The sequence below is a fragment of the Muntiacus reevesi genome, chromosome 1 (genome assembly GCF_963930625.1).
Source record: "Muntiacus reevesi chromosome 1, mMunRee1.1, whole genome shotgun sequence".
NCBI classification, from domain to species: domain Eukaryota; kingdom Metazoa; phylum Chordata; class Mammalia; order Artiodactyla; family Cervidae; genus Muntiacus; species Muntiacus reevesi.
The window spans coordinates 284,817,928-284,890,016 of record NC_089249.1 but is presented as its reverse complement, the minus strand read 5'-3'; the positions used below and the strand labels follow the sequence as shown (position 1 = coordinate 284,890,016).

General features: G+C 42.8%; 1 pseudogene; it reads left to right on the top strand.

Moving 5' to 3' along the window:
- The first annotated feature begins 29,259 nt into the window (after nucleotides 1-29,259).
- LOC136158744 (cyclin-I2 pseudogene) lies at nucleotides 29,260-61,816 on the top strand (annotated as a pseudogene).
- Nucleotides 61,817-72,089: the final 10,273 nt, after the last annotated feature.

Below are 72,089 nucleotides of genomic sequence, written 5' to 3'. Positions count from 1 at the left end.
TGCCCTGCTTCATTCTGTACTCCAAGGCCAAATTTGCCTGTTACTCCAGGTATTCCTTGACTTCCTACTTTTGCATTCCAGTCCCCTATAATGAAAAGGACTTTTTTTTTGGGGGGGGGGTGTTAGTTCTAAAAGGTCTTGTAGGTCTTCATAGAACCTTCAACTTCAGCTTCTTTGGTGTTACTGGTCGGGACATAGACTTGGATTACCATGACATTGAATTGTTGCCTTGGAAACGAACAGAGATCATTCTGTCATTTTTGAGACTGCATCCAAGTACTGCATTTTGGACTCTTTTGTTGACTATGATGGCTACTCCATTTCTTCTAAGGGATTCCTGCCCACAGTAGTAGATATATTATTTTATTATGGTTTTAGTTTTTCTGAAATCCTTCTTTATCATGCTCATCTTCTTTTTCATCTTATTCTGTTCTTTTCCATTTCATTGTTTTCATTTTTTGTTTTAAATTTTTATCTAATTTTCATTTTGTTTCCTTTTTATTTCAATATTTTCACCTTTATATGTTCATCTCCCAATTTATAGTGGCTGGATTCTTTATTCTTTCTAGGATGTGAGCCAGGTTTGAAACATGTTTTTCTTTTTCTTTTCTTATTTTATTTTATTAGTTGGAGGCCAATTACTTCGACATAAATCTCAGCGGGGTCCTCTATGACCCATCTCCCAGAATATTGGAAATAAAAGCAAAAATAAACAAATGGGACCTAATGAAACTTAAAAGCTTCTGCACTACAAAGGAGACTATAAGTAAGGTGAAAAGACAGCCCTCAGATTGGGAGAAAATAATAGCAAGTGAAGAAACAGACAAAGGATTAATCTTAAAAATATACAAGCAACTCCTGCAGCTCAATTCCAGAAAAATAAATGACCCAATCAAAAAATGGGCCAAAGAACTAAACAGACATTTCTCCAAAGAAGACATACAGATGGCTAACAAACACATGAAAAGATGCTCAACATCACTCATTATTAGAGAAATGCAAATCAAAACCACAATGAGGTACCATTATACGCCAGTCAGGATGGCTGCTATCCAAAAGTCTACAAGCAATAAATGCTGGAGAGGGTGTCGAGAAAAGGGAACCCTCTTACACTGTTGGTGGGAATGCAAACTAGTATAGCCACTATGGAAAACAGTGTGGAGATTTCTTAAAAAACTGGAAATAGAACTGCCATATGACCCAGCAATACCACTTCTGGGCATACACACCGAGGAAACCAGATCTGAAAGAGACACGTGCACCCCAATGTTCATCGCAGCACTGTTTATAATAGCCAGGACATGGAAGCAGCCTAGATGCCCATCAGCAGATGAATGAAACATGTTTTTCTAACTCTGCTAATACATCTGCTAATGCCCTTCAGTATGTAGTTCCTTTTACTTTACACCAGTTTCCCTTCTACAGGTTTCTTTTTAACTTGTTTTCCTTTTTGTATCCTTGAAAAACATAAAATATAGTCAGACTCAATAAGAGCTAATGATTCTATTGAAATGGAAATTGACCCTTGCCTTAAATCTTCAACTGGAGGTTGTGTTGATGGACAAAGCTTCGATTATATTTGTTTATAGGAGACTTTCACCTAGTTACCACTTCTCTGTTTTTTTATCTGATCTTGTTTCTACTATTGTTGTTTAGTCGATAAGTCGTGTCTGACCCTTTTGTGACTGCTTGGACTGTAGCCCCATGCTCCTCTGTCCATAGGATTTCCCCGGCAAGAATCCTGCAGTGGATTGTCATTTTCTTCTCCAGGGAACTTCCTGACCCAGGGATCAAACCCACATCTCCTGCATTGGCAGGCAGGTTCTTTACCACTGGGCCACCTGGGAAGCCCTGTCTATGTGATTCTTAATTCAAAGATGTTCTGTTACAATGGTTCTTCTTTTCTGCTTCCCTTTAAAGTGCTTACATTCTAGCCACCAGAGCCATTAAAATTCCCTGCTACATTTCCAGGTTCCTAAAAGGAACCTTCCACTAGGTAGTTTTTGAAATTTGAAATATCTTCCATTTGAATCAGTTCTAATGAGATGGATGAAACTGGAGCCCATTATACAGAGTGAAGTAAGCCAGAAAGATAAAGAACATTACAGTATACTAACACATATATATGGAATTTAGATAGATGGCAGCGATAACCCTATATGCAAAACAGAAAAAGAGACACAGAAGTACAGAACAGACTTTTGAACTCTGGGGGAGAACGTGAGGGTGGGATGTTTTGAAAGAACAGCATATATATTATCTATGGTGAAACAGACCACCAGCCCAGGTGAGATGCATGAGTCAAGTGCTCGGGCCTGGTGCACTGGGAGGACCCTGAGGAGTCGGGTGGGGAGGGAGGTGGGAGCGGGGATCGGGATGGGGAATACGTGTAACTCTATGGCTGATTCATGTCAATGTATGACAAAACCCACTGAAATGTTGTGAAGTGATTGGCCTCCAACTAATAAAATAATATTAAAAAAAAAAAAAAAAAGAAAGAAAGAAATATCTTCCAGGTGATACTACCCCTGAACTTGGGCAGGGGGCGACTGTCCTTGGCTGTATGCTGTTGAGAGCCCCAACTGTGAGTCATTTCCAGCCAGACACAGGCCCACAGAGCTAGGTGTCTGTGGGGCCAATAGGAAGTGCAAACAAGAGAAGAGCAAAGAACGTTTCAGTCACTATCCAGGTCTTCAAAGGTCAACCGGTGGTAGTCACCAGATGGCAGTGCATTCTGTGCTTCAGACAGAGGTGGTTAAGGCCATGACAGTAGGAAGCGCTCCCTGCTTTAGCCGAGAAATGAAAGACGATTACAGGATGCTCTGTGCTTTGGACAAACAGGTGCCTTAGATAGGTGGATGTATTTTAGGAAGAATTTAAAGAACCCAGCTTTTTGCATCTTCCCATACGCACAGGAGCACTAAGACCTTTCACTTTGGATATCTGTTCTTTGTGACTGACAGTCATCTTTTATCAAGATTTTACTTAGCTGCACATATTCCCTAGCCAAAAAGCAATATATATATATATATATATATATATATATATATATACTGGCTTCCTCGCTGCCTCTTCAGAGCAGTTTCTCATATGAAAGGATGTCTCCTAAAGTATATAGTCCTAGTAAGACCCTCCACAAAGCTTGCCTCACAGTACTCGGGCTCCGTGCATTTCTCCCGTGCAGCAACGGTAGCCCATCGGCCTCTTGCGAAGCACACAAACAGCACTGGTCCCCAGACTTTCCCATCCACAGGCCCTGAGCCCTCCCCTGGGTTTGCACGGCTCTCTTCTCCGGCCCATCTTGCTGAGTGCTGGACTGTTCCACTGGCGTGTCTGTCCCTTGACTTTAAGGGTGTCCTAGGGACAGCAGCTGGAAGTGTGGTAAGTCAGGTGACCAGTCTGAGAGGTGAAGACTGGGGTGACCACCTCCATGAGCAAACGGCCCCTTGTGGTGCAGGCTGTGCCAGGATGTGGAAAAGGAAGGGAGGAGCCCTGGGCTGAGGGCCAGAAGCCAGATCTTCCCGTGTAGCCACGTCTCAATACGGAACTCTTAGGAAATCTGGGTTTCTAAAATACAATCTAAACTTATAGTTTATTGTTAAGATATATTAAAGTTTTTTCTTTTATGTTGGAGTGTAGTTGCTAAGATACATTTTCTAGTGTATGAAAATATGACATATTGAGTTTTTATAGTTTGATTTATAATTTTTAAATATACATACTAGGGGCAGATTTTTAGGAGTCAATCCCATCAACTTTTATAATAGAAAGTTATTGAGTTGCTAAGTCATGTCTGACTCTTTGCAACCCCATGTTCTGCAGCATGTAAGCTCCCTCAGCCTTCACTGTCTCCTGGAGTTTGCTCAAATTCATGTACGTTGAGTTGGTGATGCCACCCAACCATCTCGTTCTCTGCCACCCCCTTCTCCTTTTCCCTTCAATCTTTCCCAGCATCAGGGCCTTTTCCAATGAGTCAATATTTCTCAATGAATGATATCAGATAAGTCTTTATGTTAAAGCAGAGAATGCAGTTTCTTTTCTGCCCATCTGGTATTCTTGAGAGAAGTAACAGATAGTAAAATAAATAAAATCAGCAGGATAGCTTGCCATACTATGAGATAATTCTCACTAATATCACACATGACTTCCCTGGTGTCTCAGATGGTAAATAATCTGCCTGCAAGGCAGGAACCTCAGTTTGATCCTTGGATTGGGAAGATCCCCTGGAGGAGGGCATGGCAACCTACTCTAGTATTCTTGCCTGGAGAATCCCATGGAGAGAGGAGCCAGGCAAGCTAAGTCCACAGGGTCGCTGAGTCAAACATGACTAAAGTGACTTAGCATGCATGCTTTGTGAAAGACTTTTAATTGCAACCCTCTTCATTGCTCTTTGCTGAATTATAGTTGACGGAGTATGTGCTCCTATTTTGGCTACTTCATTTAAAAAATATGAACATTACTTCTGGTCACATTGTTCTTCTCTAGAAATTTTCGATTGTTTGACATTGCCTACTCAATTAACTATAAATTACTGTAACATTCAAGACCTTGATAATGTATTGCCTATCTTCTTTCTAGCTTTATTGCTCAATTCTATTCTTATACATCCTGTGTTTATCAGTACTGGATTACTTGCTGTTTCCCTACCATGTCTATACTTCGTTCATTTTTATCCTTTCTTTATGCAGTTTCCTTTCACTATAAACAGTCCTTTCAATCCTGAAATCTTCCCACCTGAAACCGCAATCTCTATTAAGACATGACCTTCTCCACAAAGTCTTTTTGAATCCCCTTTACTGATTTTTCATTCTATGGAAACTTCATGAGACATTGTCTCCAGTTCTCTTGAAGAAAAGTCTTTTGTCTTTTATTGTATTTTCTTTTTCTGACCTCTCTTTGAAGGTAGACTCTAACTCTCTGTGGTACCTTTAAAACATGTTTCTTTATTTGACTGTGTCAGGTCTAAGTTGCAACACGCTGTGAGGGCAGGGTCTAGAGTGTGCAGACTTCATAGTTGTGGCTCGTGGGCTAAGTTGCTCTGTGGCATGTGGGATCTTACTCATGTCCCTTGCATTGGAAGGTGGGTTCTAAACCACTGGAACACCTAGGAAGTCCCTTGGAATTGTTTTTTAATTCCCTATATGTATTGAATGCGAGCTGTGACTAGATCAATATGAGATGAACCAACAAGAAGTGCTATTTGGAAGACCTGAACATGCCTGCTATGGACTAAATATTTTTGTCCCCCCAAATTCATATGTTGAAATGCTAACCACCAATGTGACTTTATTTAAATGAGGCTTTAAGGGTGGGACTCTGATCTGCTGGAATTAGTGTTCTTATAGGAAGAGTCACTGACACTCGCTCAGCTGTGTCTGACTCTTTGTGACCCCACAGACTGTAGTCCGTGGAATTCTCCAAGTGGAGTGGGTAGCCTCTCCCGTGGAACCACCCCATATGATCTTCTTGAAAGCCCTCACTCTTAGCTTCAAGAGTCTCACCTTCAGTATATGAAGGAGTTTCTGGCAAATCAGTCTGTGGAACTAGGGTGGCCACCCCTATTAGGTCATGGTTCTGTAATGCTGCTCTCTTAGCTGCCTGATCAGCTGCCTGGTTCCCTCGTGCCAGTTCCATGCTCCCTTCTTGTGTCTTTTACAGCGGGAGACTGAAACCTCAGTGAGCAGATGGACTGCCTCCAAGAGCCTAAGGATTTGATCACCATATTTAATTGGGGACCCTCGGGAGGTCAAGTGGCCTCTTTATTTCCAAATAGCAACATGTACACATAGCACCAGAAAGGCATTCTTGGAGTCAGTGTAAACGGCTATTCTTTTTCCTTTTCCCAGCTCTAAAGCTTGGGTCAGGGCTATTGGGCTTCAGCTAATTGGGCTGAAGTACCTGGTGGCAAAGGTTTAGCCTCTATGGTCTGGAGGCTAAATTGGAGACTACTACATATCTGGCTCTTCTTTTTCCATCCAAGACAAAGCTGCTTCCATCAGTGTACCAGATTTCCTCAGGATTGGTCAGAGGATCTTCTGACAATCCCTCTTGGGGTTTTGTCCAGTGGGCCAAGGTTTCTAGAAAAGAGTGAAAGGGGAGAGAGCCCTCCGAGGTAGGCAGGAGGGTGGTTGGGTTAAGAACCTCACAAGGGGATATAGTCAGGCCTGGATTTTCCATCAGCACTTCTTGCTATCTGAGGATTCTTTGATCAGACATCCATAAATGGCCTCTCCCACTTAGGAGTTGTTTCACTTGGTGGCTTGTAAAAATAGTTTGCCTCCCAAAGAAAGTTTTAAAGCATCTTCTATCAGGATTGCAATAGCTGCAAGATTTCAAAGGCAGGGAGAGGTTTCTTCCCAATAAGGGAGGACAGTCAGGGACCACTAGAAACTTGTGGGAAAATATTTGTCCATCCAAGCAACAAAGTGTTCAGGTGAATCTTTTTGTAATTGTTTTTCCTGTAGCACCCCGAATGGCACAGATTTGGGAGGAGAAGGCTCTGGAGTAAGAGATCAGGAAAGAGTAGGTAGCCCCCGTGTCAACCAAGAAATTCTCAGGCTTATTTGCCACATCCAGGTGCACCCTTGATTCCAGCCCTGGGATGGTTACCTGTGACAGGCGGCCTGGCTGGAGCAGACTGCTTAAGTCCTGTTGAACCATTGTGAGGGAAGGCTTGGTGCTTGACCTTGAGGCTCTTCAGTCCCAAGGGCAGAGTGCCACCCAATGTCCCAATTGATGGCATTTGTAGCAAGTTGTTTTAGGAGATTTGTCACGGTTTGGACACTCTTTGGCCCAATGCCCTGCCTGTCTACAGATTAGGCATTTGCTCCTTGCCTTGTCCTTTAAGGATTCGGATTTTGCCATAGGACTTCCCTGGAGGGTGGCCAGCCTCTGGGCATGCCTGTCTCTTTCCTTTTCTCCCTTTCCTGGGTCTTGGCCTCCTTCTCCTGTTCTCTGTTATAAAAGTTGTTGCTGGCTGTCTGGACCATCTCATCTAAAGAGGCAGCAGGGTCTTGCTGCTGGAGCTGTTGTAACTATTCTGATGTCATTGGGACAGGAATTTGTCCTTTAGAATCACCTGTATCTTGTAAGAGTCTAAGTCCAGATTGGTAAACATTTTGAGGGCCTCTTCTAAACTTTCCAGAAAGGCAGTAGGGTTCTCATTGGGCTCCTGAGTTATTGGTGAGACTGGGCACAGTCCCACAAGTAATAGGCTTTCTTCTATTTCCAAGGGTGGACTTCCTTAGGGGTGAGTCTTTCTGAAGCTTATCCTACCCAGTACTGCTGCAACCTGAGAGCCAGGCGTCCCCGGGTCAAGGTGCAGATCCTCAGGCAGGCTGAGGCGTGACAGCCTCCTGGAGATCGAATCACCAGGCAGGTTGAGGCAGGTTGGCCTCCTGAGAATTGAGTCCCTGGGCAGGTCGAGGCCTGACGAAATCGTGGGACCCCTGGATTGGTGGATCCCTGAGCAGGCTGAGGCATGACAATCCCTTGAGTACCAGATCCTTAAGCAGGTCAAGGCAGGTTGACCTCCTGGGATACCTGGACTTGAGTTGGGTGTCCTCAAGGTCTCCAGCATGACCAGTGCTGGGTAGGATTAAGGAGCTGTGACCTTAACTCATTGCCAGTTTATTCACCGCAGATGAGAATAGATACCCTGATGTAAAGCAATCTTAGCCTGTGCCCTGAGACTGGAAACCTGGTGAAACAGTCATAAGCCTTATCCTCTCACTGCTCTAAGGGATTGTAAGTCATTGATTTCCTCCCTTAGTCCTCCATAAGAGCAGGTTAGGGTGTTTCCAATGATAAACATTTCATTGTCATAGACCCACTTTAGGTAATAACAGAAGTAATGACAAAGGAGTGGGTTATCTGGCCCTGTTAGGGGCATTAAAGTGTTTTAATAATAGGCTGGGTGGAGCAATGTCGCCTACAAGGTGGCAGGATCCTGGCTGTAAGAGTTAGTAAGTGGCTTAAGAACAAATTGGTAAGAGACAACAGACCAGATGTTGCATAAAAGCGGAGTGGAGATGTGATCCAGGGGTATGTTTGTAACTTTAGGAGATGGGTGGTAAAGGTTTGGGCCCAAACGGCCTGCAGGGATGACTCCCAAAGAGGCAAACATTATCCCTGGAAGCCCAGTTGCTTTTGAAGGGATGCCGACAGATGGACTTCTAGCGGTCTCTGTGTGCCTGTTGCCCGCCTGAGCGGGTTCACTGGGAGATGCTGGTGTTGCACGTGTTGTAGGAAACACGGAAGATGAAGGCCTGAATGTCTAGAGGGGTTGGATGTTATGCAGCATTTCCCTCCCAAGGGCCAGCTGTTTTCTGATTGTCCCTCCAGAAGACTGTGGAGGCAACATTGTGGGCCTGGACAGGGCTCAGGGAAAGAGCATGAAACAGGAGGGAAGGGGGCAGGGCACCACTTTTGAAAGAATGACATAGCACAGGGCATAACATAAACTGATTAAAATCAGTTGTGTCCAAGATGACAAGTCAAATTCAAGTAAACCTTAAACTGTAAGCTAAATGACACACCCAGAGGGGGCAGGACAGCTCCAAGTCACTGTCAGAAGACAGAGGAGTGGGTGGTTCCCCAATGGTTGTGATGATCCTCCCACTCATTAGCATACTAATTCACCCAGCTCCCCCAAACTAGCCAGACCACATTCCATGGCTCAACCATTTGCCCTCTGCAATGGCCCACACCCTGAGGGGTGTACTCCTCTCTGAATCTTAACAAATCCACCTAGTACCTATCCCTGTGTCTCTCACTGAATTTTTGCAATGAGACATCACAGTTGAGCTTCATTAGGTCCTGAAGCCAGGCGTCCTGGGTTTTGGCTGGGCTCAAGTCCTGGGAGAGATTTCCTTAGGCATATGTCCCTCCAGCCATAGAAGCGAGGACCTCCTGCCTTAACCAGAGGTCTTCTGATGGTTGGGCTCCTGCTGTGCTTGGCCTCCTCCTTGTGAGGACTGCACGGAGGTTGTTTCAGCCAGGTTACACCCGAGTCACAGCACCTTAGATGTCAGAGGAGTGTAATCTCCTCAGTTCTGTCTCATCACAACAAAAAATTTAAGCGACAGACGTTAAAGCCCTCAGCGCATCACAACTCTTGGACAGTGTTACAGCCCCGTGTTACAGCTCAGTTTTATTTAGAAGATAAAGGAAAATACATCCTCGAGCTGTGAGGGCCTCCAACCAAAAAGATGCGAAGACGAGAGAGAGAGAGTGAGAGAGAGACCTCCGGCATTTTGGCTCCTCTTTTTATAGGTTTTTTCTCCCCCTGAGTGTTTTCTTTTTAACGAGGCTAGCCAGGAGTGCTATTTGTTCTACCTGAAGTCCTCACTCTGGTCCTCAGGCCTTCCTTTGTTCTATTTTTGAGGACTTTTCTCTTCCTTATCTTTTAGCCCCCGCCATTCTGGACTCCTTTTTCCTATTCTACCTACCTAACCTTGGCATATTGAGTGGAGCACTTTCACAGCATCATCTTTTAAGATTTGAAATAGCTCAATTGAAATAGCTCAATTTGAAATAGCTCATCACCACTACTAGCTTCATCTGTAGTGATGCTTCCTAAGGCCCACTTGACTTCACCTTCCAGGATGTCTGGCTCTAGACAAGTGATCACACCATTTTGATTATCTGGATCATGAAGATCTTTTTTTGTACAGTTCTTCTGTGTATTCTTGCCACCTCTTCTTAATATCTTCTTCTTCTGTTAGGTCCACACCATTTCTGTCCTTTATTGTGCCCATCTTTGCATGAAATGTTTCCTTGGTATCTCTAGTTTTCTTAAAGAGATCTCTGGTCTTTCCCATTCTGTTGTTTTCCTCTATTTCTTTGCATTGTTCACTTAGGAAGGCTCTCTTATCTCTCCTCACTATTCTTTGAAACTCTGCTTTCAGATAGGTATATCTTTCCTTTTCTCCTTTGCCTTTCACTTCTCTTCTTTTGTGACCTATTTGTAAGGCCTCCTCACGCAACCATTTTGCCTTTTTGCATTTCCTTTTCTTGGTAATGGTTTTCGTCACTACCTCCCATATAGTGCTGTGAAATTCTGTCCATAGTTCTTCAGGCACTCTCTCTATCAGACCTAATACCTTGAATCTCTTTGTTGCAGGAAGGGGGACCCCCTTCCAGGGCCCAAAGTTGGGTTCTTGCCTAACACTTGGAAAAGAATTGTCCGAGGAGACACGTGCTGACAAAGCAAGAGATTTTATTGGGAAGGGCACCCAGGTGGAGAGCAGGAGGGTAAGGGAACCCAGGAGAACTGCTCTGCCATGTGGCTCGCAGTCTTGGGTTTTATGGTGATGGGATTAGTTTCCGGGTGGTCTTTGGCCAATCATTCTAATTCAGAGTCTTTCCTGGTGGCGCACGCATCGCTCAGCCAAGATGGATGTTAGCGAGAGGGATTCTGGGAAGTGGATGGACAGTGTCTCCTCTCGATCTTTCCCGAACTCTTCCGGCTGGTGGTGGCTTATTAGTTCCGTATTCCTTATCAGGATCTCCTGCCATAAAACAACTCATGCAAATGGTTACTATGGTGCCTGGCCAGGGTGGGCGGTTTCAATCAGTGTGCTTCCCCTAACAACTCCCCCCGAGAGACTTCATACTCAAGATGCTTCTTGGAAATTGGGGCGGAGGTCTCTTTCTTCTGTAACTTCTTCCTGCTGTGCCTGGGCATAGGCCTGCCTAGCAGAGCAGAAGTCTTTCTCTACCTGATCTAAGTTGGGGTGTTCTATATTTGAAACCAGCTCCCACCCTTGTAGTAACATCAATTTGGCCTGGAACTCCTGGAGTCTGCTGGAGATAAACTTTGTAAGGAGTTGGAGTATACAGGGGCCAAATAGGAGGCCTAATAGGATAGTTATCACTGGACCCATGAATGGTAAGAGCCAAGAAGGGAAAGAAGGAGAACTCCATACACCTGTTGAACTTAAATCCCGGATCTTTGTAGCCTGTTCCAAAAGCCCCTTGATATCTTCTTGGACCTGCCCAGACTGGTTTTAATAAAAAACAGCATTTTTCTTTTAGATATAGACAAGTGCCTCCCTGTCCTGCAGTCAATAAGTCTAGGGTCCGACGATTTTGTAGGACCATTGCAACTAGGGAGTCTAACTGGGATTATAGGCGTTGGAGGGTCCTTGCTGTTTTTTCTATGGATACAGCAGTGTCGGTAGAAAGCTGCTGAAATTTATGTAAAGAAGTTCCCCCCACGGCAGCTCCTGTTAAACCAGCAGTCAGTCTTAATGCCAGGAAAATAGGGGTAAGTATTACCACATGACGTATCCTCTGGTTGGTATATACTGGTAAAGGCAAGGAGGTATTACTCCAGGTCAGATCTATGTGGGGCGTGACATACCCTAGGGAGCAAGTTTTTGACCAAAAAGGTGGTAGGGATAAATAAGCTTTATCCCCACATATGAAATAGACACCATGACTAGGTTTAAGTTGGGCAGCAAAATGGGTTTGCCAAAGAGGAACAGGATTTCCATCTGCCTACAACTGGAACATGGCATAATGGAACAGGGGCAGCCCTTTAGCAGCTGGGAGGAGACTGTCACTCCACTTGCTGCAAAACCGGCAGCAGTGAGGGCATTTAGGAATGGATTTAAGTGTTGTGAGGCATCCTGAGTTTTGTCCTCAAGGTAGAGAGTATTTCGTTTGGGCTCCCACCATAGGGTTAGGTTTTTAGGGGTGGGTACCCCTACAAGGGAATAACAGGGGTCAGAGTTGCCCGTCCGGTTTAGAAACCAGGACGAACGGGTGTGGTTCTTTGGTCGTCCAGAACAGAACATGGATTTTCGAGACTGGTTAATGGCATCTGAGGAGAGCCTCATGTTCGGGGATAGGTATAGTGTGTCGGTTCTGCCAGAACCTCTAGTTCCCAAACTTTGGGCTAAATCGTAATACCCTAGTGAAATTTCCAGGTCCCGGTTTTTCCCATCGGTTTCAACAGTGACGGTCACCCCACATTGTGAGTCATCTAGATTTCTCACTGACACCCCTGTTAGGGAGTAGCTTTTTAGACAGATAGGGAAGGTCACTTGGGGGATGTTAGTCAAGAGAGAAAATAAGGGCTCAGGTGGGATTGCAGATGTCATCGAGGGGGTAAATAGAGACAGTTGTTGCTGGTACCAAGGCATGAAGTTTTTCCCCCCTTTTTCCCAAAAGGCCAAACTGCGACCAGATGGGGTGCGCTGAGTAACAGCCCATAGCTCGGTTGGAAGAGTGGGCCATTGATACCCTGGGATAGGTTGGACATACTCCCAACTTCTGCCATTAATGCAGATCCAGCACGGGCTGCTTAAGTTGAGTTGAGAAGCAGTGTGGTTTGCAAGTGAACATGCCTCGTTTAGGGAGAGATCAATAGCCATACAGGGAGATATGATTAGAAAGAGGAGGAACATCATATGATGCATTTTACTTATCTGAGGGAGAGTTGATGGGGTTCCGCTTGAACAAGAGCCTGAGATCTTCAACAGGTTCACAGGAATAGCTGTCCTCTGGCTTTGGAGTCTCAGTTTCTGTCTCCCCCTCCTGTAGGCCATAGGGTTTTATTCTAGAATTGTGGACCCAGGCAGATAGACCCTTCACTTTTACAGCAGTTGAAGTCACTAGAGCAACCTGATATGGCCCTGTCCATTTCTCGGACAGCTGGTTTGGGCTCCCTTTTTTTTTTTTTTTTGCCAGGTCTTTACTAATACTTGATCCCCTGGCTCTACCTGGGGATTTTTCAAGTCTTCCTATGGTTTAGGGAGGATCTGTTCTCCATACCGTTGGAGTTCTTGTTGAAACCTTCCCAGGTCAATTATATGTTTTAAGAGTGTATTGGCATCCTTATCAAAAAACAAATCAGAAGTTAAGAATGGACGTCCATACATCATTTCATAAGGACTTAACAATAGTGGCCATTTGGGGGATGTCCATACCCTCATGAGGGCTATGGGTAGCATATGTGTCCACTTATTATGTGTTTCTTGACATAGCTTAGCCAGAGCCCTTTTAAGGGTCTGGTTGGCTCTCTCTACCTTTCCTGAAGCTTGAGGCCTCCAGGATGAGTGGAGCCGGTATTTTATGCCTAAGCATGCAGCTAGGTTCTGGGATATCGTGGCTGTAAATGAGGGCCCGTTGTCACTCTGAAGTGACCGAGGCAGCCCAAACCTAGGCATTATCTCCTTCAGCAGAGCTTTACAGACTTCTGTAGCTCTCTCTGTCTTAGTAGGGAACGCTTCGATCCATCCTGTGAATGTGTCAGTAAAGACTAGCAAATAAGAAAACCCTTGGGTCTTTGGCATGGCTGTAAAATCTACTTGCCAGTCCTCTTCTGGGTATGATCCCCAATGTTGGACAGGTTTAATTAGAGGAGGTGGCAAGGGTCTGGTTTTTGGATTATTTCTTAGACAAGTGTCACAGTTCTGTGTGACCTGTCTAACAACCTTAGCTAACTGGGGATGGTAGAGAATATACTTAAGCAAGATTTCTAGAGTATCTCTTCCAAAATGGGTGCCTTATGTAAGGAGTTAGTAATTTTCCAAACCTGAGAATCAGGGAGTATTATTTGGGCCTGATCAGTCTGAAACCACCCATGTGACCCAATCTCCCAGCCCCGCTCAGCATATCGGGAATGTTCCTCTGGGGTATAATCTGGAGTCAGGGTTTCCTTGGGGAAAAGGGGGCAGGTAGCAGTGGCAGAGGTAGCTTCCCTGGCAGCTTGTCTTGCCTCTTGATCAGCTTTCCTATTTCCCTGGGCCTCTTTTTCTTGCCCCTTTTGGTGACTCTTGCAGTGGATGAAAGCTAATTTTGCAGGAAGTTTGACTGCCTCCAGGAGCCTAAGAATGAGCTCTTTGTGTTTAATAGAAGAGCTTCGGGCACTGAGCATCCCTCTTTCTTTCCAAATTGCTGCATGGGCATGCAGAATGAGGAAAGCATACTTAGAGTCCATATACACATTAATCCTCTTTCCTTCTCCTAACTCCAAAGCTCTTGTCAGGGCAAAAAGTTCAGTTTTCTGGGCTGAGGTGTCTGGGGGAAGAGACCCAATTTCCTTAGTTTCTTCTAGGCTCACTACAGCATATCCTGCTTTCCTCTCTCCTTTTTTTTTTTTTTTTTTTTTTTTTTTACAAAACTGCTGCCATCTGTCTACCAATTTTCCTCTGGGTGAGATAAAGGTGTCTGATAGGTCCGGGCGAGAAGAGTATAACTCGTCTATGATTTGTATGCATTGGTGATCCAGAGGGGAAGTAGGGGGATCTGGCAGTAAGGTTGCTGGATTTAAAGTCTGGCAGACCCTCAACTTTATTTCTGGAGTGTCAAGGAGGAGGGCTTGGTATTGGGTGATCCTTCCCCCTGTCATCCACCTGTCCCCTTTTGTTTCCAAGACTGCTTGCACCTGGTGAGGCGTATACACTGTGGTGGGCTGACCCAGGGTCAGCTTAGATGCCTCTTTAACCAAAAGAGGGGTGGCTGCTACTGCCCGGAGGCAAGTGGGCCACCCTCTGGACACCTCATCTAGTTGTTTTGAGAGATAAGCCACGGGTTGTAATACAGGTCCCATCATCTGCCCTAACATCCCAAGAGCAGTTCCTATCCTTTCAGAAACAGAGTCTAAAAGGCTTCTCTAGGTTTGGGAGGCCTAAAGCTGGGGCTGTAGTGATAGACTCTTTTAGGGCATTAAAGGCCACCTTGTAGGTCTCATCCCAGTCGAGAGGCTCTTCCTTTTTCCCCCTTAACTTTTCATATAGGGGTCTGGCCAGATTGCCATAATTAGGAATCCAGATCCTGCAAAACCCGGTCATTCCTAAAAATCCCCTAAGCTGTTTTTTTTTTTTTTTTGCTTGAGTGTACGGGGTATTTAAGATGAGGGATTTCCTTTCGGGGTCAAGCATTTTTTTTTCCCCCTGTAATTATAAATCCAAGGTATTTTACTTGGGTTAAGCTAATCTGAGCCTTCTTGGGGGATACTTGATAACCCCTTTCCTATAGGAAATTTAGAGTTTTAATAGTGTCCATATGAGAGCTGGTAAAATCTAGACTAGCTATGAGCAAGTCATCCACATACTGTATTAGACTACTGTTTGTTAAAGTTAATTCTCTTAGTTCTCTCCCCAAGGAAGCCCCAAAGATATGCGGGCTATCCCTAAACCCTTGTGGTAGTCGAGTCTAGCAGAGTTGTATAGCCTCTCTTGTTTCCAATCCCGCCACTCAAAAGCAAAGAGTTTTTGGAGAGGAATGCAAAAGAAAGCATCTTTAAGGTCCAAGACTGAGAAGTACTTGGCATTTCCTGGGACTTGGGGTAGGAGGGTATACAGGTTTGGGACTATGGGGTGGGTGGGAACCACAGCTTCATTAACAGCTCTTAGATCCTGGACGAATCGGTAAGATCCATCTGGTTTTTTAACGGGCAAGATCGGAGTATTGCAGGGGGACTCACAGCTGATTAGAATTCCAGTATCTCTGTATTTGTTAACTAATGGTCTAAGACCCTCAAGAGCTTCTGGTTTTAAGGGATATTGTCTTTTTCAGGGGTAGGGAGCATTTGTCCTCAGAGAAATCTTTACCGGTGGAACATTTATGGCTAAACCAGGGCTGGAGACATCCCACACCTGGGATTGACCTCATCTAGGAAAGGGACAGACTCCTCCTTTTCTACCCTTGACTATAAGTATTCAGACACTAGGCAAAGAAACTTATCGACTTTTACCTTTCCCCGTCACTCTGGTTTGGAGGCGGCAAAGAAGGTCTCTCCCCAGTAGGGGAGCAAGGCAACCAGGGATGTATAAGAAGGGGTGGGTTTTTTGCCAATTTCCCACCTTACAATGGAGGGGCTTAGTAAAATTCTGGCTTTGGGGTTTTCCATCTACCCCTATCACCATTTTAGTCTAGGAGTCTAAAGGTCCTAATCGGAAAGGAAGAACGGAGAAGGCAGCCCCCGTGTCTAAAAGAAAGTTCACATCTTTACCTTTTATTTGTAGAGTCACCCAAGGGTCGAGAGGAGTGATCCGTATCTCACCATTCAAGGGGGTTTCTCGAGCTGCTGGGCACCCTCAGTCCCGGTCGCCCAGAACTAACACAGAGGGAGCAGGTGTAGGGGTCGCCATACGCCTTCCCTTAGGGCGATGTGGACACTCCCTTTTCCAATGCCCATCCTCTCTGCAGTAGGCACACTGGGTGCGGCTCAGCCGCCGTGGATTGTTAATATCTTTTTTTCGTCCTTGCTCTCCCCGGAACTCTCACATAGTGGCAGGATGAATCAAGGCCAGGATTTTAGCCTGTTGTTGGGCCAAGGCCTGGGTCTGCCTCTCTATTCTCCTATCTTTTCGGACTTCTTTTTGCTCCCTTCTTGCTTCCTCCTCCCGGTCCCTGTTCAAAAACACCCTATTTGCCTCCTCCACCAAATCAGAAATTGGGGTCTCTGGTCCTTTTCCTAGTCTTTGTAACTTTCTCCTTATGTCTGGGGCTGCCTGGGTTATGAAGGAATGGGCAAACAGGACTGTCCTTCCATACTTGTTAAATCTGTCTTGGTAAAGTTTTTAAAGGCTCCTGTGAGTCTGCCCAAAAAAAAAGAACTGGATTTTCATTCTCTTCCTGTGTAACCTCTTTTATTTTATTATAATTAACAACCTTTCGCACACCCTGGGTCATTCCCTGTAGTAGGCAAGTAATGAGGTGTCTTAAGGATTCGTTTCCTGCCCTTGTATTAGGATCCCAGTCTGGCTCTGTTGAGGGAATTGCCTCTTCGGCAGGGGCCAGACTGAAATCTACCCGCTGTCTTTCACCAGCCACTTTTCTAGCCTGATCTAGGATTCGAGCTTTTTCCTCATCATTACAACACCGGGTGAGGATGACCATTATATATATGGTCATTATATATATGGTCTCCCTCATATATGGTCATATATGAGGGAGAAGTTAAGGCTAAGACGCTCAAATTCATCCTTAAATTTTGGGGGGTTCTCAGAATATGAAGCCAATTGTTCCTTGCATTGGGTAATGTCTTGCATAGAGAACAGAACATGAACGTGCATAGTTCCCCCCTCCCCATCTGGTACCTCACTTAGGGGGCAGATTTTGTCTGAAGATGACCTTTCCTTCTGTAGAGGACAAAGCTTACTTCCTGATCATAACCCCATGGGGGAGGGGACATATGGAGGAGGAGTCGAGGCGACTGGGAGTGACTCCCCTTCTGATTCCATGACTTCCAGGCCCAGCCTCCTGACTTCTGGGCTCGTGACTTCCGGGCGTGTCTGACCCTCCCTTCCTCGTGGCCTCTCTGCTGAAGCAGGGGAGGTCAAGAGAAGGTCAAGGGGATCTTCTGTTTCAGACCTTGTTAAAAGAATTTTGGAAGAGCATTCATCAAAGTCCTCAAGCTTATATTTTCCCTTTTTTCGGAATCCTGGTAGAGGGCCATAAAGGCCTGGACATAGGGAGCTTCCTTGTATTTATCCTCACGTTTGAGTATAGATTGAGCTGTAAAATGGTGCTGTGTCCAGGTGATCCTGACTGGGGCCATTTTTCCCCTCCTCCCAGGGAGTTAGTAGGCCAGTATTGAGTACAGTATTTGGTAAGTTTTTTCTTTTTTAACCCTCCCAGTTGGTATCCCTCCAGTTGGCCAAAAGACAACCGAGCCGGGTGTCTAGAGGGAAGCTAGGCTTATTTTCCATTTTAGCAATGGTATGGCTTATATCTCATTCCCAAGGGACCAGTATTGGGGCGGATGCCTCTATATCTGACTCTAGAGAGATTGTAAGCTCTCTCCTGGTCCCAAAGGGCCTGATTGTATAAGCGTCAAAGGAAATGTTCAGTAGTAAGCACAATCAACGCGGCTATAGAGCTGGTCCCAAAAGGTAAAATAACCCCTAAGGATGTATCTAGGGTGTTAATTTTCACCCAAGACCAGGTGCGACTATACTGAACCCTGTCAATCACTTTTACGTGGGAGCACTCAGCCAAATGCTCAATTAAATGGTTGAATTTATAGAAACAGGGCACCCGATGGAGGGCTTCTAACGCCTGATTGTCTCCCCAAGAACAGAAAGCACAGTTGATGGGGAGCAGAGGGTGTAGCCTCTCTGAAAATCTCTTACAAAGACCCAGAACTTCAGGTCCAAGTATTGGCAGACAGAGTAAGTGGAAATAACTTGGGTCTTCAAAGAGAGGGAAAAGGGCCAGGTTGAGAGAAAAGGAGTGGGACGAGACAGAAGGTCTAGGAGTTGGGGAGAGAAAGAGAGAAAAAAAGGGGTGGCCTTACAGACGTCTCCTGCCACCTGCAGACACCCAGGCGTTACAGGACTTTCCCCTGGGCTTCCAGAGAAGGGAGGACTGGAACTCGGCCCTACCAGAATTCGAGTTCTCTGTCAAGAGGAGGTGATCAGTCTCCAATCCTCAGCTTAAGCTGAGGCCCTTCGACCAGGTTCCTGTGTCCAGGACCGGGGGACTAGAAAAATAGGATAGGTTGAAAAGAGGGGTGAGAAAAGAGGGGTCAACAAGATCTCTTGTTCCTCACCCGGTTGGGGCACCCTGGCCAGTTGTCTGCGTCAGGAAGAGACCAAGGACAAAGGAGTCCCAGTTGCGGCCGCTGGGTCAGGTCCGTCGGCAGGCGAGCTGGTCCTGGAGTACCCCGAGCGGTCTGGATGTCAGCCCCAGTAGAAATGGGGGTGTCCCTTTGTGGTCGCCAGTTGTTGTAGGAAGGGGGACCCCCCCTTCCAGGGCCCAAAGTTGGGCTCTTGTCTAACACTCGGAAAAGAATTGTCCAAGGAGACATGTGCTGACAAAGCAAGAGATTTTATTGGGAAGGGCACCCGGGCGGAGAGCAGGAGGGTAAGGGAACCCAGGAGAACTGCTCTGCCGCGTGGCTCGCAGTCTTGGGTTTTATGGTGATGGGATTAGTTTCCGGGTGGTCTTTGGCCAATCATTCTAACTCAGAGTCTTTCCTGGTGGCGCACGCATCGCTCAGCCAAGATGGATGCTAGCAAGAGGGATTCTGGGAAGTGGACTGACACGCAGTGTCTCCTCTCGATCTTTCCCGAACTCTTCCGGCTGGTGGTGGCTCATTAGTTCCGTATTCCTTATCAGGATCTCCTGCCATAAAACAACTCATGCAAATGGTTACTATGGTGCCTGGCCAGGGTGGGCGATTTCAATCTGTGTGCTTCCCCTAGCATCTTCAGGAACCATAGCCTTCCCATAAAATAATAGGCAATTAATTGTACAGAGAAGCCTCTTGCCTTGTGACAGTCCATTGTATCTAGACTTCAGCCTGCTGGAAGTATTGTAGAGCAAAGCAAATAAGCCAGTGCTTTGGTATATGCCAGAAACTGTCAAATGTCCTCAGGTGATGAACTACCTAGACAACACATAAATCATTTGCATTTCTCAGGTTGCACTAGCCACAACATAGGACTGGTTTCAATTTCAGCAGGGTCATTTGCCCGTTTTTATTTTCTACCATGGAAATTGTTGGCATTCTAGCCTCTATTTCAAAGATTCTTTCAAATAGTTCAGGAATTTCCCCAAGGAGATCTCAAAGATCATCTGGAATGAGTCCCTCAATTGTCATGGCTTTTTATGACTCTAAACCCCAGTTCCAGATACCTTTGATGATGTTGACTCCTGCTCAGAGCTGATGCCAGCCATTGTGATGCAGATGTCAGAGCTCAGGAAACTGTCTTCCACATTACCCCAAGTCAGTGTTCCTTGAAATGTAATTTAGAATGTCTGCCACTTTCTTACATTTGTTGTTGTTATTCAGTCGCTCAGTCTTGTCTGACTCTTTGCAGCCCCATGGAACTGCACCACACCAGGCTTCCCTGTCCTTCATCATCTCCTGCGGTTTACTCAAACTCATGTTCACTGAGTTGGTGATGCCATCCAAACATCTCATCCTGTGACATTCCGTCTCAACCTGCCCTCAATCTTTCCCAGCATCAGGCTCTTTTCCAAAGACTTGGCTCTTTGCATCAGGTGGTAAAAGAATTGGAGTTTCAGCTTCAGCATTAGTCCTCCCAATGAATATACTCTGCGTATAAGTTAAATAAGCAAGGTGACAATACACGGCCTTGACTTACTCCTTTCCCAATTTGAAACCAGGTCATTATTCCATGTTCAGTTCTAACCGTTGCTCCTCAACTTCCACACAGGTTTCTCAGGTGACAGGTAAGGTGTTCTGATATTTCCATCTCTTTAAGAACTTTCCACAGTTTGGTGTGATGCACACACTCAAAGGCTTTGGCATAATCAACGAAGCAGAAGTAGATGTTTTACTGGAAATATCTTGCTTTCTGTATGATTCAACAGATATTGGCAGTTTGATCTCTGGTTCCTCTGCCTTTTCTAAATCCAGCTTGAACATCTAGAAGTTCTGAGTTCATGTCTGTTGAAGCCTCAGTTCAGTTCAGTTCTGTCGGTCAGTCTTGTCCAACTCTTTGCGACCCGATGGACTGTATCATGCCAGGTTTCCATGTCTGTCACCAACTCCCAGAGTTTACCCAAACTCATGTTCATTGAGTTGGTGATGCCATACAACCATCTATCCTCTGTTGTCACCTTCCCCTTGTGCCTTCAATCATTCGCAGCCTCAGGGTCTTTCCAAATGAGTCGTCTCTTCCCATCAGGTAGCAAAGTACTGGAGTTTCAGCTTCAACATCAGCCCTTCCAATGAACACTCAGGACTGAACTCCTTCAAGTTGGACTGGTTGAATCTCCTTGCAGTCCAAGAGATTCTCAAGAGACTTCTCCAACACCACAGTTCAAAAGCATCAAATTTTCAGTGCTCAGCTTTCTTTATAATCCAACTCTCACATTCATACACGGCTACTGGATAAACCATAGCCTTGACTAGATGGATCTTTGTTGGCAAAGTAATGTCTCTGCCTTTTAATACACTGTATAGTTTGGTCATAACTTTCCTTCCAAGGAGTAAGTGTATTTTAATTTCATGGCTGCAGTCACCATCTTCAGTCATTTTGGAGTCCCCACAAAATAAAGTCTGCAACTGTTTCCACTGTTTCCCCATCTATTTGCCATGAAGTAATGGGACCAGATGCCATGATTTTAGTTTTCTGAATGTTGAGCTTTAAGCCAACTTTTTCACCCTCCTCTTTCACTTTCATCAAGAGGCTCTTTAGTTCCTTGCTTTCTGCCATGAGGGTGGTGTTATCTGCATATCTGAGGTTACTGATATTTCTCTGGCAAGCTTGATTCCAGCTTGTGATTCATCCAGTCCAATATTTCTCATGATGTAATCTGCATATAAGTTAAATAAGCAGGGTGATAAACTACAACCTTGACATACTCCTTTCCCGATTTGGAACCAGTCTCTCGTTCCATGTCCAGTTCTGTTATTTCCTGACCTGCATACAGATTTCTCAAGAAGAAGGTCAGGTGGTCTGGTATTCCCATCTTGTTCAGAATTTTCCACAGTTTGTGGTGATCTACACAGTCAAAGGGTTTGGCATAGTCAACAAAGCAGAAATAGTTGTTTTTCTGGAACTCTCTTGTTTTTTTGATAATCCAGCAGATGTCGACAATTTGATCTCTGGTTCCTCTGCATTTTCTAAATCCAGCTTGAGCATCTGGATGTTCATGGTTCACGTATTGTTGAAGCCTGGCTTGGAGAATTTTGAGCATTATTTTACTAGCGTGTGAGATGAGTGCAACTGAGCAGTAGTTTGAGCATTCTTTGGTATTACCTTTCTTTGGGATTGGAATGAAAACTGACCTTTCCCAGTCCTGTGACCATTGCTGAGTTTTCCAAATTTGCTGGCATATTGAGTGCAGCACTTTCACAGTATCATCTTTGAGAATTTGGAATAGTTCAACTGGAATTCCATTACATCCACTAGCTTTGTTTGTAGTGATGCTTCCTATTTGACTTCACATTCCAGGATGTCCAGCTCTAGGTGAATGATCACACCATCGTGATTATCTGGGTCGTGAAGATGCTTTTTTATACAGTTCTTTTGTGTATTCTTGCCACCTCTTCTTAATATCTTCTGCTTCTGTTAGGTCCATACCATTTCTGTCCTTTATTGAGCCCATCTTTGCATGAGATGTTCCCTTGGTATCTCTAATTTTCTTGAAGAGATCTCTAGTCTTTCCCATTCTATTGTTTTCCTCTATTTCTCTGCATTGATAGCTGAGGAAGGCTTTCTTCTATCTCCTTGCTATTCTCTGGAATTCTGCATTCAAATGGGTATATCTTTCCTTTTCTCCTTTGCCTTGCACCTCTCCTCTCATCACAGCTATTTGTAAGGCCTCCTCAGACAGCCATTTTGCTTTTTTGCATTTCTTTTTCTTGGGGATGGTCTTGATCCCTGTCTCCTGTGCAATGTCATGAACCTCCATCCATAGTTCATCAGGCACTATGTCTGACATCTAGTCCCTTAAATCTATTTCTCACTTCTACTGTATAATAGTAAGGGATTTGATTTAGGTCATTTCTGAATGGCTTAGTGGTTTTCCCCACTTTCTTCTATTTAAGTCTTCATTTTATCTTAAGGAGTTCACGACCTGAGCCACAGTCAGGTTCTGGTCTTGTTTTTGCTGACTGTATAGCGGTTCTCCGTCTTTGGCTGCAAAGAATATAATCAATCTGATTATGGTATTGACAATCTGGTGATATCCATGTGTAGAGTCTTCTCTTCTGTTGTTGGAAGAGGGTGTTTGCTATGACCAGTACGTTCTCTTGGCAAAACTCTGTTAGCCTTTGCTCTGCTTCATTCTCTACTCTAAGGCCAAATTTGCCTGTTACTCCAGATATTTGTTGACTTCCTACTTTTGCATTCCAGTCCCCTATAATGAAAAGGACATCTGTTTTGGGTGTTAGTTCTAGAAGGTCTTGTCAGTCTTCATAGGACCACTCAACTTCAGCTTCTTGAGCATTACAGGTCGGGGCAGAGACTTGGATTACTGTGATATCGAGTTGTTTGTCTTGGAAACTAACAGAGACCATCCTGTTGTTTTTGAGATTGGATCCAAGTACGCATTTTAGACTCTTTTGTTGACTATGAGGGCTACTCCATTTCTTCTAAGGGATTCTTGCCCAGGGTAGTAGATATAATGGTCATCTAAGTTAAATCCACCCTTTCTAGTCCATTTTAGTTCACTGATTCCTAAAATGTCAACATTCACTTTTGCCATCTCCCGTTTGACCACTTCCAATTTGCCTTGACTCGTGGACCTAACATTCCAGGTTCATATGCAATGTTGCTCTTTACAGGATTGGACCTTGCTTCTATCACCAGTCACACCCACAACTGGGTGTTGGTTTTTTCTTTGGCTCTGTCTCTTCATTCTTTCTGGAGTTATCTCTCCACTCTTCTCCAGTAGCATGTTAGGCACCTACTGATCTGGGAAGTTGATCATTCATTGTCTTATCTTTTTGCCTTTTCATACAGTTCAAGGGGTTCTCAAGGCAAGAATACTGAAGTGGTTTGCCATTCCCTTCTCCATGGGACCACATTTTACTAGAACTCTCCACCATGACCCGTCCATCTTGGGTGGCCCTACATGGCATGGCTCATAGTTTCATTGAGTTAGATAAGGCTGTGGTCCATGTGGTTAGATTGGTTAGTTTTCTGTGATTGTGGTTTTCAATCTGTCTGCCCTCTGATGCAGAAGAATAAGATGCTTATTGAAGCTTCCTGATGGGAGATACTGACTGACAGGGAAACTGGGTCTTGTTCTAATGAACATGGACTGTGTTCAGTAAATCTTTAATCCAATTTTCTGTTGATGAGTGGGGCTGTGTTCCCTCCCTTTTATTTACCTTGGGCCAAACTGTTGTGAAGGTAATAAAGATAATGGTGACCTCTTTTGAAAGATCCCATGCATTTACTGATACATTCAGTGCCACCAGCCCTGCAGCAGGCCATCAGCAACCCACACCACTGCTGGAGACTCCTGGACACTCACAGGCAAGTCTGGGTCAGTCTCTTGTGGGGTCCTTGCTCTTTTCCCCTGGGTCCTGGTGCACAAGGTTCTGTTTATGCCCTCCAAGGGTCTATTTCCCAGTCCTGTGTAAGTTCTGACAGCCTTATAGTGGGGTTAATGGCGAGCTTCTCCAAGAGGGCTTATGCCACACCCAGGTCTGCTAACCCAGAGCCCCGGTCCCTGCAGTAGTCCGCTGCCGGCTTGTACCTCTGCAGGAGATTGCCTTGGAGAATTCTGAGCATGGCCTTGCTAGCATGTGAAACGAGTACAATTATGTGGTAGCTTGACTGTTCTTGGGTATTGGCTTTCATTGGGATTGGAATGAAAACTGACCTTTTCCAGTCCTGTGGGTACTGCTGAGCTTTCCAAATTTGCTAGCATATTGAGTGCAGCACTTTACAGCATCATCTTTTAGGATAGCTCAGCTGGAATTTCATCACCTCTACTAGCTTTGTTTGTAGCGATATTTCCTAAGGCCCACTTGATTTTGCACTCCAGGATGTCTGACTCTAGTGAGTGATCACACCATAATGATTATCTGGGTCATTAAGATCTTTTTAATAGACTTCTTTTGCATGTTCTTTCCATCTTTTCTTAATATCTTCTTCTGTTAGGTCCATTCCATTTCTGTCCTTTATTGTGGCCATCTTTGCATGAAATATTCTGTTGGTATCTCTAATTTTCTTGAAGAGACCTCAAGTCTTTCCCATTCTATTGTTTTTCTCTATTTCTTTGCACTGTTCACTTAGGAATGCTTTCTTATATAGCATGTGCATACAGACCTATCTATACTCAGCTGGAACTAATGGCAAAGGCAACAGATAAAAGGAAGAGGTGTTGCAGAGGTGGCCCTAATTTATTCATTTTACCAGCACCTCTTGACCGGTTTTGTAAGTAGGGATTGAACAAGACAAACTAGATCTTTTTCTTCATAGACTGATAAGAGTCCTTGGACTTGGTTCTAATGCAGTTCAAAATTTAGGTGTCAAATGAGATGAATCAGTAATGGAGATTTCTCAGGGTTGCCAGAGATGGTGGGAAAATACCAGTGAAATTTTGTCACAGAATCTGAAGAAGAGATTGGTTAACTAAGTAAATTGCTACTAAGAAGAAGCTGAGTTAATAAATGTAAAAGATAAAATACCATTCTTTGAATTTGGTAACGTATGTTGCTGATATGTTTGATGAGCAGTTTCAAAGAGCAGTGGTGATGGAAGCTCCCCAGCAATGGTTTATGCAAGTAGAGAGAGAGGATAGAAAGCTGTATATTGGTTTTCCATCAAGAAGATTGATCAATGGATCAATAACTGGAAAGGCTATGATGCCAAGTTACTGTGTGTGAATACCTGTGTGTGTTTGTTATGACATAAAGGAGTCTTTCCATGCTGATGAGAATGGTCATGCAAAGAGGGTAAAATTAAAGATTCATTAAAGGGTGGAAAACTTCACAGAAAAGGTAGGGCTAGAGAGGGATCCAGAGGATAAATGGAAGGTTTGAGTTTTATAATAGCCAAGATTCATCTTCCTTAAAATCCGGAGGCAGGTCAGAGAGGTTAGGTGCAGATTCAGGTTGGTTTGTAGAGCCAGTGCTGGTGATAACAGGAGAGGATTTTTGCCCAGTGACTTCCTTTGTCTTTCCTTGAATTATGAGGTTAGCCTATGTTTAGATCTCACTTTCCAAAATCTGAAACAGAGTTATTCCCTTGGAGGTATCTGTAAATTTAATGGGAATATATTCTATTCCATTCATTCAAAAAAAAAAAAAAAATTCTTAAGGGTCTACTGTGCTCCACGAACTGCGTTAAGTTCTTCAGATAGAAAGTGAATGGGACATATACCTTTTCCCCCCTCTGATTATGAAGTTCAAGGGTGCAAATCTAGTTTAGGAATATATAGTCACAATTTAGGAGATCTTACTTCTTTCTGGGTACTGGATCTGAAAATAAAGTGCACTATGAGCAGGAGACTGATGATACTTTAGTCAAATTCCTTTTGATCACAAGTAAACAACAAACAGCAAATTTGGAAAACTTAGCAGTGGCTACAGGACTGGAAAAGCTGTTTTCATTGCAATCCCAAAGAAAGGCAATGCCAAAGAATGTTCAAACCACCGCCCAATTGAACTCATCCTACACACTAGGAAAGTAATGTTCAAAATTCTCCAAGCCAGGCTTCAGTAATACGTGAACTTCCAGATGTTCAAGCTGGATTTAGAAAAGGCAGAGGAGCCAGAGATCAAATTGACAACATCCACTGGATCATAGAAAAAGCAAAAGAATTCCAGAAAAGCATCTAGTTCTGCTTTATTGACTATGCCATAGCCTTTGACTGTGTGGATCACAACAAACTGTGGAAAATTCTTCAAGAGATGGGAATAGCAGGCCAGCTGACCTGCCTCCTGAGAAAACTGTGTTCAGGTCAGGAAACACCAGTCAGCCAGGCCCTGACACAGCCGTGTCTCTGGAGGGAGGCACTGCCACAGAACTGGGCCTGGCGGTGAGACCCTGGTTCAGGCGCCAGTTCGGAGGGAGGTCTGGGCACACGCCCCCCACTGTCCACCCCACTGGGGACATGTCTGTGTACATGGTCTGGGCAGGTCTCCCCAGGGCTCCCTGCCCTCCGCGGACCAGCTCCAGGAGGGAGGCACTCTCGCCGCCTATGGGGCCCCCACCCCCGCCTGCCACCGGCTCATGCAGGAAACCAGGGGCCTTCCCGGCTGCTGCTGACCTGAGCCGGACCCCGAAGGGCATATCTGCGGGGGGCAGCCACTTCAGTGGGCAGGGTTTGTTTTGCCTTAGGGAAGTTGTGCTGTGGCTCCTGAGAACTAAGGGCATCCTTGAGAGCATCTTTGACTGCTCCCTGACCATTTTTAAAAAATTATTTATTTTAATTGGAAGCTAATTATTTTACAATATTGTAGTGGTTTTCGCCATACATTGACATGAATCAGTCACGGGTGAACATGTGTCCCCGATCCTGAGCCCCCTCCCACCTCCTTTCCCATCCCATCTCTGAGGGTCATCCCAGTGCACCAACCCTGAGCACCTTGTCTCATGCATTGAACCTGGACTGGCTATCTGTTTCACTTAAGATAATATACATGTTTCAGTGCTATTCTCTCAAATCATCCTACCCTCGCCTTCTCCCACAGAGTCCAAAGGCCTGTTCTTTGTATCTGTATCTTTTTTGCTGTCTCTCATATAGGGTCATCATTACCATCTTTCTAAATTCCATATATATGTGTTAGTATACTGTATTGGTGTTTTTCTTTCTGACTTACCTCACTCTGTATAATAGGCTCCAGTTTCATCCACCTCATTAGAACTGGTTCAAATGAATTCTTTTTAGTAGCTGAGTAATATTCCATTGTGCATATGTACACAACTTTCTTATCCATTCATTTGCTGATGGACATCTAGGTTGCTTCCACGTCCTGGCTGTTATAAACAGTGCTGCGATGAACATTGGGGTACATGTGTCTCTTTCAGTTCTGGCTTCCTCGGTGTGTATGTCCAGCAATGGGATTGCTGGGTCATATGGTAGTTCTATTTCCAGTTTTTAAAGAAATCGCCACACTGTTCTACATAATGGCTGTACTGGGATTCATTCCCACCAACAGTGTAAGAGTGTTCCCTTTTCTCCACACCCTCTCTAGCATTTATTGTTTGTAAACTTTTAGATGGCAACCATTCTGACTGGCGTGAGATGGTACCTCGTTGTGATTTTGATTTACATTTCTCTGATAGTGAGTGATGTTGAGCATCTTTTCATGTATTTGTTAGCCATCTGTATGTTTTCTTTGGAGAAATGTCTGTTTAGTTCTTTGGCCCACTCTTTGATTGGGTTGTCTATTTTTCTGGAATTGAGCTGCAGGAGTTGCTTGTATATTTTTGAGGTTAATTCTTTGTCGTTGTTTCATTTGCTGTTATTTTCTCCCAATCTGAAGGCTGTCTTTGCACCTTGCTTATAGTTTCCTCCATTGTGCAAAAGCTTTTAGGTTTAATTAAGTCCCATTTGCTTATTTTTGCTTTTATTTTCATTACTCTGGGAGGTGGGTTATAGAGGATCCTGCTGTGATTTATGTCAGAGAGTGTTTTGCCTATGTTTTCTTCTAGGAGTTTTATAGTTTCTGGTCTTATGTTTAGATCTTTAATCCATTTTGAGTTTATTTTTGTGTATGATGTTAGAAAGTGTTCTAGTTTCATTGTTTTACAAGTGGTTGACCAGTTTTCCCAGCACTACTTGTTAAAGAGGCTGTTTTTTTCCATTGTATATCCTTGACTCCTTTGTCAAAGATAAGGTGTCCATAGGTTCGTGGATTTATCTCTGGGCTTTCTATTCTGTTCCATTGATCTATATTTCTGTCTTTGTGCCAGTACCACACTGTCTTGATGACTGTGGCTTTGTAGTAGAGTCTGAAGTCAGGCAGGTTGATTCCTCCAGTTCCATTCTTCTTTCTCAAGATTGCTTTGGCTATTCGAGGTTTTTTGTATTTCCATACAAATTGAGAAATTATTTGTTCTAGTTCTGTGAAAAATACCATTGGTAGCCTAATATGGATTGCATTGAATCTATAGATTGCTTTGGGTAGTGTACTCATTTTCACTATATTGATTCTTCTGATCCATGAATATGGTATGTTTCTCCATCTATTTGTGTCCTCTTTGATTTCTCTCATCAGTGTTTTATAGTTTTCTATGTATAGGTCTTTTGTGTCCTTAGATAGATTTATTCCTAAATATTTTATTCTTTTCATTGCAATGGTGAATGGAATTGTTTCCTTAATTTCTCTTTCTGTTTTCTGATTGTTAGTGTATAGGAATACAAGGGATTTCTGTGTGCTACTTCTATATTCTGTCACTTTATTATATTCATTGATTAGCTCTAGTAATTTTCTTGTCGTGTCTTTGGGATTTCCTATGTAGAGAATCATGTCATCTGTAGACAGTAAGAGTTTTCCTTCTTCTTTTATAATCTGGATTCCGTTTATTTCTTTTTCTTCTCTGATTGCGGTGGCTAAAACTTCCAAAATTATGTTGGATAGTAGTGGTGAGAGTGGGCACCCTTGTCTTGTTCCTGACTTTAGGGGAAATGCTTTCAATTTTTCACCATTGAGGATAATATTCGGTATGGGTTTATCATATATGGCTTTTACCATGTTGAGGTATGTTCCTTCTATGCCTGCTTTCTGAAGGGTTTTTCTTTTTTTTTTTCTTTTAATCACAAATGGATGTTGAATTTTGTCAAAGACTTTCTCTGCATCTATTGAGATAATCATGTAGCTTTTATCTTTCAATCTGTTAATGTGGTGGGTGTATCACTTTTCACCAGGCTCTCACTGTCTTCAGCCGCCTCGTGGTTTCAGTAAAGATAAACAAACATTTACTCCATTGTCACAATTTCTTCCTTGAGACTTGCCGCAGAAGTTAATGAAGAAAGGAGTTGATTCCACACATAAAAGACTTCATAAAGCACAATGGCTCTGGCTGGTCCCTGAATGAGCTGCTCAGGATGGAGCTGGCTGTTTCAGACAAACTGCATGGGGACCTTCACATCAGGATGCCGCTGGACTTTCTGTCCATATTGCACACCCCGGTGGTCCTGCACTGGCCCCACATGAAGGAGCTGAGGCCTCAGAGGGATCCTCCCCTCTATATAGGATCTCTGACCAGTCAGCTGCAGCTGTGTGTGGTGGGCCATCAGCTGCTGCAGCTCAAGGGTTCCACGCTGGCCTTGGTCATCACTACCTTCAAGCTGGAGAGGCTCATGCCAGACAGCTGTATTCCTATGCCTGACCTGCTGAAGAAGGCACAGGTTGGTATTATGCAGTGGAATGACTGCAAAGAGCGTGTAAAACAGCAACTGGCAAGCCTTCTTTCATCGTCCTACATGGACGCTTTGTGGCTCTGTGCCTTACCCCAGGACCTTTTACAGCTTAGTGGCAAATCTCGACTTGAACTCCTCTATATTCTGGGCTTTATGGATCTTGTAACAAGAAAGCAAGAAGGCTTTGAAAAAGCAACTGAGAAAGCACTCCTGATTCTTCAAAAAACAAACAAACAAACAAACAAAAAAAGCAAAACAACAGCAACATAAAAAGGGGGGGGCAAAAGGGAAAGGTTAGTTTTATAAGTTAAACTCAAACTCCTGCCTCCCTTGCAATCCTGGGCCTGAGACCAGGGAGAGGAAATAAATGCTCACAGTGCAGCTTGCTTTTTCTTCCTTCCTCACTGAGGAAGGAAGCTGCACTGTGAGGTCAGGGCAGAAGGGCCAGGCTGGTGTTGGCAGACAAGTTTCTGCTGCTGCACCTGCCAGCACTGGCTGGGTCCTTCCAGCTTCCCAGGCTTGCACCAAGAGCACGTACAGGCTTCATGTCCCAAGTACTCTGCCCACCTCTGCAGAAATGGGACAGTCTCTCCAGGTAGGTTTACCCTGACTTGGCCAGGATATAACCCTTTCCTTTGTAAGGACTCGATTTATAAAGTGTGCTTTATTTCATATACACTAACCAGATCAAGCTTTAGGCATATTTCTCCTTGATTACTCTTAGCTTATAGGCTTAACTAGAGGAATCTCTGTGTTTAGAAAATGGCACTTTGAAGTGGTGCTTGTGTTGGGAAGGCACAGCTCCCAGGGTTTTGGTTGAGATGAGCGGATCCTGAGGCTGAGCTCCTCCTACTGCAGGGAGGAGCGACCATGGGCATGGCAATGATGGAGAAGCCAGCTGCCCCTGGGATGCAGTGATGCTGGAGCCATTCTCTAGGCAGTGGAGTCTGGCTGACAGTGATTCCAGCTGGGACTGTGGAAGTAGTGCTGGGGATGTGAATGACCGAGCCACACACTCAGGGTCATCTGTGAAGTCCTTCCATGGTGAATAGGTTTCTGTAAATGTGCTAAGCCATGGAAAGGGTGACCTGCTACTAGGTGCAAAGTAGCCAATACTAGCTATACTGTATCAGTGTCTGTACTGAAGTCAGCACAGATCTCTGCCTTCTGCTGAGACAAATTTGCTTGTTGGAGCTTTTGTTCAAATACACTTGACTTCCATTCACACACACACACACAAAGCAACAGTTAAAACTGGACATGGAACAATGGACTGGTTCCAAGTTGGGAAAGCAGTACATAAAACCTGTATATTGTCACCTTGCTTATTTAACTTATACACAGAGTACATCATGCGAAACACCAGGCTGGGTGAAGCACAAGTTGGAGCCAAGATATCAGGGAATAATACCAAAAACCTCAGATATGCAGGTGACACCACCCTTATGGCAGAAAGCAAAGAGGAACTAAAGAGTCTCTTGATGAAAGTGAAAGAAAAGAGTGAAAATGCTGCCTTAAAACTCAACATTCATAAAACAAAGATCATAGCATCTGGTCCCATCACTTCATGGCAAATAGATAGGAAACAGTGGAACCAATGACAATCACTGCTGATGATGACTGCAGACATGAATTAAAAAAAATTTTTTTTTTCATTTATTTTTGTTAGTTGGAGGCTAATTACTTTACAATATTGTAGTGGTTTTTGCCATACATTGATATGAATCAGTCATGGATTTACATGTGTTCCCCATCCCGGTCCCCCCTCCCATCTCCCTCCCCATCCGATCCCTCTGGGTCTTCCCAGTGCACCAGCCCTGAGCACTTGTCTCATGCACCCAACCTGGGCTGGTGATCTGTTTAACCCTTGACAGTATACTTCTTTCAATGCTATTCTCTCAGAACATCCCACCCTCGCGTTCTCCCACAGAGTCTAAAAGTCTGTTCTGTACATCTGTGTCTCTTTTTCTGTTTTGTATATAGGGTTATTGTTACCATCTTTCTAAATTCCATATACATGCGTTAGTATACTGTATTGGTGTTTATCTTTCTGGCTTACTTCACTCTGTATAATGGGCTCCAGTTTCATCCATCTCATTAGAACTGATTCAAATGAATTTTTTTTAAAGGCTGAGTAATATTCCATAGTGTGTATGTACCATAGCTTACTTATCCATTCATCTACTGATGGGCATCTAGGTTGCTTCCATGTCCTGGCTATTATAAACAGTGCTGCGATGAACACTGGAGTACATGTGTCTCTTTCAGATCTGGTTTCCTCTGTGTGTATGCCCAGAAGTGGGATTACTGGGTCATATGGCAGTTCTATTTCCAGTTTTTTAAGGAATCTCCACACTGTTCCCCATAGTGGCTGTACTAGTTTGCATTCCCACCAACAGTGTAAGGGGGTTCCCTTTTCTCCACACCCTCTCCAGCATTTATTGCTTATAGACTTTTGGATAGCAGCCATTCTGACTGGTGTGTAAAGGTACCTCACTGAGGTTTTGATTTGCATTTCTCTGATAATGAGTGATGTGGAGCATCTTTTCATGTGTTTGTTAGCCATCTGTATGTCTTCTTTGGAGAAATGTCTGTTTAGATATTTGGCCCATTTTTTGATTGGGTCATTTATTTTTCTGGAATTGAGTTTCAGGAGTTGCTTGTATATTTTTGAGATTAATGTTTTGTCTGTTGCTTCATTTGCTATTAGTTCCTCCCATTCTGAAGGCTGTCTTTGCACCTTACTTATAGTTTCTTTTGTTGTGCAAAGGATTTTAAGTTTCATTAGGTCCCATTTGTTTATTTTTGCTTTTATTTCCAATATTCTGGGAGGTGGGTCATAGAAGATCTTGCTGTGATTTATGTCGGAGAGTGTTTTGCCTATGTTCTCCTCTAGGAGTTTTATAGTTTCTGGTCTTACATTTAGATCTTTAGTCCATTTTGAGTTTATTTTTGTGTATGATGTTAGAAAGTGTTCTAATTTCATTCTTTTAAAAGTGATTGACCAGTTTTCCCAGCACCACTTGTTAAAGAGTTTGTCTTTTGTCCATTGTATATTCTTGCCTCCTTTGTCGATGATAAGGTGCCCGTAGGTACGTGGATTTATCTCTGGGCTTTCTATTTTGTTTCATTGATCTATATTACTGTCTTTGTGCCAGTACCATACTGTCTTGATGACTGTGGCTTTGTAGTAGAGTCTGAAGTCAGGCAGGTTGATTCCTCCAGATCCATTCTTCTTTCTCAAGATTGCTTTGGCTCTTTGAGGTTTTTTGTATTTCCATACAAATTGTGGAATTATTTGTTCTAGCTCTGTGAAGAATACTGTTGGTAGCTTGATAGGGATTGCATTGAATGTATAGATTGCTTTGGGTAGTATACTCATTTTCACTATATTGATTCTTCCAATCCATGAACACGGTATATTTCTCCATCTATTTGTGTCCTCTTTGATTTCTTTCATCAGTGTTTTATAGTTTTCTACATATAAGTCTTTTGTTTCTTTAGGTAGATATACTCCTAAGTATTTTATTCTTTTTGTTGCAATGGTGAATGGTATTGTTTCCTTAATTTCTCTTTCTGTTTTCTCATTGTTAGTGTGCAGGAATGCAAGGGATTTCTGTGTGTTAATTTTATATCCTGCAAATTTACTATATTCATTGATTAACTCTAGTAATTTTCTGGTAGAGTCTTTAGGGTTTTCTATGTAGAGGATCATGTCATCTGCAAACAGCGAGAGTTTCACTTCTTCTTTTTCTATCTGGATTCCTTTTATTTCTTTTTCTGCTCTGATTGCTGTGGCCAAAACTTCCAAAACTATGTTGAATAGTAGTGGTGAGAGTGGGCACCCTTTTCTTGTTCCTGATTTTAGGGGAAATGGTTTCAGTTTTTCACCACTGAGGATAATGTTTGCTGTGGGTTTGTCATATATAGGTTTTATTATGTTGAGGTATGTTCCTTCTATTCCTGCTTTCTGGAGAGTTTTTATCATAAATGGATACTGAATTTTGTCAAAGGCTTTTTCTGCATCTATTGAGATAACCATATGGTTTTATCTTTCAATTTGTTAATGTGGTGTATTACATTGATTAATTTGTGGATATTAAAGAATCCTTGCATTCTTTGGATAAAGCCCAGTTGGTCATGATGTATGATCTTTTTAGTATGTTGTTGGATTCTGTTTGCTAGAATTTTGTAAAGGATTTTTGCATCTATGTTCATTAGTGATATTGACCTGTAGTTTTCTTTTTCTTTCTTTCTTTCTTTCTTTCTTTCTTTTTTTTTTTTTTTTTTGTGGCTGCAGCCATGAAATTAAAAGACGGTTGCTCCTTGGATGAAAAGCTATGACCAACCTAGATAGCATATTACAAAGCAGAGACATTACTTTGCCAATAAATGTCTGTCTAGTCAAACCTATGGTTTTTCAGTAGTCATGTACAGATGTGAGAGTGATAGCTTAGTGAATGGTGTTGGATTTGTGATCTTCAAAGATTTAACTTCAGGACCAGGGACCAGGCTTGATCACTCAAGAGCTTTTGTGTAGCAGAGTTTTATTAAAGTGAAAAGGGACAGAGGAATCTCCTGACATACACATCAGAAGGGGGATGGAGGAATAGCCCCCTCACTAGTGTTAGCAAGGGAGTTATATACTTTTAATGAATTATTACAATAAATTAAAAGAATGTCTCAAGTTTGTGAAAATTTTACCAGACCCACTCACACAATTTACATTTTAGGATAACAGATTAGAACGTAACAATAGAAAGATCCTACTAGACCCACTCCCATAATATACCTTTTAAGATATCAGGATTAGTCAGAAGGTTTTCAGGAAAGAGAAACTGCCAGGATACATTGTTGTTATATAACCCCTAGTAGAGAGTTTAAACTGAGTTGTTTGTTGTGTAATCATCAGTCCTGGGCTTAAAGAAAAAAATGTTTCATGTGACTAATACTAAGGAATGTAGAGGGAAAAAAAGTTTTTCCTTTCCTCCTTCTTGAGAGTTCCAGACTCCTATCTCCTCCTCGAGAACACCAGGCCCCTCTCTCCTTGGAGACCCCAAACTGTTTATCAACCTGCCTAGGAATTGACTCTCTCATCCCCCTCTTTTCTTTTAGCAGAATTATGTTGCCAAGGGAAAGGGGCATTGTTTTCATTCCATATCTACTTCCTGCTGTGATGGGGCACTGTCCCTAAACTGTTGAGGCAGCATATTCTCCTAACCCTCATACTGAGGGTCTCTGATGCAGGGGCCCTGCGTATTAGCTGGAGGAGGCTGTGGCATTTGTAGGAGTCTGGACATTCATTTGTGACTTAAAAGCTTTGAAACAGTTTGAAACAAATCCAGTACACAGTTACAGATGTAAGGCAAAATAGTCATTAAACCAAGACAATGTATAAGCAAGATTAAAAGTCACATTTTGTCCATAGTTAAAATACAAAGTTTTGCACCAATCCAATTTAGGATTGCTAGATATCATGATTAAAAGAGAGGCATCACACGTGATTGTTATTGGTGGAGATATTTATAGAGTTGAGGAAAGTCTTTTCCTTGAAATGGAGAAACCCTCCATGGGAAGCCTTCAGCTGATGAAGAGGGGAGTGCTGTGCAGATCCAGCAGTTAGACAGATTGTGGAATGCAGTGTAGGAATGAGCCCAGGACAGGAAGGCATTGTCTTGAGGGTCAAACGGCAGACTCAGGACTTTTGGAGCCAACAGAAGCAGGCTCACATAGATTATCAGGCCCATCTGAAAAGTAAAAAGTGAAAACAGAGGATAAAGGCAAAAAATGACGTTGTTTAGTTTTGGTCAGGGTGCCACTTTTTAACTCAAGTGTGGTGCACCCAGGAATCAATTCCTGGCACCTTGACAGCTTTGGGAGAAGAAAGAATAACCTGATAAGAGCCTTCCCAGAAGGGCTTGAGAGATTGGCCTCCAGACCCTCAAGTCTTTACCAGGACCTCGTTGCCTGGCTCAAAGCGGCTTGCTTGACTCAGAGGCTGGGTCAGGAGTCATGCCCCAGAGTTTCCGTAATGTCTCTTGAAAGGCTGAAAGCTGAGTCACATAGTTAGTTAATTATAAGGCCTCAGGACCTATAACTGTGCATAAAAAGCGTCTTCCATAGACACATTCAAAGGGGGACAGTCCTTCCTTTTTAGGGGCAGTCTGAACCCTCATTAAAGCTATGGGTAGAACTTTTAGTCACTTGTCCCACATCTCTTAAGTTAATTTATGCAAATATCTCTTAATAATGTCATTAGCCTTTTCTACCTTTCCTGAAGATTGGGGTTTCCAGGATCAGGGTACGTGATATTCTATTCCTAGAGCTTTTGAAACCCCTTGAGTTACAGCAGCTTTAAAGGTGGAGCCATTGTCACTCTGGAGATTCCATGGCAGCCCAAACCTGGGAATAATGTCATGTATTAAAATTTTTATAACTTCCTTAGCCTGTTCAGTATGGCAGGGAAAGACCTCAATCCATCCAGTAAAAGTGTCTACCCAGACCTGTAAGCAAGAAAATCCATTTGTTTTTGGCATATGAGTAAAAGGAACCACAGCCTCATTTATTATTTGTAAATCTTGAACTAGTCTCTGTTTATCATTTGACTTTTTCACACCCAAAATAGGAGTGTTGCATGGACTATTACAGGGATTTAATAGCCCCTGCTCCTTTAAATTTTCAATTATGGGTTTTAACCCTTCTTTAACCTAGGACTTATTGGGTACTGCTTTGATGTGGAAATAGGTGAGGGTCTTTGAGCTTGATAACAACAGGAACAGCATTTTGTGCTTGACCCACTGTCTTTCCATCAGCCCATATTCTAGGATTTACATTTTGTTCAATTAATGGGAGAGAAAGAGCAGGCTCCATATTCATGAAAACAGAGGTCTGGGCCTTGTTGGGTATATCCCTCCCCAGAAGGGGTGAGGGAAACCCCGGCACGATCAGAAACTCATGAGAAAACAGCACAGAGCCCCAGCTGCAGCTTAAAGGGTGATTGAAATAATAGTGTTTGGCTCATCCTTCCATTACAGTAGTGGGCTGGGAGGAAGTGGACCGAGGGCTTCAGTAAGCACAGAGGAAGTTGCCCCGGTGTCCAAAAGGAAATCAACAGATTGGCCCCCACAGTTATTAATACCCGGGACTCCTCAGGTGTAATTAGGTCGGAAGCTTGAGTGGGGACCCTCAGACCCCTTCAGTCCTGATTGTCCTGAGAGCCCGACCCTGGGGCCTGTGCCTCTGGGGGCGGTGTCTCCTCCACTGTGGTCCCTTGCAGACTTGATGGGGAGCCGGGTGCGGCTTAGACGCCTGAGGGCAACTTCGCTTGAGATGCCACTCCTTTCCACAGTGATAGCAAGCCCATCCCTTTTCATCAGGGTTCCTCTGGGCATTTTTCTCTTCATGCTGATTCGTAGCAGTTTTCACAGCCGTCACTAGACCCTGGGCCTTTTCTTTGGTTCTTTTCTATGGCTATTCCCCCCCCCCCACCCCCCTCATATTCTCTACTGTAATATACCATCTGAGCTAGCTGTAGCAGTTTTTTAAAGACTGACTTGGTCCAAACGCCTGTTTTCATAACTTATGGCAAATATCTGGAGCCGAGTGAGAGATCTATCTTTTAAGATTATTCCTTCTCTGCACTTTCAGAATCAACATCAGTAAACGTGTGGAGGGCCTTCTGTAGTCTCCCTAGGAATTTACCAGGAATTTCCTTCTCTCACTGTTCTATGTAAGCCAACGTGGCATTAAAGTCTCAGCATGAGCTTGCTTAAGCTTGCTTCCTTCAAGAATACATCCAGCAAAGTATTGGAACCACTTGGCTCCCAGTAGGAAGCAGGATTATTTCGTGTTTCCTCAAGCCATTCATCTCCAAAAGCAGTAGATTTCCCCAAAACTTGAATTCTCAAGTCAGAAGTCAGTGTCTGTCCCAAGACATACATTGCATCTCTCCAAGAAAGCTCATAAAGTAAAATTAGTCCCGTAAAGCCTTCTATGTACTTTTTGGATCCTCTAAATAGTCTCGACCACAATTGGGACTGTTGGAAATCCTACTGAGACTGAGGCAGCTCCTCCTGGAAGGGTGCCCTGACTCTCAGCCTGTTCAGTTGGGAGGGAGCCCTGGATACAGAGGCAAAGTAAGAGAACAGGAGGCAGCTGAAGGTTTCACACCCAAATCTGCATCCCTAGAACATAAATCTGGTATGTCTCACAGACAGATAAAGAGCAACACATATGGCACTTCTACCCATTTTTCCTGTTTTCTACAGAACCAATCTAGTTGTAAAACAGTATCATAATTGAGAGACCCTTTAACAGGCCAGCGTTCCCCGTCTTCCAAAGGATACCGTGGCCATTGAGTATCTCAGAAGAAGATCAGGCATGTCCTTTTTAAATTCTGGGGGTCAAACATATCCCAGTTTTTCAGGACAAAATCCAAGGGTGTGAGTCTGGAACTTTGAGTAGCTCCCATCTGTTAAAGAGAAAAAAACAGAGACCAGCACCTTTGCTTCCTTCCGTCGGAGGCATCCTTCCCTGCTCTAGATGGGGTTGTAGACAGACTCTCCACCGAAGCTCCCCTTCCCTGGTCAAACTTAGTCTGCCCCTTACCGACGCAGGCACCATACTGGTCCCTCCCAGTTCTACCACCGAGGCAGGGTGGAGATGTACCAGGGGTAGACCTGATGGCATCCGAATTGATTTCTAGTTCCATACCACCATGACCTTTGTTTAATTTGCCTGAGTGGTTTCCCGGAATGTTTCTGAAGTTAGTACTACTAGGGGAAGTGTGCCCGTTCACATTCCTGAGTACTGTCCTGACCTCTGTAGAAGCGATGAATCATCGCCCCTTCAGTAAGCCACTGGAGAGTGTTATCTAGTCCGCTAAGAGCTACTACTACCAAAGGAAGAAGCCCAATACTCCCAAACTGGGATTCCTGACCTATCTTCTTAGAAACCTCATGCTCTCTAGGAGCGCTTCCATCCTTTTAGTTTGGAGTCACAGCTATGACAAGGACTCACTAGTTCTACTTAGTTCCTAAACACGCTCCTAGCAAGTCTGGATTCCCATGACTACCAAGCTGGGAGTCCAAGTAAAAGTTCATAGTTACAGCATGAATCATAAGTCTATTGAAAGTGTATGATCCGACAGATTAGGCTAGTAGTTCTAATTCCCCATGCAATTATGGAATGATCAAAGAGACCAGGAAAAGCTGACCAAGAAACAAAAGTTCAGCCCACACGCTTCGCCCATTTCTGGTCGCTCCCCTCGCAGGAGGGACCTTAGGTGTCTCTTAGCTTTGGCAGGTGAGTATAAACTCCTGACAAGGTTCCCCTTTTGGGGGCTGCCTTCAGTCATTACGAGGTACCACAAAACCACAGAATGAGGAACCACAAAACCACATCACCTGCTTCATGCAGGGCGTGTCATTCATGAACACAAGCACACCAAAGAGCCAGTAAAGCAGAAAACGTGTATACTGAGAAATCAGAGAGGCGAGAACTCTGGGTGTTCTTAGCTAGTCCTGAGGACCCTGGACGAGCCCCCAAGATGAGAGCTTACCCTGAAGAGTGTCGGATTCGTGATCTCCAAAGAAGAAGATTTAACTTTGGGACCAGGGACCAGGCTTGATCACTCAAGAGCTTTTGTGTAGCAGAGTTTTATTAAAGTGAAAAGGGACAGAGAAATCTCCTGACATACACGTCAGAAGGGGGATGGAGAAATAGCCCCCTCACTAGTGTTAGCAAGGGAGTTATATACTTTTTAATGAATTATGACAATAAATTAAAAGAATGTCTCAAGTTTGTGAAAATTTTACCAGACCCACTCACACAATTTACATTTTAGGATAACAGGATTAGAACTTAACAACAGAAAGATCCTACCAGACCCACTCCCATAATATACCTTTTAAGATATCAGGCTTCAGTCAGTTCAGTTCAGTCACTCAGTCGTGTCCGACTCTTTGCTACCCCATGAATTGCAGCACGCCAGGCCTCCCTGTTCATCACCAACTCCTGGAGTTTATTCAAACTCATACCCATCGAGTCGGTGATGCCATCCAGCCATCTCACCCTCTGTCGTCCCCTTCTCCTCCTGCCCCCAACCTCTCCCAGCATCAGGGTCTTTTCCAACGAGTCAACACTTCGCACAAGGTGGCCAAAGTATTGGAGTTTCAGCTTCAGCATCAGTCCTTCCAATGAACACCCAGGACTGACCTCCTTCAGGATGGACTGGTTGGATGTCCTTCCAGTCCAAGGGACTCTCAGGAGTCTTCTCCAACACCACAGTTCAAAAGCATCAATTTTTCAGCGCTCAGCTTTCTTTACTGTCCAACTCTCACATCCATACATGACCACTGGAAAAATCATAGCCTTGACCAGGTAGATCTTTGTTGGCAAAGTAATGTCTCTGCTTTTTAATATGCTCTCTAGGTTAGTCATAACTTTCCTTCCAAGGAGTAAGCATCTTTTAATTTCATGGCTGCAGTCACCATCTGCAGAGATTTTGGAGCCCCCAAAATAAAGTCTGCCACTGTTTCCACTGTCTCCCCATCTATCTGCCATGAGGTGATGGGACCAGATGCCATGATCTTAGGTTTATGAATGTTGAGCTTTAAGCCTGCTTTTTCACTTTCCTCTTTCACTTTCATCAAGAGGCTCCTTAGTTCTTCACTCTCTGCCATAAGGGGGGTGTCCTCTGCATGTCTGAGGCTATTGGTGTTTCTCTCGGCAGTCTTGGTTCCAGCTCGTGCTTCTTCAGGATGAGCCAGAAGGTTTTCAAGAACGAGAAGCTGTCCTCAAGCAGAATACATTGTTGTTATGTAATCCCTAGTATAGAGTTTAAACTGAACTGTTGGTTGTGTAATCATCAGTTCTGGGTTTAAAGGAAAAAAACGTTTTATGTGACTAAGACTAAGGAATGTAGAGGGGGAAAAAAAAAAGTTTTTCCTTTCCTCCTCCTTGAGAGTTCCAGACCACCATTGCCTACTCGAGATCCCCAGACCCCTCTCTCCTCAGGGATCCTGGACTTCTTATCAACCTGCCTAGGAATTGACTCTCTCAAGAGCTGGACCATAAAGAAAGCTGAGAATCGAAGAACTGGTGTTTTTGAACTGTGGTGTTGGAGAAGATCCTTGAGAGTCCCTTGGACAGCAAGGAGACCCAACCAGTCCATTCTAAAGGAGATCAGTCCTGAATATTCACTGGAAGGACTGATGCTGAAGCTGAAACTCCAGTACTTTGGTCACCTGATGTGAGGAACTGACTCATTTGAAAAGACCCTGATGCTGGGAAAGATTGAAGGCAGGAGGAGAAGGGGACGACAGAGGATGAGATGGTCAGATGGCATCACCGACTCAGTGGACATGAGTTTGAATAGATTCCAGGAGTTGGTGATGGACAGGGAGGCCTGGCGTGCTGCAGTCCATGGGGTCACAAAGAGCCAGATGCGACTGAACGACTGAACTGAAGTGACAATAACTCAGGTTAATTTAAGCCACAGAAATGGAAATTATGACGTGTATATCCAGAGCAGTAGGTCAAGCTGTCTACTTCCCTCAATAGAGCAAGAAATCCTGGGATAGGAAGAGTTCCGTCACAGCTAAGCAGTGGGAAGAGTCCGATATTCAAGCTATGCCTTCCTTCTTCTATCTTCTTTTTTTCTTTCACCCTGATTTTTGGAACTTTTCCACAGAAATGGCCACCTTACAGCTTGCAGGTTTATGTTTCCTCTGTTCAACAGTTAAATGCAAAGTGACCAGCTTTTTCCAAAACACAAATTTTAAATTTTTAGGAGAGAGATTATGAGTGACCCAGCTTCAGATAGGTGCCCATGCCTGGTTCAATCAGTGGCAACTAGAGAGTTTGGGTTACATGATAACAGATCCTATACAGCAGGAGGAAGCAGTCATTAAAGAAAGGTTATCACTGTCAACTGTACGTTCTCCCCCAAAAATGTCTACTCCTGGTGGTCTTTGCCTATGTACTTGTGATTGAAAAATGGACTTCTAGGGAGGTTCAAGAGGGAGGGAACATATGTATACCTATGGTTGATTTATGTTGATATTTGGCAGAAATCAACAAAATTCGGTAAAGCAATTATCCTTCAATTTAAAAATAAATTAAAAATGGACTTCTCATTGGCATGGTTCATCTCATATTTGCATTATATTTTGTGCTTTCATAACAATTTATCACAATAACTTTGTAATTCTTATTATGTTTTGGTTCTTGGAGTTAAAGTCCTACATGGTAGCAGTTTTATGCTACTCTGTGAATTTCTTTCTGTAGAGTTTTAGCTTGCTTTGCATAAGCCTCTAATGTTTCCTTCCAGGGAGGTTATAAGTATCACTGAAGGTAAGTGATTACAACCAGTTTATATCAGTTTATATCAGTAATTGACTGATTTATTTTCCCCTAATAGAAGGGGAAAAGCCTTTTCTATGTTGTGTCCCATAAGGTACTATGTCCCCTTTTTGTGAATATAACTTTCTGAAAATGTAAAAAATGATAGAAAGTACTCTCTACCTGATTTATTCCTGGTGTTTGGACCATCCTAAAATGGAAGACATAATCTCTTATCAAAGAAAAATATAAATTGAGTCGTTGTAAATACTCAAATTGAGTGTCAGTAAACACTAGATCCAGGTGTAAAACTTGAGGGAAAAGTTCATAAAAGGAAAGTTCTTCTAGTTCAATAGTCAACATTCTGTGATTAGCATCTTCCCCATATAGTTGTTCAGGGAGATATATATGTACTTAATTCTTCCCTCATACTTCATGACTCCTGTTTCTCCTGCTGTATTCAGGGTAGTATCATTTGAATCCATGTTACCCTGTTTTTTCTTGAAAATTTTGCCAGGAGAAAGCAGTATTAGGATTAATGTAACAAGGAACCCAAGCTGAAGTAAATATGTAAATAACTTTGCGCAGATAATTGAGTGAAAGAATGAAATCCAGAAATGTATAAAACTGTATATATTTTCTTAACTCAAAAATCATTCTAAACATTTTCTTGCTAAAATGAAGGGATGGGTTTGTGTGTAGAGAGAAAGAGAGGAAAAAATATTACTAAATGTTATTACCTTCACAGATTGGAATAGAATGCCTTTAGGTGAATAGGATGCCTTTATTTTTTAAGTGCTTTGATAAGTTCCTGGGATGAAGATAGGGTCTGTCAAGGAACCCCAAATATCACCAGATATTAAAGGCAGGGAAAAAGTGTTCTGCACCAGGAGGAAGAATTTAGAGCGCCCCAGAAGAACTAGGAGACTGAGGATTTGAAGTAGACAGATGAGAGGAGAAGGGTTGTCAAAGCGAGATGGTGGAAGGTAACGGATTGGGATGGAGTCTGCGTACAAGATGTTACACAGCAGAACTGCAGAAGTGAAAACAAGAGTTTTAGGAAAGGGATATAGAGAAGAGGAAGGCTGCATATGAATTTAAATTATTTTTTACCTTTTGCATAGGATATGACCCCATCCTGCTCTCCTCATCTCTTCAGTGAAATCTACTTATCAAAAAATGAATAAAGTGTGTGTGTATGTGTGTGTGTGTGTGTGTGTGTGTGTGTGTGTGTGTGTGTGTGTGTGTGTAAGCTTAAAAAGGAGAGTTATCTTTATATTGGGGTCAATATTATGACTATAATAATGGCATGTGTATACATGGAAATCAAGGGATCCTTAAGAAGATAAGTGCCTTAGGAAACAAAAAAAAAAAGAGGAAAAAGTCCATAATGTAGTGCTTCTCAATCTTATTTGAGCCAGATATTTAGTGTAGGGGTACTCCCAGCCCTAGAGTTCTATTAAGGAATTAAAAGATCAGAACAGGCATTCTGTTTCGTCTTTTCAGTTTTATTTGAACTAGAATTATAGACTTGCTAAAAGTGTCATGATAAAACAAAACCAGAATATTTCATTAAATTTTAGAAAGATGCCAGGTTATCTATATTTGCCTTCACTAAAAGAAAAGAAGTTCTCTCAAACTTGCAGAAATGGAGAATAGGATGGTGGTTGCCATAAATGTGTGGTGAGGAGTGGATGAAGGTGGTTAAAAGGTGTAGACTTCCAGGATGGTCATAAAACAAAGAAGTTCTGGGGATGTAAGGTACAGCATGACAAATAAAAAGTGAAAGTGAAGTCGCTCAGGCATGTCCGACTCTTTGCGACCCCATGGACTGTAGCCTACCAGGCTTCTCCACCCATGAGATTTTCCAGGTAAGAGTACTGGAGTGGGTTGCCATTGCCTTCTCTAGGGGATCTTCCCGACCCAGGGTTCAAACCCAGGTCCCCCGCATTGCAAGCAGATGCTTTACCCTCTGAGCCACCAGAGAGTGAGCAATAAATATTTGTATGTTTGAAAATTGCCAGAAGAATAGATTTTAAATGTTCTCATAATAAGGAAAAAAATAACTATGTGAGATTCTGGATGTTAACTAAACTTATTATGGTTATCATTTTATAAGATATACATATATCAAATCATTATGTTCTATACCTTAAACTAAAATGATGTTTAATGTTAATTATATCTCAATAAAATTGGGAGTGGTGGGAAAAAGTAGTTTCTGAGAATACAGTCAAAAGAAAAGCTGCTCAAGTTCTTGAAAAACTCCACCTACTTGGCATCCCTCAACCTTGAGACATGTGCTTTGCCAAAGGCTTACTTTCTTTTCTATTATTAAAAACATAAAGACATGACTGACAAATTTCCTGCCTCCAAGAACTTATTCCATTCTTTCTTCTGAACATGTCATTCAGGATGTTTTGAAATACCTAACTTTCTGTATTCTGAGCTGAAAGCATGAATGATGCAATTTATTTTGCCTGAAACAAATTTATGCATTAATTGAATTTATATTAGGCAAGAAAGCATGGAAATTTTTTATAGGCAAATTAACATGATCTTACTCATGAACTGTTTTTTTTGTGTTGTGTACGTGAGATTTTCCTTGACAAACTTACTGAGAACTGGGGTGGGGAGAAGTGACTCTTTGGGGGGAAAGTTAAAAGTGTTATGTTTCAGCATCATCTGCTTTAAAATATTTCAAGTAAACTTTGAAATAAAAATTTTGGAGTCTAATGGGTTCTTTGCATTTTATTTTATTTTATTTATTTTTTCTTTTCATTTTAAATTGGAGTATAGGTGTTTTTGCCAACTAAGGTCCGTCTAGTCAAAGCTATGGTTTTCCCAGTAGTCATATATGGATGTGAGAGTTGAACTATAAAGAAAACTGAGCACTGAAGAGTAGATGCTTTTGAACTGCGATGTTGGAGAAGACTCTTGAGAATCCTTTGGACTGCAAGGAGATCCAACGAGTCCGTCCTAAAGGAAATCAGTCCTAAATATTCATTGGAAGGACTGATGCTGAAGCTGAAACTCCAATACTTTGGCCACCTGATGCAAATAACTGACTCATTGGAAAAGACCCTGATGCTCGGAAAAATTGAAGGTGGGAGGAGAAGGGGACGGCAGAGGATGAGATGGCTGGATGGCATCATCGACTCAATGTACATGAGTTTGAGTAAACTCTGGGAGTTGGTGATGGACAGGGAGGCCTGGCATGCTGTGGTCCATGGGGTTGCAAAGAGTCGGACACGACTGAGTGACTGAACTCAACTGATAGCTGCTTTACAAGGTTGTACAATAAAGTGAATTAGCTCTGTGTGCACATATACAGGGGACACGGAGACCGCTGGAGGGCACAAGCAAAGCCGTGAGTACCAGGTCACAGGGAAGCAGCAGCGACCTCACAGGAGACTGAGCCAGCCTTGCCTGGGTGGCTGGGAGTCTCCGGCGGAGGTGTGGGTTGACACTGGCCTGCCATGGGGTCAGGGGCTCTGGCAGCAGTGGTCGGGAGGGCGGCATGTTGGCATAGGTCCTCTTGGAGGAGGTCACCATTAGCCTTACGATAAAGCCTGCGGACTCCAGGACGGGGCGCCTCAGGGCAACCTGCAGGAAGGCACTGCAGCCCCCACACCAGAAAAAAACCAGATTCAAGGTCTGCTGAGCTTGGCTCTGCCCACCAGAGGAAGACCGAGTTATGCTCACAGCCAGGCCCTCCCAGCAGGAAGCTTGCCCAAGCCTCTTATCCTCATCCATCAGGAGGCAGACAGAAGAAGCAAGAACTTCAAAACCATGGCCTCCAGAATGAAAACCATGATCACAGGGAACTAACTAAACTGACCACATGGACCACAGCCTTGTGTAACTTAATGAAACTAGGAGCCATGCCATGTAGGGCCACCCAAGATGGACGGGTCATGGTGGACAGTCCTGACAAAATGTGGTCCACTGGAGAAGGGAATGGCAAACCACTTCAGGATTCTTGCCTTGAGAACCCCATGAAGAGTATGAAAAGGCAGAAAGATAGGACACTGAAAGATGAACTCCCCAGGTCAGCAGGTCCAATATGCCACTGAAGAAAAGTGGAGAAATAGCTCCAGAAAGAATGAAGAGGCTGAACCAAAGAGGAAATGACACCTAGTTGTGTATATGTCTGGTGCTGAAAGTAAAGTCTGATGCTATAAAGAACAACATTGCCTAGGAACCTCTAATGTATGGTACATTAATCAAGGTAACTTGGAAGTGGTCAAACAGGAGATGGCAAAAGAGAACATCAACATTTTAGGAATCAGTGAATGAAAATTGATGGTATAGGGCAAATATAATTCAGATGACTGTTATATCTACTACTGTGAGCAAGAGTTCTTTAAAAAGAAATGGAGTATCCCTCACAGTCAACAAAAGAGTCTAAAATGCAGTACTTGGGTGCAATCTCAAAAATGACAGAAAGATCTCAGTTCAAATTCAAGGCAAACCATTCAACATCACAGTAATTCAAGTCTATGCCCCAACCACTAATGCTGAAGAAGCTGACATCAAATGGCCTTATGAAGGTTCACAAGACCTTTAAGAACTAACAACAAAGAAAGATGTCCTTTTCATAATAGGGGATTGGAATGCAAAAGCGGAAAGTCAAGAGATACCTGGAGTAACAGGGAAGTTAGGCCTTGGAGTACAAAATGAAACAGGGCAAAGGTTAACAGTTTTCCAAGAGAACCCACTGGCCACAGCAAGCAACCTGTACCAACAATGCAAGAGACGAATCTACACATGGACGTCACCAGATGGTCAATACCAAATTCAGATTGATTAGAAATGAAAGGCAAAGAAGAAAAGGAAAGATATACCCATTTGAATGCAGAGTTCCAAAGAAAAACAAGAAATAATAATAGCAAGAAAGAATAAGAAACCTTTCCTCAGTGATCAATGCAAAGAAATAGAGGAAAATGGGAAAGACTATAGTCTCTTCTAGAAAATTAGAGATACCAAGAAAACATTTCATGAAAAGATGGGCTCAATAAAGGACAGAAATGGTATGGACCTAACAGAAGCAGAAGATATTAAGAAGAGGTGGCAAGAATACACATTAGAACTATACAAAAAAAGATCTTTACGACCCAGATAATCATGATGGTGTGATCACTCACCTAGAGCCAGACATCCTGGAATGTGAAATCAAATGGGCCTTAGAAAGCATCACTATGAACAAAGCTACTGGAGGTGATGGAATTCCAGTTAATCTATTTCAAATCCTAAAAGATGACACTGTGAAAATGCTGCACTCAATCAGCCAGCAAATTTGGAAAACTTAGCAGTGGTCACAGGACTGGAAAAGTTTTCATTCTAATCCTAAAGAAGGGCAATGACAAGGAATGTTCAAACTACCGCACAATTGCTCTCATGTCACATGCTAGCAAAGTAATGCTCAAAATTCTCCAAGCCAGGCTTCAACAATATGAGAACCATGAATTTCCAGATGTTCAAGCTGGTTTTATAAAAGGCAGAGAAACCAGAAATCAAATTTCCAACATTGGTTGGATGATTGGAAAAGCAAGAGAGTTCCAGATAAACATCTATTTCTTCTTTATCGACTGTGCCAAACCCTTTGACTGTGTGGATCATAACAAAATGTGGAAATTCTTAAACAGATATGAATTTCAAACCACCTGACCTGCCTCCTGAGAAATCTGTGTGCAGGTCAGGAAGCCACAATTAGAACTGAACGTGGAACAACAGACTGGTTTGAAATCGGGAAAGGAGTATGTCAAGGCTGTATATTGTCATCCTGCTTATTTAACTTATATGCAGAGTACATCATGAGAAACTCTGGGCTAGATGAAGCACAAGCTGGAATCAAAATTTCTGGGAGAAATATCAATAACATCAGATATGCATATGAAGCCACGCTTATGGCAGAAAGCAAAGAAGAAGCAAAGAGCCTCTTGATGAAAGTGAAAGAGAAGAGTGAAAAAGTTGGCTTAAAGCTCAACATTTGGAAAACTAAGATTATGGCATCCAGTCCCATCACTTCATGGCAAATAGATGGGGAAACAATGGAAACAGTGACAAACTTTACTTTCTCGTGCTCCAAAATCATTGCAGATGGTGACTGCAGCCATGAAATGAAAAGATAGTTGCTCCTTGGAAGAAAAGCTGTGACCAACCTAGACAGTATATTAAAAGGTAGAGACATTACTTTGCCATCAAAGGTCCATCTAGTCAAAGTTATGGTTTCTCCAGTAGTCGTGTATGGATGTGAGAGCTGGACTATAATGAATGCTGAATGCTGAAGAATGCACGCCTTTGAACTGTGGTGTTGGAGAAGACTCTTGAAAGTCCCTTGGACTGCAAAGAGATCCAACCAGTCCATCCTAAGGGAAATCAACCCTGAATATTCATTGGAAGGACTGATGCCAAAGCTGAAAACTCCAATTCTTTGGCCACTTGATGTGAAGTGGAGACTCATTGGAAAAGACCCTGATGCTGGGAAAGATTGAAGGTGGGAGGGGAAGGGGACGACAGAGGATGAGATGGTTGGATGGCATCACTGACTCAATGAACATGAGTTTGTGTAAACTCTGAGACTTGGTGATGGACAGGGAGGCCTGGCGTACTGCAGTCTATGGGGTCGCAGAGTTGGACACGACTGAGTGAGTGAACTGAACTGAACTGAATACTCCATTGTGACTGTGCTAATTTACATTCCCACCAACAGTGCAAGAAGGTTCCCTTTTCTCCACACCCTCTCCTGCATCTATTATATGCAGATTTTTTTGATGATGACCTTTTTGAGCAATGTAAGATGATTCGTCATAGTAGTTTCAGAGAGACAAAGGCACCCAAATATTCAATTCAGTTCAGTTCAGTTCAGTCCAGTCGATCAGTCGTGTCCGACTCTTTGTGACTCCATGGACTGCAGTACGTCAGGCCTCCTTGTCCATCACCAACTCCTGGAGTTTACTCAAACTCATGTCCATTGAGTGGCTGATGCCATCCAACCATCTAATCCTCTGTCGTCCCCTTCTCCTCCTGCCTTCAATCTTTCCCAGCATCAGGGTCTTTTCAGATGAGTCAGTTCTTCGCATCAGGTGGCCAAAGTATCAGGTGGAGAACAGTATGGAGGTTCCTTAAAAAACTAAAAGTAGAATTATGATATGATCCAGCAATCCCACTTGTGGGCATATACCCTGAGAAAACCATAATTCTAATAGGTTCTTAAATCTGGGTCTTGTGTATCAATTATGGAATAATATGTTTTAATAGAGATACCCAGCTAACTGACACCTAGCAGTATATTTGCATAAAATACTTACGTGTATGCAAGTTCTCAGCTTCAGCATAAGTGAACGTACTTAAGAGGAGCATAAGTGGACATATTTAAGAGGACTTTCACTGAAAACACTTTCCTGTTTCCATCACAGCCATATTTACACTAGACAGATTCCCCCTCCTAAAGCATTTTAACATCAGAGGCAGACCCTTGACTAAATGAACCCAAAAAAAGTTCCTTGCTTTTTTGGAGCAATATGGCTTTGGAATTTGGCAGCAAGAGTCTCTGATAGGGCTTGACCTGAAAAAGAACATGCATTGGCAAATAGACAAAAAAAGTCAGCTTGTTAAGAAAGATAAGGATCAAATAGGAGAGAGACAAGGACTAAGAAGAGAGATAGAATAAGTTAATGTTTTGTGTTTTTTGGGGGAAAGCCATCCAAAACTTATGCATTTTTATAAAAAGTTTTTATAATAAATACACTCTGTTTTTTAATTGAGATATAACTGATATGTAACATTACATTAGTTTCAGATATACAAAATAAAATTTAATATTCATATTGTGAAGTGATCAACACAGTAAGTCTAGCTAACATCCATCACTGCAAATAGTTACATTCTTTTTCCTTTGTGGTGACAACTTTTAAGTTCTCTTCTCTTAACAACTTTTAACTACAAAATACAATAATTATTTATATCATTCAACTAGTTTTTGTATGGAATTTTGTACTTGCGTTTTGTGGCTAAGACATCTCTCTTTCCTGACCATCTTCACTCTGGCCCTTGAAGTTTCGCCATGTGAGTTTTACAAATAACTGTTCCCCTAAGATCTTTTTAAAGACACTTTTAACGTCCTACTTCAGGGGCATTTTAAAAAAAGTGTTATTTCATTCTTTTCATTACTGATAAGAGAGAAGCCAGAATCAGAACTATCAAAGTGGATAGGTATGATGCCTGGAATAATTGTTCTTTTGATATTATGCCATAAATCATTTTCACTTATTATTTTGCATATCAGTCATAGGATGACCACTTTCATTTTTAAGTTTAGGTTGATGCTGGTAAATGTCTGCAGTTAAAAGAAGGAACTCTGAAATTTTGTACTGATATCACTGACCACAGTGCCCCAAACAATAATCATACATTAAATATTTGTCAAAAGAAGAATTTGACTGGTACATCCTGTGTGAATAATGGCATTTCATGGTAAAGGAAGGTAAAGTTTGAGTCTCAAATAATTCACTTTTCTTTTGTAGTAACTAGGGATGAAATGATAATAATTCCTTATAATTTATGAGCAATATTTCATAGCATTGAAAATGGAAAGTAAGGTACTGACATTTTTCCCAGTGAAAGTCAGGTTAGACATCCCTTAAATGAAAACTATAGACATCTGCCAAATAAAATGGAACCACACATTGAGTTATGATTGATTCTTGAATAACAATAAGATAAAATAGAGCACAGAGAGTAATAGAACTTTTCAGTCAGTAAGTGAACTTTTCCTTAAATAAGGAAAACAAAACTTTATTAGATGAATGGGTGAAAGTTTTTGTCATAGTAGAAAATCTTATTAAAGGCAAAGGGCCACCAGTTGAAATGCATAGAGAAAATAAATTTTTTTTTTTTTTTTTTTTTGGCCAAGAGCATGTGGGATCTTAGGTCCTCAATCAGGGATCAAACCCACACTTGCTGCATTGGAACGGAAGAGTCTAAACCACTGGTCTGCCAGGAAAGTTCTTAGAAATTTGACAAGCACATATATTGGTGGATCAGGCCTGGTCTAGATAACAGGAAATGAAGATGACTGAGAATGTGGAGAAACATGTCATTCTTAAAGAGGTTCAAACAAGATAGACTAATACTGTGCCTAGGGGAAAAGTCCCCAAAAAGCACTGACAAGACTTCTTTTGCCCAGACTTGGTCATGGCCATCTATTATATACAATATAATATATATATTCACCTTTCTGTGAAGCCAGTAGGCACACTTCCAACCTACATACAGCGGAATTGGTGTCTGATGTCCTTGTGTTCCTCAGAGGCTGGATCTCAAACAACTTGATACTCCATTTCCTTAACTTCTTGGCTGCTGGCACTCTGCTCTGTTATCCTTTTGTTACAGAAGACGGTTAGTGCTGTGGAGCTCATGTCTCCATGGATGGGAGAGCTCCCGTTCTGCTGCCCAGAGGGGTCAGTACTGGATGAAATGCTTCTGGTCTGCTTCTCCACTCTCTTCATCTCTCCATCAGGCGGAGCACGCAATCTTGATAAGAGCCTGTTTCTTGGTGGGTGGAGCTGGCTGGTTGAAAATTGTGGTCCAGGCTGGTAGAGTTCTTTCCTTGTTCTGAGCTGAGACAAGATAGAATTTGTCTCCTTTAATTCTTGATGCCTGAATGTGCCCAAATGCTCTGTAGTTTCACTTCTACCCATATGTGGATCCCAGATCTAGACTTGAAAGTAGCAGAAAGCTGCCATGTTGACTATGGATCCAAGCTACACCCACCAGTTAAATTTTGTGAGCCACAAAGGAGGTAATGAATTTAAACTCAGACTTGGCTCTTACTCTGTTTATTACCTGGTTCAGGTATTTTAGTGAAAAGTGAAAGAGTTAGTCGTTCAGTCATGTCCAACTCTTTGTCACCCCATGGCCATAGCCCACCAGGCTCCACTGTCCATGGAATTCTCCAGGTAAGAATGATGGAGTGGGTAGCCACCCCTTTCTCCAGGGGAACTTTCTGACCCAGAGATTGAACCTCAATCTCCTGGTTGACAGGAGAATTCTTTACTGTCTGAGACACCAGGGAAGCTGAAAAGTTATCAACCTAGGGGACCTTACAACCCTGCCTTAGCAAACCAAGGGGCTTTTCTTGACCATCTGTCATGTTACATTTCTTTCTTCAACTCTGAGCACAAGGATTAAGAGAACTTTCAAAAAATAGTTAAGAAAGCATGGACTAGGTCTTTCTATTCCTGCAAGATAAGGGTGATTTAGATAAGCTGTAACCAAGATATGGGACAAAATACCTGTGGTGTTCTTTTGTCTTAATATTCTAGGCTTTATCATGATAATTTTTACCTCCTTGTTGTCTTAGTGTATCTCATATGGAGAATAAAGCTTCCCAAGTGACTCAGGAGTAAAGGATCCACTTGCCAATGCAGCAGCTGCAGGAGACATGGGTTCCATCCCTGGGTCAGGAAGATCCCCTGGAGGACAAAATGGCAACCCACTCCAGTATTCTTGCCTGGGGAATCCCATGGACAGAGAAACCTGGTGGGCTACAGTCCGTGGGGTTGCAAAGAGTCAGATGACTAAGCATGCACAAGTAAGACAGAAAATAATGGAAGTCTATTTCTTGATGCCTTAATGATTAAGGAAAAGTCATCAGGCACAATTACTCTAAACTGTTGTTTATAAGTGAGTAAGCAAGTTTCCTTAAGGAGGAGAAGCAGCATGCAGGTCACATCCATAGAAGTTTGTTTACCTCACTTAAACCAGACACTCTGAATCATAACTATCGAGAACTAGTTTTAATGAACAGCCAGACCTCTGTAAAGTCTGTTACTAGGGTACTAGTGAATACTGGTAAGGACACTTCCCTAAATATGGTTCTGTAAGAATTGGGGGCTCTGGAGGAAATTAGTATGTTATATACTTACTCTTCTTATGGAGAATAGGTATTAACAATTGGAGATTATGATAACACAAACTTGGGAGGTGATGTGGGGCATCTCAACCAAAGAAAACTATAAAATAAGGAGTCAGGGAAGACAGTAAAGAGGATCCCAGTGCTGCCAGCAGAGCAGGAAAACAGGTTTCCTCAATCACTCATATAGTTAGAGTCCCACTGAAATGTATCAGCTCCACCTCAGATCATCTGGTGTTAGATCCTGGATGCTGGGGACTCCTTGCTTTAGATGTATTAAAAGATCACCACTTTGGGCAATCATGGATTGTCTGAGTGTAAGTATTTAAGAACAACAATATGTTCAAATGTTTCAGGAACTGCAGGACTGTATAATTCTAGGAAACATGGACTTGAAGAGGACTAATTTGACCATTGAAGGATATGGAGAAAAATACTTGAATTATAGGGTTGTGTTAATATTACAAGTTGGCTACAGAGGACCAAATGTATTTCTTAAGATGGATTCACCTTCTTTTGAGTGTGTTGGTTGATTCGCTAAATCATGTCTGACTCTTGCGAACCCATGGGCTATATAGCCTGCTAGGCTCCTTTGTCCTTGGGCTTCTCCAGGCAAAAATACTGGAGTGGGTTGCCATTCCCTTCTCCAGCGGATCTTCCTGATCCAGGAATCGAACCGGGGTCTCCTGCATTGCAGGCAGATTCTCACCGATAGAGGTATAAGGGAAGCCCCCTGAGGGAAGTCCCCTCTCTGATTGTAGTTGTCATCTTTTTGGTGAAGAAGAAGGTCCCCTTGAGTGACTAGAGCTCACACCTAACAAAGTATAAGCAAGTAGTTCCACCAAATGTGGAGGTCTGGAGCAACACAGACCCACCGAGATAAAATTCTGGAGCAGTTCCGGTTCCACAGGAAGTGGCGGCTCTGTCAGGGAAACTGGACAAACAGAGATGGGTCTGGGGATGAGTGGGTCCTGAGCCCCCTGAAGCCCTCTCTTCATTTTCCCTCCCTCTGTGAGATATTGACTCAGTGTCCTATAGCGAGGTAAAGGAAACGGGCAAGTGCTGTGCTTTCTGTGGTTTCTCTGCAGAAAGATTGCTAAATTGCACTTAATCACGAAGACGTTCTTTCCAAGAACAATACATTTTAATTTCCAGCAGTAGTTTGCCTTTACTTGGCAGTGTAAGTTTGTTTTCTGCTGTGCTACCACAGGGACCTTTAAATCCCCCCACACCAGGTCATAATCCGATAAATAGGATTTAAACAGTGTCTGAGTCTAATTCAAATATTGAATTAACAGCCCCACCAATGACATTTGGATCAGGAGTGATTCAGAAGGAATGGTGTAGACTCTCTGATTTCCCTTATTTATTTTATGACTGCAAGAAATAGATCATTAAATAGAAAACAAATTCAGGTGTTCACCCAGATGTAACGTTTCTGGGAAAATGAATTTGGGAGCCACCAGTATGCTGCAGATCTTGGTTTATGTTTCCATTTCCAGTCTGGTTCTCCTCATCCTATTTCTCCTAGTGACACCTTCCACTTCTCTCAGCTGGTGCTACAATTGCAAGGCTTCTATTTTTCTCAGGCTTCTGCGTCATGAATGGGTTTGGAAATTATTAAACTAGTTACTCTGTTGAGAAGCAACACAATTTACAGTAAGTCTGATGACCCTGTTCTTGGTATTTACTACTCATGACGATGTAAGTACTTGATAAAATTAGCCATGGATATTAACTATCGTGCATACCCAGCCACACCTTTGCAAATATTCTCTAGTAGATATTATATTTCTCCAAGGAAGAAATTCAAAATATTCTACTTTAGAAATTAGAAAAAAATATTGAAATATATGATGATGATGATTGATATGAACGGACTATAAAGCAGACTCCAATGAATTGGTCGACCCCAAAGCAGTTTTGGGCAAATGCCCTGCATGGAATCATCTAGCTCTTTCTGCAGAATTTTGTCACATTCTCTGAAGGGGATTCCTTCATGTAGGACCAAGCACACTGAATGAATAAAAACCCTGTTATTGTGAAAAATAAGTATCCCATAGTGACATAGTGACATAGTAACACCATAGTGATGGTGAAGATTTCTGTACTACTTGTGAGATTTAGTTGCATGTAACAAAAAATCCTGAATAATCAATAGTTTATTTCTCTGAAAGTCTGGATGTAGGAAGCACGGGATTGTAGAGTCCATGGACATCAAGGGCTTCCCTGATAGCTGGATTGGTTAAGAATCCACCTGTAATGCAGGAAACCCTGGTTTTATCCCTGGGTCAGGAAAATCCACTGGAGAAGGGATAGGCTACCCACTCCAGTCTTCTTGGGCTTCCCTTGTGGCTCAGCTGGTAAAGAATCCACCAGCAATGCAGGAGACCAGGGTTTGATCCCTGAGTTGGGAAGATGCCCTGGAGAAGGGAAAGGCTACCTACTCTAGTATTCTGGCCTGGAGAATTCCATGGACTGTATAGCCCTTGGAGTTGCAAAGAGTCAGACATGGCTGAGTGAGTTTCACTTTCACTTTGGACATCAAGAACTCTGGCTCCTTCATTCTTGCTACTCAGATCTTCATTTTCATCTTGCATTATGGCCCAAGACAGCAGCTGAATCATAGGCCATATATTCATACTTTTTTAAGGAGACTTTCTAGAAGTCTCACACAGTGTTTCCACTTTTATTTTGTTAGACAAATGCAAGTTTCGTGGTCAAATCTAGCCACAAGGGATGGTAGGAAATATATTTTTCTATTAAGTGTTCAGCTGAGAACCACACTTCAGTTACTAAGAAACAAAGGGAGAACATTCAGGGACTTCCCTGGTGGTCCAGTGGTTAGGATTCTGAGCTCCTGATGCAGGAGGCCCAGGTTTGATCCCTGGTCAGGGAACTAGATCCTGCATGCTGCAAGGAAGACCCAGCACAACCAAACACCAATAAATAGGTAAATAAGTAAATGGAGAACGTTCAGAGTCAATTAACAACATTTATCTCAGATGATATGAAGAAATATATATCTGTCACATCCAAGAGTCTGACTACTTTAGTATAATACAAACTAAATTTCTCCAGACTTATCTCTGGAGATTAAAAAAAAAAAGAGCCACATTAAAAGTAATAACTTATGTTTTATGGGTCCTTGCTCTTACTTGGTTTCCTATGTTCCCAGAGTCTTCCACAACACTCTCTGTATTCTTAGGGAAAAAAATATGTTTTGTGCTTTTGAATAAATCTAATCAGCTTCCATGGGGCAGGCAGAAGGATTGGAAATACTTTATCAAGTGTTCAACTGAGATCTACAGTTCGGTTATTAAGAAATAAAGGGAGAATTAGGATTCAGAGTCAATTAGACGTATTTTGCTTAGGTGATAGGAAAAAAGACTTTCTGCATGACCCTCTACTCACTGGACATAATGTATGTGCCATCATGCTCATTGTTCTAACTCCTACTTCAGCTTGTGGGCATCATCCCTGTCTGATTCTGTGCTTACTTTAAGGGGTCATAGCCCCTTAATTTAATTTAACTTAATATCCCCATAATATTTCACACACATGCAAGAAGTGTTCACATACACAATATTTGAGAGCAAGTTGCAAATATCAGTTATTTATCCCTAAATATTTCAGTATATCCTATGATCAGAAATATTATTCTACATAACCCCAATGTGGCTGTCAATTTCAGAGCTTCCCTGGTGACTCAGTGGTAAAGAATCCATCTGCCAATGCAGTTCGATCCCTGGGTTGGAAATATCCCCTGGAGAAGGCAGTGGCAACCCACTCCAGTATTCTTGCCTGGGAAACCCCATAGACAGAGGAGCCTGGTGGGCTACAGTCCATGGGGTCCCAAAGAGTCAAACACAACTCAGTGACTGAACAACAACAATGATAACTTAATTTATTTTACCTCCCACATTCCAGCATTGTCAATTTACCCCAAAATGCCCTCTATTATAGCCAAGCTATACCTTTGGATTCCCCTTTCCTTACGACTTCCAAGTTTTCAAGTCTTTCCTCAGTCCCTTGGGCCTTAAATTTCTAAATGCATGTATATACTTTCTTGATGTTTAAGAAATGTTTTTAAAGAGAAAAAGTATTTTTAAAATTGTATTATTTTATAAGAAAACAATAGCAAGAAGTAAAACCAGAGAATATGTCTGAAAGAAGACCTGTTAAGAATTATATTCTGTACTTTTTTTTTTTTTTTTTGTATCATGGTACTCAGTTCAGTTCAGTTAAGTTGCTCAGGCATGCCTGACTCTTTGCAACCCCATGGACTGCAGCACACCAGGCTTCCCTTTCCATCACCAACTCCTGGAGCTTGCTCAAACTCATGTCCATCGAGTTGGTGATGCCGTCCAACCATCTCATCCTCTGTCATCCCCTTCTCCCCCTGCCTTCAATCTTTCCCATCATTAGGGTCTTTTCCAATGAATCAGTTCTTCACATCAGGTGGCCAAAGTATTGGAGTTTCAGCTTCAGCATCAGTCCTTCCAATGAATATTCAGGACTGATTTCCTTTAAGATGGACTGGTTGGATCTCCTCACAGTCCAAGGGACTCTTGAGAGCCTTCTCCAACACCACAGTTCAAAAGCATCAGTTCTTCAGTGCTCAGCTTTCTTTATAGTCCAACTCTCACATCCATACATAACTACTGGAAAAACCATAGCTTTGACTAGATGGACCTTTGTTGGCAAAGTAATGTCTCTGCTTTTTAATATGCTGTTCTCAGTTCGGTTCAGTTCAGTCTCTCAGTAGTGTCCGACTCTTTGTGACCCCATGAATCGCAGCAAGCCAGGCCTCCCTGTCCATCACCAACTCCTGGAGCTTACTCAAACTCATGCCCATCGAGTTGGTGATGCCATCCAGCCATCTTGTCCTCTGTCGTCCCCTTCTCCTCCTGCCCCCAGTCCCTCCCAGTATCAGGGTCTTTTCCAAGAGTCAACTCTTCCAATGAGGTGGCCAAAGTACTGGAGTTTCAGCTTCAGCATCAGTCCTTCCAATGAACACCCAGGACTGATCTCCTTTAGGATGGACTGGTTGGATCTAATATGCTGTCTAGGTGGTCCTTTTTCTTCCAAGGAGCAACTGTCTTTTCATTTCATGGCTGCAGTCATCATCTGCAGTCAAGAGTCCAAGAAAATAAAGTCTGTCATTGTTTCCATTGTTTCCTCATCTATTTTCCATGAAATGATGGGACCAGATGCCATGATCTTAGTTTTCTGAAAGTTGTGTTTTAAGTCAATCTTTTCACTCTCCTCTTTCACTTTCATCAAGAGGCTCTTTAGTTCCTCTTCATTTTCTGACATAAGGGTGGTGTCATCTGCATATCTGAGGTTATTGATATTTCTCCCAGCAATCTTGATTCCAGCTTGTGCTTCCTCCAGCCCAGTGTTTCTCATGACGTACTCTGCATATAAGTTAAATAAGCAGGGTGACAATATCCAGCCTTGACGTACTCCTTTCCCTGTTTGGAACCAGACTGTTGTTCAATGTTCAGTTCTAACTGGTGCTTCCTGACCTGTATACCTTAAATCTATTAATAGAGTACACAGTCTGTCTAACCCCAACTTTCTTTACACCGAGCAATCCTTTCTTTTCCCAGATCAGTGGTTCTTAAGTTTCTGTTATAGAACCTTCTGGAGAGACTCTGAGTGGATATAATCAACAAATTTTTGAGTGCCCAAATGTGTGCTGACTCTGTTGTGTGGAAAAGAAAACCATGCAATAGCTTGGAGCTGAGAGGTAACACAATAATTATTTTGACTGATCGTTCTAGCTTCAGTGCTGAGAATATACAATAGGGGGATTATGGGAATCAGGAAGCAGTTGCAGAGTTACTGCACACCAGCCAAGTAAGACACAGTGCAGACTCTGATGAAAGTATAAATAACTGACAGGGTGAGATGTGGACAGATTCTGGATGTACTTTGATCATGCAGTCTATAAGATTTGATGTTTGATTGCTTGCAGGTTTTGAGGTAAAAAATGCAGACTCGAAGATTTTGACCTGAGTAACTTTTCTCCATTTTTTAGCAATTAGTGTGGACAAATACCAAGTAAATATAATGACCTGCCTGATAGCCAAATTTATCATGACGTAGTTAGATGCATAAAAATATTTTCTACTAAAATCTACTTTAAATAAAAACAGACCAAAACCCCCAAACAACTTGATTTAAAAAATGAGCCAAAGATTTTAACACACACATGCCAATGAAAATGTACAGATAGCAAATAAATATACAAAAGGATGCTCCATGTCATATGTCATAGTGAAGTGAAGTGAAATCGCTCAGTCGTGTCCAATTCTTTGCGACCCCATGGACTGACTGTAGCCTCCCAGGCGCCTCTATCCATGGGATTCTCCAGGGATGAATACTGGAGTGGGTGGCCATTTCCTTCTCCAGGGGATCTTCCTGACCCAGGGATTGAACCCTGGTCTCCCACATTGCAGGCAGACGCTTTACTCTGAGCCACCAGAGAACTCCCATATGTCATAAGGGAGATGCAAGTAAAAACAGTGGGATACTACTATACACTTACCCAAATGGCAGAAATCTGGAACACTCAACAGCAAAGGCTGACAAAGATGTGGTATAATAGTAATTCTCTCTCGGTACTGATAGAAATACAAGATGGTACAACTGCTTTGGAAGACAATTTGGCAGTTTCTTATAAGGTGAAACATTCTATATGATCCAACAGTTGTGTTATCTGGTATTTACCCCCCAAAATGGAAAACTTACATCTGCATGAAAACCTGCACATGAATGCTTATAGCAGATTTATTTTTAATTAACAAGTCTTAGAAGCAACCTAGATGTCCATCTGTAGATGAATGGAAAATTAACTGTGGTACATTCAGGCAGTGCTATATTATTCAGTGCTCAAAGGAAGAGTTTTCAAACCACAAAAAGATGTGCAGAAACTTTAAATGTATAGCCCTAGGTGAATGAAAGGGCTTTCCAAGAGTAAAGAATCTGCTTGCCAATGCAGACTCACAAGAGATGCGAGTTTGCTCTCTGGGTCGGGAAGATCCCCTGGAGAAAGAAATGGAAACCTATTCCAGTATTCTTGCCTGGAAAATTCCATGGACGAGGAGCCTCGTGGACTACAGTTCATGGGGTTGCAAAGAGGTGTACATGACTGAGCAACTGAGTGTGCACGTGCACACATATGCACACACAGATGAATGAAAAGACTATATGACATTCTGGAAAAGGTAAAATTATGGAGACAGTAAAATGGTCAGTGGTTGCCCGGGGTGGGTGTGAGAGGCGAGGGACGGATGGGGTACAAGTGCTTTTGGGGGCAATGAACACACTCTATGATACCATAGTGATGGGTGCATGTCACTATATGTTGGTCCAAATCTGTGTAATTAGTGACATAAGCTATGCACTTCAGGTGGTTATGGTATAGGTACATCAGCTGTAACAAGTCCCCACTCTGGTGGAGGATATTAATAACAGGGAAGGCTTTGGACATGTAGAGGTAGGTTACCTTGTTCATAGTTTTGTTATGTACCTATAGTGTTACACACACACACACATACACCCCCCCACACACCTCCTTAAGACTGCAAATCTGAGTAGATAAATCCTGAGACTCTTGGCTATGGCAGGGTGGGAGAAAGGCTTAAGTCTAGTTTTTCATGAGCTTCTACATGGGCAGGAATCTTTGTTACCTGATTCTTCATATCAAGGCTCTGCTTCATACTTCCAGTGGTGGAGAGTTCAGTCACCAGCTACATTTCGAATAGTTTGAAATGTAAAAAAAATTTTCTGTGTTTCAGCAGAATTTACTTGTTTATAATTCTGCCTCTGCACCTGCATAGAATGGTTCTATATATTCTACCTCATGACAGCATTTGAATATTTGAAGAGACTGATACTTCCTCTGAAGTTTCTCTTCTCCAATGCCTCCAGGAGAATTCTTCCTTTATATCTATGGTAAACCAGGAAATTATGTCTAAATTTTATTGAACAGATACATATTTTGATTTTCTAGTTTTCCAACAGTCTTCAGGATATATTTTCAGATTTCTGTATTGACTGGTAGGGCAATAGTGAAAGTAGATGTTGGCTTATGGAAATGCATCTAATAAGGCATAAGTCATATCCTCTGCAAAGTTGTTTATGAGTCAAGGTGAATAAAGGTTTGTGTTGAGCCTGTGTGAAAAGGAAGTTGTTAATTTTCCTCTTGTGTTGCTCTTTCCCCCTTTCCTCGTATTGTATATTTCTCTTCCTTTTCTTCTTTTCTAAAACATGACAGAATTATGTAACTTCTTGGTGCTGTCATGAAGAACTGTTTTGAAAGCAGTAGTTGTGGTTGAACTATGGGAATTTGATTGGGTGGGAGGAAAGTTGATGTGAATTTACCGATTGTCAGATCGGTAGTGGAATTTTCAGTTGTGTGAGCAGAGGCTGAGTGGTTTGAAATATAGCAGTAACTGTGCATTCCTAACTTCCGGTCGGACACGTGTGAAGCTCGTCCGCTTGGACACGGAGATCCTTGGGCTGGGCGGAGAGCGTGGGAGACGGCGTGTTTCAGCCCCTCATCATCCGCATTGCGGCTGTCTCAGCCCCTCATCATCCGCACTGCGTCAGCTCCAGAGAAGAGTGACTAGGAGGTTCTCCAGGCCTGCCTCTCGCGAAGAGTGCCCCCAGAGTGCGGAGATCCAGGACCGCTGCTGCGCCTCTGAGCTCCTGCCCCGGGCTGGGTCCCCGCTTGCTGCCCTGGCCCTTGCTTGCTGCAGGAGTCTTGGCGCTGTCTTGTTCTAGCCGCTGAAGCCTTTTGTCAGTTCATCATCTTTGTGGAGGGCAGAGTGTATGTGCTTTCCAAACACAAAGTTTTTCAGATTTGTTAGGCAAGAATTTGTCTCTGTCATAAACAGGAATTATCTAGAGGCTGCCCTCGTTGCCCCGAGAGGGCCTCCGTAGGGGAGTTGCAGGGCTGGGTGCGCTGACTTGGGTCCGTGGGGAGAGAGCAGACGGCCCTGTGCCCTGGGGTTCAGACGGATGTCTTGACCAGTGCAATTCCGACTCAGCACTGGAGTAGGAACCTTCAACTCTGAGCCTGGTTTCAGACTGTGATTTCAGGTTTTTCCCTGGGACACTGAAACTCAGTTCTGTCTCCATGGATAAAAGGCTATCATTGGCAGTGCTATAGGTACGTGGACTTAAGATAATGAATGGTCTAGCCTTTAAAAAAAAGACTTAAGGTCAGAAGAATAGACTTTTATATGCCATCACAGGTCCAAAAACTCTAATTTGATTTGGGGGAAACCATCTGGGAAAAATAAGCTAAGAAATATTGTCAGAGAACTGAAAAAATTAACTTTCCTTTCCAGTTTGCTACTTGATATTTGTGTCAGTTATCTTCTCTTGAGACTACTCACCTGAGCCTCCTATATGATTAAAATAGACTTGTCAAAATCAAACTCTGGTCAAACCTGCTATCTTGCAGGGTTGGGTTCCTGCATATCAGTGAGTTAATTGATCGTGTCTTCATTTGTCATTTGCTGCCTTGTTCTTAACACTATTGAGTTGTAATTAAAAGGATCTTAAAGACAGAATAAAGGAGATCAAACCAGTCAGTCCTAAAGGAAATCAGTCCTGCATATTCTTCGGAAGGACTGATACTGAAGCTGAAACTCCAATACTTTGGTCACTGATGTGAAGAACTGATTTGTTGGAAAAGACCCTGATACTGGGAAAGATTGAAGGCGGGAGGAGAAGGGGATGAGAAGATGAGATGGTTGGATGGCATCACCGACTCCATGGACATGAGTTTGGGTAAACTCCGGGAGTTGGTGATGGACAGGGAGGCCTGGTGTGCTGCGGTCCATGGGGTCGCAGAGAGTCGGACACGACTGAGCGACTGAACTGAACTGACAGACTAGGTGGGGCTAGCAAATGCAATTTAAATATATAGAACGGATAGCACAGGGAACTACATTTGATATCCTGTGATAAATCATAATGGAAAACAGTATGGAAAAGAATATATTTATGTATCACTGAGTCATTTGGTTGTATAACAGAAAGTAGTACAGCATTGTAAATCAACTATGCTTCAATAAAAAAAAAAAAAAAAAAAAAGATGGAGTAGGTGGGAGAAATATCAGCTATCTAGTAGGCTGGTGTGGGAGAATTTCAGTGTCATTTGATGCATATCACCTTGTCAACTGCTTACACATCTTGAAAATCTCTCTCTGGCTTGAGACCTCTTTCTCTTTGCACACCCCTTTCCACACTGCTCACTGCTTTCCCTTAGAAGGGCAGCTGTCTTCTACAGGGGGGGCAGTGAGGAGAGTGAGCAAGTGTAGTGACCTACACCAGCTGCCCTAGGCTCTCTCTGGACTCTATTTGAAAGTGAACATGTTAATCGATCTGTGTCCAACCCTTTTGTGACCCCTTGGACTGTAGCCCACCAGGTTCTGCTGTCCATGCTACTCCATGGCAAATACTGGAGTAGGTTGCCATTTCCTTCTCCAGAGGATCTTTCCAACCCAGGAATCAAACCTGGGTTTCTTGCATTGAAGGCTGCCTTTCAGGCAGATTTTTTTACCATCCAAGCCATCAAGGAAGCCCCCTGACCTATATTTACTATATCTAAATACAATGTTATAGAGAGGTTTATCTGAGAATAGTAGAAAAAAAGTTAGGAGTCCCATCTTGTGAAGATAGTCTGAAATTTTATTATTCTGTGAAAATATCTTTTGTCGTAGAAAATAAAATAAGGACCTCCCTCCCTTGAACACATCACTGGGTATGTGGGCATTCTATACTCATCCCCCCCGCCACCCCCCAGGCTCCCAGCACGTTTCCCTAGATCCTGCCTGTTTCCTTCTCTGCTCTTTGCCCTGAAAGCCTGACTACTATGGATGGCGTCACTTGGACACCCTTTCTCTCTGGCTTCTGCTTCCTGAATGATGGGCGGTGCAGGTGGGATACATCTCATGCTGTGAAGGGGCCCCTCTCCTGGCTTCCCCTCTCCCTGGACTCTGGGAACGTCATTTCTTCCCTCGCCTTCAGCCTATGAGCGGTAGCAGCTCCCCACATAGGTGCTCGGGTACCTACGTGTCTGGTACCCTGGGTTAGATCTAAGGGTTAAAAGCTTGGAGTCGGGGCGTGTGTTTCCTGTTTACACTCTGCAGCAAGGCTCAAGGAAAGTTTAGATCATCCTGAGTTCTTTCATCCAGTCCCCACCTCTATATCAAGCACCTTCCATTTGCACCCTCAAGCACCAAGGCGATGGACAGTGGGAGGTTCATTGGTCAAGGAGGCTACAGTTAGCTTAACTACACTGTGGTCCATCTCCTTGTTCTGTTGGAGCCGGGCTTCTGACCTTGAAGGGTGACTGGTCTGAGTCCCAAGTCCCTGAACTTTGACTGATGGAGCTGTAACGGCCACTGAATGAGCTATTCTAGGTGTGTCTCCTTAAGCTAACAGTTGTCCTACCGTTTGAGGTGACGGGCATGACCCTGCATTTGTATATGTTTGTGAATGTATATGGTGGAATAAAAGGGTGAAGACTAAAGAATAATGGACTTCAAATTATCTTCCTTTAATCCATTTCCTTTCTATGTTGATGAGATATCTCTGAGACAGAGTAGAAGGGATTTATGCTCAATTAGAAAACATTTGGGATTACAGAGGAGTGTGATGAATAGGAAGTAGCCAGCCTTTAAAATTATATATTGATAGATCGGAAGTGGAACACTGAAACCACGGGGGTCAAGAGAAGGAATTACAGCTGTCTGTTCCAAGGGCAGGGAATAGAGAAATTAAAAACGGACTGAAAGTTGGGCTGTATTTGGATTGAATCCCAGCCCTGCCACTTACTTACATGGCCTCTGCTCCATTACTTAACCTTAGCAACACTCAGCTTTTTCTTCGGTTCCATGAGGGCAATTCTACATACATTGCAAAGTTGTTGAAACATATAGCACTTGCCATCCAGTGATTGCTGAGAAAAGGATGGTTATTGTACAACATACCCTCACGCCTGTCCGCTCGATTCCCACCCCACCTTCCCCATCAGTACACATTTGTGCTTTCATTTTCTGGTAGACAAGAAGTAGATATCTTCTTCTCTAATCTCCTCTGTTTGCCCGTAAGTGTTGTGAGGCTGGGGTTATGTCTTTTAAAGTAGTTCTGGAAACTCTCAGCAAATTTATAAATTGGAATGTCTAACTCTTAGCCTTTTGCATTCTGCAAAGCACATGTGTTTGCTTGGCTAATGTTAATCTTCTGGAAAATCATCATCATGCCTTTGGTGATGAGCCAAGAAGCCAAGTACTGGATACAAGCCTTTGAAATGGGGAAAGAATAAAGGTCAGATGCTGAGGATGTTGATCTGGAGCTAAATCCTGTCCATAAATGGCCTCTGTAAACACGTTTGGCCAGTGGTCACTGACCTCTTCAGGTTTTGATCCAGTGAGACTGTTTCCTGGTCGTTAGTTCATCAGACTGTGTACTCCTAGTTAGAGAAATCATACAAAAACCATATTTATTTACTGTATAGAACAAGTCCTTAATTAATACCTAAATATCTATGCTCTAATTAGTAAAGGCATTGTGACCTCAGCCAGTTTCATTTAAAAAGAAAAAGTTTATACCCATTTAATAATACTTAAGCTTGTTATTTACAAGATTATGATTTGCGAGTGTAAGTTGTACTTGGTGAGGTCTGGCAATTTCCATTGAGGGCCAGGACTACTGTGCCTAAAAACTTGTTTGTGCAGAATGAGTTGAGGGACACATCATCTTCCTCCTGAAGAACAAAAATACCTGCTGTTCCTCTAAGTCTGCACTAGCCTGCCTCGAGGCCTCAAATGATTAACCTTAAAAAAAAAAAAAAACACCTGAAAACCAACCAGCACTTTTAAAAAAGCAATTACTTTGCCATTAAAAAAATGAAATAATGCCATGTACAGCAACATGGATGGCCCTAGGGATTGCCATACTGAGTGAATTAAGTCAGGTAGAGGAGAACTATCGCATGACATTCTTTACATGGGGAATCTAAAAAGAAATGATACAAATGAACTTACAAAACAGAAACAGACTCACAGACTTAGAAAAGGAGCTTACGGTCGCTGGGGGGAAGGATGGGGGGAGGGATAGTTGGGGAGTTTGGAATGGACATGGACAGACTGATGTATTTAGAATGGATGACCAGCAAGGCCCTACTGTATAGTTCGTGGAACTCTGCTCAGAGTTACATGCAGCCTGCATGGGGGTGAAGTGTGGGGGAGAATGGATGCATGTATGTGTATGGCAGAGTCCCTCTGCTGTTCACTTGAACTATCATGACAGGCTGTACTCCAATACAAAATAATGAAAATATACAGAAGATTCACATCTTCAAGGAAATTGCAATTATGATTTAAAGCATTTTTTGGTAAAAAGTTTCCATCCTTTTATTTGCAAGAGTTTCCCAGATGGCTCAGTGGTAAAGAATCCACCTGCAAATGCAGAAGATGCAAGAAACACAGGTTCGATCTTCCTGAGTTGGGAAGATGCCCTGGAGTAGGAAACGACAACCCACTCCAGGATCCTTCCCTGGAAAATCCCATGGACGGAGGAGCCCGGCTACAGCAGCGGGGTCTCAGAGAGTCTGGCACGACTCAGCACACTCTCAACTCAACAATACTCAAACACAACTGAAACTACCTCGGACCAAAAAAAGGGCAATTTGCTGGCTGATTTATGTGAACAGTGGGAAGGACAGCTGTTGTCTTGGAGCCTAAAAGCTGCCCTCATCTGTTCCTGTTTCTCTCAGAGTTGTCTGGGACAGCTTCTACGCTGTGCTCTGAAACTGGGGCCAATAGTCATGGGACTCTGATGAAATCAGCTTATCTCACACGGTTGGTAGGGCTGTGGGGTAAAAGCTTCTCACTGGAATAACTGAGTTAAGAGAAGATTCCCAAAATAAGGGGAGTGATGCTATCATCACTAATAGCACAATATATACTCACCAGCCTCTTGTAAATCCCACGAATGATTGCTCTTTGTCAGCCGTTTGGAGAATGGTTAAGGCAGACAATGAGGCTAAGAGAGAAAATGTATAGAGTAATTAGCTACTAGCTAATTTACCAACTTGAAAAACCATCAAAGGCCAAGGTGTCTGAAAAGAGAGTTGTTTTCTCTCCTAATTTTCTTTAATAACTGAATTCTATATATTGATTAGCTAGAGATTTGAAGGCCTGTATTAATTTAGGGAAATTGATTTAAAATCATTGGAAAGTTATTCTTATCATAAACTGCAAGTTTCTGCAATTTCAGGGAGTAGAATGTGCCTCATTTTAGCAAAATGCACTTTTTCAGTCCTCCTGGTGTGTTGTTCATGTTCTGTCTCCACGTCTGTCCAGCACGCAGGAGAAATGCCTAGCAGGGTACCCGCTGCTGCGGCCTCCTCACTGGATGCTCTTGACTAGAGCTTATTTTAAAAAACTCATTACTTGTTTCCTTTTGGCCGTGCTGGGTCTTCGCTGTTGCTCGGGCGAGGAGCTGGGCCCTCTCTCGTTGCGTGCACAGGTCTCTCACTGCAGAAGCCTCTCACTGCGGAGTGCGGCCTCGAGGGTGCTTGGCTCAGTAGTTTTAACTCCAGGGTCCTGGAGCAACAGGCTTCGCTGTTGCGGTGCGCCGGCTTAGTTGCTCCATGGCATGTGAGATCTTCCCGGACTGGGGATCGACCCTGTGTCTCCTGCATTGGCAGGCGGGTTCCTGAGCCACCAGGGAAGCCCCATTGACGAGTTGCTTGCTTCTCTCTGCCTTAGTTTTCTCTGTTCGAAACAACCATCTCTATAGTATGTTTTTAGCAAGATTGTGCTAAGGGTCTGAGATAAAGAAATTCTCCTTCTTGGTTCATCTGGGTATTTGTTCTTGCTGTTTCGAAAAATCTTGGCACTTGCTTGTCCCACCTTCCAAAAGAGGTGAGGAATGAGGAATTGAGGAATTGTTCTACAGAAGAAGGAATTGCTCTACAGAAATGAGGATTTGTTCTTCTTTCCATCAGCTAGCTTAAGGCAGGACAAGACACTGCTTCAAAAAAAAAGGTCATGAACCTGCCTGTTCTTGCAGAGACCTGCCTGGCAGGAAGCCAGCTTTGGCTTAAGTAGGAGGACTGACATCACCAGGTGATCAGAGCACTGAAACTAAGTCCGTGCCTAAATTTTACCATGCTTCAGAGTACACTGAAATGGCTGCTGCTTAACGGAGAAGTTTGTGGTGACAAACAGGAAAATATGTGGAGAAAGAGTGCCTTCCCTCTTGATCCACCCTCTCTGCAGCATTTGTGGTGTGAATTGGTGAACTGGGTACAAGGATGCATGAGACACAGGATTTTACCTAAAGATTGCCATTTGGTTGAGAAGACAAGAGATAAATTTATAAAAACAAAATAGGGTAAATTAAAAATGGAGGAGATGTACCAAGACTGCACTTGATTGAGAGAGACTTAAGTGGTTCAGACATGTAGGGAGTAGGAGAAAGTAATCACCATGAGTTGGTCAATAATTGCTCATGTTTAGTAGATCCTTTTGATGATGAAATAATTGGCCTTCTTCACTTGCCAGTTAGATACAACATTGATGGGAATAAATAATTTTAGGATATGAATAATAAAATTTGCTTTTTATTAAGCATCTTTTAGATGTTAGATGCTTTGCATATATTAACTCTAATTGTATGGACAGCTTCATCTTTCACTGGTGGGGCAGAGGGGCAACAGAAAACATTATTGTCATTTAAAGCTGTAATAAGTAGAGTCATGATCATCATTATGAATTAACATAATCATTATCATCATCTTCAAGGTGAAATATTATTACAAAGACATTGACAAGTTAGGGAGACAGTAAAAAAGACAAATATGGTGAGTATCGACTGTGTGATAAAATGCAAAAAGTCACTGCAGGCTGCCAGAGTTCTGGAAGGTGTTATAAAGGGAGGGAGAGATAATCTGGGCCTGATAGGCTTTGGATAAGCAGGAAAATCTTCCTAGGTAAGAGAGACAAACCTGTGGCAATAAGAATGGTTATGTACATGGAGGAAAAATAAGTGGTGGCCAGTTTGGTTGGAGTTGAGGCTTCTTTACAATGGCCTGGAAGACCCTATTGTCTGCCTTCCATTATCTCTCTGACCTCATTTCATTTCAGTCTCCAACTCATTCATTCCCATGGCAGCCACATTTATCTTTTCCTCATCTTAAAGATCTTTGCAGTTGCTGTTCCTTCTGTTACAAATATTTTTCTTGTAGTTATTTATTCTGTGTATTCTTCTAGACAGTACTCCAACATTCTTGTCAAGTTTTCCTCAGATGTTGCATACTTGATGAGACCTGCCCTGATCACTCATTTATAACTAGAGACTTCTTTGACATGCCCCATCTTTTTCTCCTAACCCTCCCTTGCACTGATTACTTTCTAATATACTACATAACTTACTTATTTTGTGTCTTTGGTTATTGTCTTTCTCTTCCTACTTGACAAAATTCCATGGAAGTAGGATGCTTTGCATTTCAGTAGCTAGAACAGTGTTTGGGACATTGTGATTAATTAGTATATGTAATTGTTCATTTACATTGTTCTAGTTGCTGAGTTGTATCTAACTCTTTGTGACCCCACGGACTGTAGCCCACCAGGCTCCTCTGTCCATGGGATTTCCCAGGCAAGAACACTGGTGTGGGCTTCCATTCCTTCTTTAGGGGCTCTTCCTGACCCAGGGATTGAACCCACATCTGCTGAATTGGCAGGCAGATTCTTTACCACTGAGCCACTTGGGAAGCCCTCATGTAGATTACTAGTGGGATTTAAGACTAGAAAAGTACACTGATGTGAGATGGTGAGTTATAGGAAGACAGGGCAGAGGAGACCAGCAAAGTGTTTGAGACAGGGAATGGCATGCATGGAGAGAAGTTTAAGGAAAGTAACCTGATGATGGTAAAGATTTTTTCAGGGAAAGAGTAGTGGCAATAGTTTAGAAGTTTATTAATCTGGGCTTATACAAGAGTATTGGCAGTAGAATTGGAAAGAAAGGACTGGATTTATTTTTAAAGAGGGCATTTAAAAAGGAAGATCAGTTACATGTAGCACCTGATGAGATATTAATGTTAAGGATGCAGAGATGAGGCAGGGCCATGAAAGGTTCTGATTCCTCCCTCCACTCTTCCCTTTTCTGCCTTATCTGTGCCATGGAATACAGACCCCTGTACTATCTTAGAGGTCGTTGCTGGTTAGTCCTTAGGTGGTGTCCAACTCTTTGTGACTCCGTGGACCGTTGCCCACCAGGCTCCTCTGTCCATGGGATTTCTCAGGCAAAAATGCTGGAGTGGGTTGCCATTTCCTTCTCCAGGGAATCTTAATGACCCAGGGATCAAACCCATGTCTCCTGTATTGGCAAGTGGATTCTTTACCACTGAGCCACCTGGGAAGCCCCAGAAACTGTCTTACAAGAGCAATAAAGAGACAACCCTGAAGACCTTTAGAATACACAGGTTTAGGCAGTTCAGGCCTGCTGAGTTAACCTTTTACTGTTAACTCGGGGAAGGGAGGAGACTAGAGTTCTGATTTGGCAGCTTGAAGTTTGAGATGCTTCTTTGATGTCCAAAAGGAAATGTCAGAGGTTAGAGGTGTGGCTGTGGGAGTTTTTAGTAATCATGAGGCTGGAAGAGATTATCCAATGAGTGACTATAGGTTAAAAGAAGAGAGCCAAGGACAGACATAAGCCTTTCCAATATTTAAAACACTTTAAAACACTTAGAGTAGGAGAATATGCCAGCAAAGAGGATAGAAGGGAAATTAGATTACATCGGGCTTCCCTGGCTGGTTCAGATGGAAAAGAATCTTCCTGCAATGTAGGAGACCAAGGTTTGATCCCTTGGTCTGGAAGATCCCCTGGAGAAGGGAATGATTACCCACTCCAGGGTTCTTGCCTGGGAAATCCCATGAACAGAGGGACCTGGTAGGCTATAGTACATGAGATCATTAAAAGTCAGACACGACTGAGCAACTAACACATAGTCACATAAGCCATGAGCAGAAATTGAAGATAAAGGAAGTCAACTGCATTACATGTTAATGAAATTTTTGAAGGGAACAACAGAAGATCATGGTTGTTGTAGGGGGAATTGATCTACTAGAGGCAGACATTGATGATGCAAAAGTGAAAAAAGGTGATTATAGGCACGGAGCCCTAGGAACGGTCAGAAGGGATGGAGCTGTGCAATGCTTACACTGATTAGGAGAGAGAGCAGCTAACAGAGTTCACAGCTCACGGCTTTAAGCATTTGGTGGGGAGAAACGGAAGGGCTTGTTGCCAATTTACTTGTAATCTCCCAGTGAAATAAATTCATTTTGAATTTACATATTTTTTTTTCTTTCTTTGGGTCAGCATAACTTTCTCAATCTAAGGAGAATGGTGAGGGAAGAGAAGAATGGTTGATAAACAACTAGAGGAATTCATCAACTCAGGATCTTGATGACGGGCAGGATCTATTGGGTTGAATGTGATAAACAAAGTGAACTGGAAAAACAAGAAGGTGTAGTTTTAAAGGAGTTGCATTTATCATTTCAGTTGGGAAATAACTGCATTTGAAAACAAGGCCCCATGATGTAGCCATGGAAATGAGTACATGACCTAAAAGTTGAAGAGAGGTCTGTAGGGAAAAGGAGGTGATGAAATCTAATGAACAAAAATTTGAGATAAATTACCTTTGTTTCTGGAGAAGGCAATGGCACCCCACTCCAGTAGTCTTGCCTGGAAAATCCCATGGAAGGAGGAGCCTGGTAGGCTGCAGTCTGTGGGGTCGCTAAGAGTCAGACACGACTGAGGGTCTTCACTTTCACTTTTCACTTTCATGCATTGGAGAAGGAAATGGCAACCCACTCCAGTGTTCTTACCTGGAGAGTCCCAGGGACGGGGGAGCCTGGTGGGCTGCCGTCTATGGGGTCGCACAGAGTCGGACATGACTGAAGCGACTTAGCAGCAGCAGCAGCAGCAGCTTTATTTCACTCAGAGTGATGACAGGAGTTAGGGAGGAGATAAA